The sequence below is a fragment of the Cibotium barometz genome, chromosome 33 (assembly GCF_041138505.1).
Source record: "Cibotium barometz isolate CiBa-2024 chromosome 33, ASM4113850v1, whole genome shotgun sequence".
NCBI lineage: Eukaryota > Viridiplantae > Streptophyta > Polypodiopsida > Cyatheales > Cibotiaceae > Cibotium > Cibotium barometz.
Window position 1 is genome coordinate 21,906,389 of NC_141078.1, and position 72,089 is coordinate 21,978,477.

General features: G+C 41.6%; 1 protein-coding gene across 1 annotated transcript; it reads left to right on the top strand.

The window, feature by feature from the left end:
* The first annotated feature begins 18,090 nt into the window (after positions 1 to 18,090).
* Positions 18,091 to 55,675, top strand: LOC147619389 (uncharacterized). The gene is made up of 13 exons (XM_086773023.1): positions 18,091 to 18,346; positions 18,446 to 18,532; positions 18,630 to 18,721; positions 51,302 to 51,348; positions 51,436 to 51,516; positions 51,606 to 51,771; positions 53,239 to 53,410; positions 53,489 to 53,554; positions 53,708 to 53,824; positions 53,911 to 53,977; positions 54,272 to 54,312; positions 54,401 to 54,484; positions 54,565 to 55,675. Exons 1-12 carry the CDS (start codon positions 18,189 to 18,191, stop codon positions 54,468 to 54,470), a joined length of 1,164 nt encoding a protein of 387 aa, XP_086629149.1. The 5' UTR covers positions 18,091 to 18,188; the 3' UTR covers positions 54,471 to 54,484; positions 54,565 to 55,675.
* The last annotated feature ends 16,414 nt before the right edge of the window (positions 55,676 to 72,089 follow it).

Sequence of the window (72,089 nt, forward strand, 5' to 3'; positions counted from 1 at the left end):
AATATTAGCTGGCCTAGCCTTGGAGATGGATTTTGAAAGAGTTGTTTGAACTAGCTCCTTCATTCCTAGCTCAAGAGTAACCTTGGAGATGGATTTTGAAAGAGTTATTTACACTAGCTCCTTCATTCCTAGCTCAAGAGTAACCTTGGAGATGGAATGGAGATGGAATTTGAAAGAGTTGTCTGGGTCACTTTTCTATGACCCTCAACAGTATATAGTATGTCTCAGATTGGGTTGATAAGATCACCTCAGGGACTCCTATCAAGGCAAAGAGTATAAACTTTGACATATTTTTGTTAAGTGTAATGAAACTATATGGGAACTCTAAGTTTGGGTACTCCATTTGGTGGTCCCATATCTTAATGTATGAGATATGAGACGATCATAATCTATTCAGCTCCAACTAGCTATATCTTTGTGCATGGGCATACAATGAAAGCTGCCCAACTCCACATGTTAGCCCTCATTTGTGCCTAGCTTATGAACCAATAAGTTGCACCCCAACTATACTCGATTATTGCCTAGTGTTTATGCATGCGTATGATGGAGGCTCAACTCATGCAAGTACTATCATCCCCAAGAACAGGATGAGTCAATAGGAAAAACTATGCTCAATGTTCTCAACCTACCGATATGGCTGGTGAATCAATGCAACTATATATATGGCAACCATATCAACGTTCTCAACCTATTGATATGGCTAGTAAATGAATCCATGTATTGTAATTTCTCCTTTGATAAATGCATTGATGCAAAGCATACATGTGTTTAGTAAGCTAAGAATAGAGTTTAGCTTATCATGGCATAGAGAGTAAGATTCAAATCTTTGTATGTATGCACAATTGAGGAATCTTTCCTTTGTTATGTTGCAAATATAATTTGGATGTACCTTCTTTGGATTGGTATATATGTTGGGTCTAGCTAGAGCTTTTGTAGTGCCCACCTGTAGATCTAGTTGTACTCCTAGACCACCAAGAATGCTTTCCAACACTCTAAATGGATTTCAAAATCTTCCATCTAGATTTTCTCATCATATGTCTCTATCTTTGTGTATCCTCCCCATGTAGGATCGGGTATCCTTCTCCATGGTCTAATCTAGAGTAGTAGATATTACCTTTATCACTCCACTGTATCAAATTTGATTGGTTGGAAGAGCAAAAGGTTGTAGCAAATGTGTGAATCTTTCCTTTGTTTTATTTCTCCTATAAATGTAGTTGGGATGTACCTTCTTTAGTTGCCATATACGTTGGGTCCATCTGAAGCTTTAGTGGTGCCCATCTATAGATCTAGTTATACTCGTAGACCGCCACAATAACTCTTTCAATCAATCTAAATGTATTCCAAAGTCTTCCATCCAAAGGTTCTCATCATATGTATCTATCTTTGTGTATCCTCCCTATCATGTATGGACCAAATGTTGACTTCCACCTATGGTAAATGTATGCTATCCTCCCCATTTATGGACTAAATGTTGTTTCTTCCATCTGTGGTAGTTGTATGCTATCATGAATGTTACCACTTTGATTTTTAGTAGGTCGTGTAGCTAGCCAATTTTATGCTGCTACCACATTTTCCCATAAAGTATCTTCCCTTTCCCACATCGACATGGGTGCCCTGATATGATATGGCATGTAGGGCACCTTTTGTAGTGTTGCATTATGTATGCCTCTATATATATCCTTGTTGTGGGGTTGAAGGGTGTGATCTACATCAACACTTTAAAGGACAATTTTGGCCTCAAAATTAGATTGTCCATTTTGATCATATCTTCATAATCTATAACAATAAGATCTTTCAAGACATCCTTATCAATATAGTGAATCTGTAATGTATCAAGGGATCTTAGATTTTCCTTAGTGGTGGGTACACTTATTTTTAGTCTTGCTATTGGTAACTCCTTAAGGAGGGTGAGAGTGCTAGTGTGAAAATAAAAGTTGAAAAAAGAAGATGCTAGGTTAGTAGAGAGGACCTCACTCTCCTTAGGGGGCGGATGGGATGGGAGATGGGATGCGAGAAGCTTAGTAGTGAGAGGGAAATTAAGTGGACATGTATGATTATCACCCTTATTATATCCTCCCCCAAAGTGGCTGGTGGTGGTGGCTTGGTGATGTTAATAAACATATCTATATCAATAATATCATATGGTGTTATTAGGGTGGGAAATTCAATAGTGAAATCATAAACCACAAGCAACTCTAAATGTTTATATATTTTTTGATGGAGTTTGAGAATACCAATTAGATAATATAGAGTTCTCTCATGTAATACAAGGTATTTATAAGTATCATATGCACATGATATAGAGCTCATGTAATACAAGGAGTGTCATATGCTTCTAGCTAGGCCTTGTGTTTGAAACCAAGTAAATTGTTTAGTGATATTTTAAAAAATGGTGGCTATAGAGGGGAGGGTAGTTTTAACACCTCTTCCCTCTCATCTAAAATGGTATATATTGTTTTCATGTAATATAAGGAGTGTCATATTCTTCTAGCTAGTCCTTGTGTTTGAAACCAAGCAAAATTGTTAGTGATATTTTAAAAAATGATGGGTGTAGAGGGGAGGGTAGTTGGCCTAAATAATTCTAACACCTCTTCCCTCTCATCTAAAATGGTGGAGTTCATGTGAGTACTCTACACTAGGATCTAAAATTAAGGATAATGGGATGCAAGGAATAGGTGTACATGATGGTGGTATAGTCAGTAAGATAGATATCATTATGAAAAATGGTCATAATTATCGTAGGGTCTGTATCCCTACTCTAGTTCTGTTGTATTAGGCCTATGTACCCCCTTATTAGATCATCACTTTTGTCTATTCCATATTGTAGTAGAGAGAGTGTTAGTGATGAAAATAACAAGGTGAGTTTTTGTGGAGGGGCCTTCAAAATTACCAATAGAGAGGACATCTATGAAGCGCACTCCATGAGCTACTTTATTTCCTCACATCGAGTTCAGTGGTTTGTGGCATTTCCTTTTGGGCCAACTATTGCTCTAGCTCCATAATTCTTTCATCCTTTTCATGGCATCCTTTTCATGGAGAAGTGCCACGATGGCCACCTCTCGTGTTTCTCTAGCTTAAAGTAGATCTTCATACTTCTTGTTTGATGTCTTTGTACTTATTTGCCTTCTTGAGCTTCAGTTGGGCTTCTTTGATGACTATGTCTTTGGTTGCATGCTTCTACTTTTGCTTTGTTTTGAGTGTTGATGAGTTGGGCCATCACTTGTTGGGGTGACTTAGTATTGTTAGGTCCATCTGCTCTCTACCTTTCTTGATTTTATCGTCAATTAGGCCATCACTTATTGGTGAGTGTTAGTGAGTTGTTCCATCACTTGTTGGTGACTTAGTATCGTTAGGTCCATTTGCTCCTTTACCTTTCTTCATTTCTTCATGAAGGGAGCAAAAAACTTGTGCCTGAGTCTTGTTCAGTTATTCTCTCTCACCTTTGAGGTATCCTATTCTTTGCCTCATAGCTTCTGCATTCTTTTGTAGTGCCTCTATTTTCTTGGTAGTATTTTGCTTGAAGGAACCCGTCTTCCTCAGCTTCTTGTTTCACTTTGGCCTTTATCATATCTAACTTTTTCATTTCCAATTACAGCTTCTTTTCATATGTTTTTTGTTCTCTCACATCTACATCTGTTGCTTTGTGATCTTGCCCTACAATTGTGTGGATTCTTGTGCGTATCTCTTTGACTTTATGCATACTTTAAGGTCAACAACTCCATATTTTCTTCTATTTATTTAGTTACTAAGTCTTTAAGTGTTGCTCTACCTTGTTCCTTTTTGTCCTTTTTGCATCGCAACCACCCTATCATATGTCATCGGTAGCTCCTCTTTACATATCTTCAACTTCTTATAGTGGAGGTGCTCGTTACAATCAAAGATATAGCTTGTCACAGCATATGACAACTGATACAAGGTCTTCATTCATGTTATCATTTTTGTTTAGATTTTTAAAACATTCCTTTGCATCCCTATACCTATTAAAGAGGTAGTGCTCCATCACAGCCATGTTATTTACACAATTTATAAGTGGCAAATTGGTGAAGAGGAACAATAGTGTTGGCATTGTAAAGGTGAAACCTTTTAGTGAAAGCCTCCTTTGTAATTTATTTGGTTGATACTCAACCACCCCCTCATCGTCCTACAATTTACTTGGTCATTGCTCAGCCACCTCCTCATTGTCCTACAATTTAATTGGTCCTTGCTCAGCCACCTCCTCATTGTCCTACAATTTAATTGGTCCTTGCTCAGCCACCTCCTCGTTATCTTCTCTTCCATGCTTCCTTAAAGGCCATGCAGCTTTAGCATAAAATCTATAGTTAGAGCATCGGTGGGTACTTGTTTTGCCATTGAAGTATAATCCCTTCTCTTTCACCTCCTCTTCTAGATTATCCTCTTCTACCTCCTTTGATCAAGGCTTGGATCTTATGATTGCTTAGTGTGACAATCTCTCTTATTATGTGTAGCATCTCCGCATTTGATGGCTCCTGTACCTTGCTACTCTGGCACCATCTCTTTCTATGTTACTAGGTCTGTTATTGGTGCCATCGGTGTTATTAACTCAATTGCAGTGCTAGGATCCACGCATGTAACGTTTGAAGGCTTTGTTGGTGATGGTGGAAGATCCTCTAGTACACAATCATCTCTTTCATCATTTGTCATCCTCCTTACACCACACAAACACATCCTTGCATGGGGAAGGCTTTACCAAAGTCTTCTTGAAGCAAGAACCTACCTTCTTTTTATTTTCCATGCTTGTCACAATCTCCTTGGTGTTGGCAATAAGTACACTAGTCTCCTCTAGGGTTTCTTCCCTGAAACGATCTTGGATAGGTTTTCTGCAAAGTGGAGCAAGGGAACACCTATGATGTGACTTAGATTTTTATTAGAAGATATGGATTTACTACCTTGTTCTGATGTTGTGATAGATACTTGTTGAGCTCGTTGTGAATGTAATATGTCCAATAGTCGCTAAGATTTATATGGGCCTTCTAAGGCTTGTGGAGATCACTCCTATTATACCAATCGTCTGGCTTTACTTGCATTATCATGGAGACTACTCTCCTTGTAAGCTCATATTTCTTCTCTTTGATATTCTCATACTTAATCCCATTATTATGGAATTTCCTTTCTTTTAGCATGGTGTCAAAGGGGAGATCTGTACGCTCCACCCTATGGATTCGTGTTCCTAGTGAAGCAGCCGCATGGCTTGGCGTATGTCATCCTCTTTTATTATGCCTCTTTTCTTGGTCCCATCCTATAAAATTACCTCACCTCTCTTCGTCCTTTTGTTGTTTATAAGAATTTATGAACTCTGCACACATACTTGAATTGATTGTGTAGGCAAGCTACTCTATGTATATATCGTATGTATGTATCGAGCCCTATTGCCTCCTCTAGCTTTGCCTTCACTTATAAGAATGACATGCACTCGGAGGAGTGGTATTAGAAATTGATCTTACCTTTAGATGTCGATACCTCCATTTTCTTAGGATTCATCCTATAAAATCAGCCATCAGCTTGTGTCAACCTGAACATAGGCTAGTAGGGGTCATCACTTCTTCCTAGATGGATTTGACATTAATTACGTAGTTAATAGTTATTGTTTAGTTGTATGTATAGAGATGCAACTATTAGTGTGAATATACTGATTTGTAGGCCTCTGGAGTTATTTGGGAGGGTTCCCAGTGGCATGAAGAACCAAGCCTTTTTATGATGTGAATATCTAGAGATACTCACGTGTGAAATATTTAATGGTTTTGGCTTTATCCATGCATGTTAACACTACAATGACCTATATGGGTGGAAGTTAGTAGAATATATAATGCAAAGGTTTAAAATGACATGAATAACCAAGCTAGAAAGTTCATGCGTGAATATTTCAAGAAATTCATGTCTAATGGAGGTTAGTATTTTGAGGCAAACTGATGTTAAGAGGGTTTTCTAGTGCAAAAAAAGGTGCAACACGTGAAAATTACTTTTTTTGAATGTTCATGATGGCATGAAAAACTATATTGTTTTCTCACGATGTGAATATCTCGAGATATTCATGCATGAAATCTATACAAGAAAGTGAGTGTGGAGCACAAAAATGGTGTCAAGAGGGTAAATCTATTGAGTAATATTACTTTCATTTACAAGAAAGTGGGTGTGGAGCACAAAAATGGTGTCACCAGGGTATATCTATTAAGAAATATTACTTTTATTTACAAACAAATAAGTTTTTAGAGTGTTAAAAACCAATCTATTTTTCAACGTGAGTCTCTTTTGCTTTTTCACGAATAAGAAGTCAGTGATTTTTTGGGTTTTTTTGAAGGTTGGGGAGTAGTATGAGTTAGGTGAAGTAAGAAATGTTAGTGAATTCCAGCAAGAGATAGGCATGCATATGCAATTTAGTGTTCACGATTTTAGGGTTTTGGGAGAGACTATTATTTTGATACCCACATGATTGACCTTGACCTATGATAAGAAGGAGACTGAGATTTTTTATAGTTTATAATGGGTGGCACAAGACATCATTAAGAGGTTTTATAGATTTAAATCAAGATTCCAACATATCATAGTACTTTGGATGGTGATACTAATTCAAATGTAACTCTAGCATTTGCCTCCACACCTCCTATAGTGGAACAAGCCAACTGGGATGGCACAGATGCATATGCACATGCACTAGTGGCACTTTCCATGTGAAAAGGAGAATTACTCCTCATATTCACTTATGTTCTCACAACATTATCGGATTCATACTAGGGTTTAACATCAACACTTTATCTCATAATGAAGGGTTATCCCAATTCCCTTATATTTATTTGATGAGTTGGTTGCAATGCTCTTATAAGAAGAGAAATGTCAACAAAACCAGACTAGTATGCATGTGGGAAATCAATGGCATTCATTGCCCATCAAAAAGGTCAAGGAAAGGCCTTCTCTGAGGGTAGCTACAAGCCAAAGGCAAAATCAGTCAAGTCTTCTAGCAAGGATGCTAATAACAAGGGGGATGATAAGCCTAAGGAAAAAGGTAAATGTAACTATCGAAAGCCAAGCCATTAGTTGAAAGCCAAGCCATTATATTAATGAATGTAGAAAAAGGCTAGAGAAAGAGAAGAAGAAAGAGTTAAGCATCAATGATGTATTAACACCAAGTGCTGAAAAGGAGTCATTATTCTATGCATAGTATGATTACGAATTCATTATGTACTATAGTTATGAACCTTCTGTATGATGTGTGCATGTCAACGATAGATCAACAATTTTGGTATTTGGAAAGTGGTGCTAGTAAACACATTACTTTTTAGCATGACTTGTTTCCCCCCCTTGAGTCTACTCCTCAAGGAGGCACAATCACATATGCAAACAACTCCTTATATATAAAAGGAGTTTGTGAGGTTATGCTCATTGCTATAAATGGTGGGCCAGTCACTCGTTTAGAATTCTTGTTTGTGCCACGCATTAAAAATAAATTTTTGTTAGTTTCCACCATCACTAGAGTGGTAAGCCTAATGATCGAATATGATAAGTGTCACTTCATGACTGGAGTGGTGGAGACATCACTGTGGTATATCTCCACTATGTGACTTTTATTGATGATTACTTCATGCACACTTGGGTGTATCTGCTGTTAAGAAAAGTCGAAGATTTTTACATGCTGTAGACACTTTGTTTCTATGGTTAAAAATATGTCTACATGTGAAGTTGGCACTCTTCATACAAATCGGGGGGAGTATATGTCAAAGGAGTTTCATGCATGTATAGCTAAAAGAAGCATAAAATATCAATGTAAAATGCCTTCACATCAGTGTCGACAGCCATGGTGGCTAGATCTTGGTGCTCTGCTTCCCGAGGGCTAACTTCCCTCCCACCCCCATGAAGAGGATATGAGCTAGGACTGGGTGGACCACTGGGGACGATCTCCTGGAGTGACAACCAACAAGGACAAGCTCTAGTAAGATGCCCCATGTGCCTGCATATGGATCATTGGCCTGGGAGGCCAGAGTACTCTGCTCTTTGAAAAATAGGGGCTGAGGTAAGGAAGAGATATAGCATGCTTCACTGTCTTTAGAGAGGCCATGTAGATATGAAGGAATAGAATCCTAACCACCTAAGCAAGAATCAAAGCCATGGTGGAGGGGGCTAGTGTTAATGAGCACAAGGGGATCAACATACGTTGGTGTCGTGATTCTTTGAGCACGTGCAATGACATAATAAAGTAATTTTCTAGTTCGCAAATGTGGCAATTCATTACTTACATAATTTTGCCTACAAATCTGTTATGAGGAGTTAATTCATGGAATATATATTTCCACGTTTTGTATTATTATGGATTGCAGTTAATCCATGAAATATATATTTTCACGTTTCCCACTATTATAAATTCTCCTGGATGGATTTAGATTAGGACACATTTTTAAATCTAAGTGATCCGTAGATTACTTTACACACATACACAGGTGAATCCGTACATACATGGGATTATTAGTTGCATCGTTTCTTGATGATATGAGTTTCGTATGGTTGTTTATATTTTTATTCAATTAATTTATTAATTTATTGGCTTAGTTGATGTAAGTAGAGATCATTGGATTAGATAATGGAGGCGAGCTAGTGGGTTCAAGAATATTTTAAGATGGTCAATTTTGAGTGTCGACAAATAATATTAAATTTTATGAGACAAGTACTATTAATTCATTTTTGGGAACCATCCATATTTATTGACAATGTATGTATTATTTGGGACATGTGAAAGCTCCCTTGTGCATATATAATTCTTTAAGATATGTGCACCTTTATATGGTTTTAGACCCACATCTATTTATTCATATTTATTGACGATGTATATATTATTTAGGACATGTGAAATCTCCCTTGTGCATATTTAATTCTTCAAGGTATGTGCACCTTTGTATGGTTTTAGACTCACATCTATTTTTGAAGTAGATTAGCTTGCACGATCAACCAAGGTATTTTTAAAGCAAGTTATTCTTGAAGAAGTTGTCATATTTGTAAAACACACTATTTTGAGCTGTCCCAAAAGCTATCTCAGGAAATATATTTAAGTACACCAACAGGAAGTGTGAGCTCACTCTTGTGTGGGGGTGAATTAGCCAAAATTTTATGTCTTGAGCAAGCGTTTATTCTATTTATGCTTGGCATTTAATATTATTATAATCAATTATTTGGGTCCATGTCAACTTCCCACAACAATGGTATCAGAGCCAACAGTGATTGCAACTATTGAAAGCGGTGACGAGCTAGTGGACAAAGAGGTGAGAAAGTGACGAGCTAGTGGACAAAGAGGTGAGAAAGAAGCTTGATCAAAGGTGAAATTTTAATTACAAAGCATAGAGAGACTATGGTTTCAAAGAAAAACATTATTTTGTTCATTGGGTAATAAAAACCCATAATTCTTTAACCCAAAGGTCACTACTATAAGGTGGAAAACCGCTTATCAGTTTTCAAAACCACCTTTCATCCCCCTCATCCTCCAAGATCCAACCTTATGGATGGAAAGAGTAAAGCTTAAGGATTGCTCCCCTAATCTCAAAATTTTAGAAGCCTCATAATCCACGAATTCTAATTAGATGATATTGAAGGGACTTCCTTAATCCACCAATATTGGACAGTGTTGAAGGGACTTCCTTAATCTACCAATATTTTTTTTTTTAATGTACTTTCTCTCACTCTCTATGTACTGCCTGTCACCTGAGTTTTTTTTATTTTTATCTCTTCCTTTTGCACTGTTGGCCACCATTACCATCGTCTTCATTCCTTCTCTCTCTTTACAGTCCACTACTGCTACTATGGGTGCTACTCTCTCTCTCTCTCTCTCTCTCTCTCTCTCTCTCTCTCTCTCTCTCTCTCTCTCTCTCTCTCTCTCTCTCTCTCTCTCTCTCTCTCTCTCTCTCTCTCTCTCTCTGCCTTACATGATACTACCAAGACTAACACCTTTTTGGTTGCCTCAGCTACTACTAGCGTAAGCTTTACTACTACAAGCTTTAGCTAATAAAGCTTTAATATTGAAGCCTAAAAAGCTTAAAGCTTAAATGCAAATTTCCCAATTCTTTGATATTTTCCAGACTTCCCAAATTACTTTTACCATTCCAAACTCATTCTTTTTGCCCAAAAATCCCCTTTTTCAACCAGAAAATTCCCAAAAAAGTTCCCCAAAATTTTCAAAAAAGTGACAACATTCTCGACCACTTACGCATGCCTGTTAAAATCAATGTAGCATTATTTTGTATATTTCTTTGAAACTAACATATTTATGACTTTCTTTTTGCTAGAATATTTAGTTTCACTCACAATGGCTCTTCCATCTCCTCACAATCCATGACAATGATCCGAACTCCTATAACTCATAGCCGAATGTATGTGACTCGCCTATATATCTATCTACACGCAACACACACTTACTCGAGGCATTATTGCACATTTTCAACAAGACCAACCCAAAGATGATTGGTCAAAGATTTGGATGAGCGACCATGAAGCATGTTTTATCATGATCCCCATCAGCAACACTCGTATATTTCCTCCAAATATTCAAATTTTTCAACTCATAGAGCAACACATAATGATTCACAGATACAGAATCGAAGATGACACCACATGAACACTTTCTTTCTCACTTACATTTCCTTCAATCCCACTTTCCCCCTAAAAAGATATTTGTCATGTGATGCATACACCTATCTTTAGAGGATTGTAGAATTACACTTTTATTTGTCCCCCATAACCCATAGGAGATGATAATTTTTTGCTCCAACTTTCTATTCACATATCACTCTAGCATCAAACTAATATATAATACTTTGACATTCTTTTGTTGAATATATTTTTGTATTGTCAACCTTTCATTACTCATTTAGACACTCATTTAGGCAACAACAAGAAAAGGTAATGTTTATCATTGGATATTTGGTCAAGTATAAAGGACACCCCATAGAAGATTCTCAATGGCTACCTAATCATGCCCTCGCCATCTATCCATCCTTGATTGCATCATATGTTCATACTAGTCCATAATGATTATTTATGATTTTGTGACAACTGAGGATAGTTGCTTGTCACCCCCGGAGCATGTTATGAGGAGTTAATTCATGGAATATATATTCCTACATTTTGTATTATTTATGGATTGGAGTTAATCCATGGAATATACATTCTCACGTTTCCCACTATTATTAATTCTCCTAGATGGGTTTAGATTGGGACGCCTGTTGAACAAATTAACTTTAGTGGTTAAAGCAAAAGCTAAAGGTCATTTGGTACAAAGGCTAAAATCAATTATCGCCAATGAGTAAATATGCAAAATATCTCATCTTGCTAGGTGAATGGAACTCGTGGAGCATCTTCTAGGTTGAGATAATCTATGGCTTGATCGTAGGAAGATACTACTTCTTCAAGAATAGCTTACTTAAGCGTGCAAGTGAATCTAATTCAAAAATAGATGTGAGTTTAAAACCATATAAAGGTGTACATATCTTGAAGAATTAAATATGCACAAGGGAGCTTTCACATGTCACAAATAATCTATATATCATCAATAAATATATTATTGATGGATGGTGCCCAAAATGAATTAATGATGCTTGTGTCTCAAAATCAAATATTATTTGTTGACATCAAAATTAAACATCTCAAAATATTCTTGACATTATCTAATCCAATGATCTCCATCACCAGCTTACCTCCATTATCTAATCTAATGATCTGCACTTACATCAACTAAGCTAATCAATCAATTAATTAATTAATAAAAATATAAACAACCATATGAAACTCATATCATCAAGACGATACAACTAATACTCCCACGCATGAACGGTTTCACTCATGTACACGTAAAGTAAGCTACAATCACCTGGACTTAGAAAGGCATTGAGAGCTATAATCACCTGGACTTAGAAAGGCATTGAGAGCAACTATGGTGGATTAAACACGACAATTAGCATGATTAGCTATGCTTAATGAACATCATAAATAGAAGATTAGTATTAAACACATATACTTAGCATAATGACAATATAATGATATGGGCAATAAGAGTTGTACTTGCATTAGATGAGTGCCTCTTTAAATAGGCAATGGAACATCTCATTTTATGAGTCCCTAATCTAATCAAGTCCCTCAAATCTTTCCTTAGATGTAGCTCCATAAAGTAAGCAAGTATCTTCTTACAATTAAGCCCCAGATCATCTCAACCTAGAAGATGCTCTACAAGTTCCATTCACCTAACAAGATGAGATCTTTTACATATTTACTCATTGGTGATAATTGATTTCAGCCTTTGTACCAAATGATCTTTGGCTTTTGCTCTAGCCCACCAAAGTCAATTTGTCCAACAATCCCTCCCTCAAATTGATGGCTCTCATCTCTGGCAATAGTCAAAGGGAAGCTACATAGCTTAATCACCTCTTAGTGTCAACACCTATGCCCCCATCCTTGTACTCTCTCTAGCTTAAGACTATATGGTTTACAAAATAGTGAGATCTAAGTTGAACATTGTGGCATACAATGGGTGAGAAAAAAAGGTAAAAGGCCCAATCAACATTAACAAAATTGGCCTCATGAGAGGCCTCAGCATCTTTCAAGGGTTCTTCTTCTTCATCGTTTCCTTCTACAAGATTGGCAGAAATCTTCTTCTTTGTGTAGCAATATTTCTCATAATGACTTGGCTTTCCACAAAAGTAGCATTTGCTATTGTCCTTGGCCTAGAAGTTGCCCTTTGATGATGATCCCTTGAATGTCTTCTTTGTGTATAGAGCACCATCCATGATGTAGTCTCCACATCTTTGCTTGATTTTTCTCTCTTCTTCTAGAAGAGAAGCTTCAATGTCCACAAGCTTTGGTGAAGGCAGGTTGGTGAGAGTTGTGACCACAATGCCATAATCTTCTAGTGGAAGACTCTTTAATAGAACTGCAGTGTTAATATCTTCCTCAATGTCTACTTTAATACCTGCAGTGTTAATATCTTCCTCAATGTCTACTTTAATACCTGCAAGTTGGGTAGTTAAGCTTTTCATGTAGTTCAAATGTGCAGGAAGAGAATCTCCCTGGTTCATTTTGAGTTCTAAGAACTTGATGAGGAGACTAATTTTAGAGCTCTTTGCTTGAGCACCAAAGAGTTTGGCTAACTCTTCCCAAGCTTCAAATGAGGTCTCTTTCCCATCAATACGATGTATATAATTATCACTTTACCCCAATCCTATTATGGCAAGTGCCTTCTCAACTTTTGCTAACCACGTAGTTTCAACATCTCTAGTTGAGGGCTTATTTTCCTTTCCATTGATAGTGTTCCATAAACCTTTCTTTATTAAGGAAAAATTTATCTCTTGTCTACCATGTATGAAAGTTATTTCCTTCATTATTTGATTTGAGTGGCCATGAGGGAAGGTCTTACCTTTGATAAGGCAATGTCTAATCCCTTTACAAACTCAATTTGCCTAGACTCAACTCACTATATATCACCTTCACCATACAAATGCATGTTATGACATAGAAAATTTGATAATCCAAATCCCTTAGCATGTGCATAGTAATATGGTTTTGAGGTTGTTATGAGTTTTGTTTTCTTAATTTTCTTTATGGCCTTGAGATAACTGTTGTTGTTTGAATCACATGAGGGAGAATGTTGAAACAAACACTAATTTTCACCTCCTTCCCCTTTGCATAAAAATAATCCTTCTTGGAGCCTCTCAAAAACTTCAAGTAAACTTATGTTCAGCTTACGAGGAGTTTTTAATCTTGAGTGGTTACAGTGTGGAAACATAGCTCCAAAAAACCAAGTATTGAGATTAGTGATGTTAATCATTAGACTAACCAAGGATTAGTAAAAACTTACAAATTTGGGAAAAATACAGTGCTAAGAGTTAAGGGGTGAAATCAATGATTTTTATAACTCCATAACCATCTTCCCCTTAGTAGGATTGAATGCCTCAAGTGATCAAAGTTGAGAAAAAACATCCAATTAACTAGTGAATTTACCCAAATATATGTGCTACTGCCACAGTCCTGAGCTGAATCAGAGAATCAATTTTGAGCAGAATAGACACCATAATTGAATTCAACACCCTTGAAAACCCTTAGGGTGAGCTCCTTGTAGCTTTATTTGAAGTAAATATGCCGATTTTGGTGATTATGCAAAGAAAATAGGCGCCTACAAACTTGATTTCACGTAGTTGTGATGGTGGTTACGAATTGGAGTGACTAGGCTGGGCGATGTGAGTTGGGAAAGTTTCCATGTGATTGCTTGTGAGTTGGGAAAGTTTCCATGTGATTGCTTGTGGCATTAATTGCATGATTAATTGGCTGTAGAGCCTCCACTAGATAGGATAAGAGCAGAGACTATACTAATCATTGATAATGATAATATAATTCTAATATTAGTCACTAATCCTACTAGTAAGTGTAACTAGGATTACTACCTAACCCTAAACCTAGGCTTTGATACCAATTGAGATAAACTATGGTGGATTGAACATAAGGATTAGCATTATTAGCTATGCTTAATGAACATTGTAAATAGAAGATTAGTGTTAAACACCTATACTAAGAATAATGACAACATAGTGATATGGGCAATAAGAGTTATACTTGCATTAGATGAGTACCTCTTTAAAGAGGCAAAGGTACATCTCATTATGAGTCCCTAATCCATGATTAGGTGTGCTGATCAAGTTCCTATAATCTTTCCTTAGATGTAAAGCACACTATTTTGAGCCCCAAAATCTATCTCAAGAAATATATTTAAATACACTAAGAGGAAGCGTGGGCTCACTCTTGTGTGGGGGAAAATTGGACCCTATCTTGTGTCTTGAGCAATTGTTATTGTTGCAATCAATTATTTGGGTCCATGTCAACCTCCCACAACAAAATCAAGCACTAGATCAACTCTCTTACCTCTTTTAGCTTTATCTTTTCTAGTATGGTCATGCTTAGCTCCTGTACCATCATGTTGTTTACTCTCTTCTCACGAGGTTGATGACTCGAAACTTGAGATGGTGAATTGGTATCATCTAGCTAAGGTAATTCTAACATGTTAACTTCAAAGTCTTGTTAGTCATCCAATGTTGTCACCTTGGATTGCACCCTAGATAAGAGAAGACAATCATGCATTATCATGTCACACACTCCCTTACGAAAGCACGATAATAACTCATCAATTGGAATCTTGAATCTTCTCCTCTCTCATCATTAGCTCTTCTCAAGTCTAAGCTTTTCTTTTTGTGCTTAACAAATTACATCTAGCAAACATACTTGATTGAGTACTAGTAGAGCTGAGAGATGAGATACTATAGGAGGATCCTAGATAGTTACAATGCACAATCTTTCAAAGTGACCATATCCTACACTCAACTGGTAGGAGGATCTTAGATAGTTCGACGCATTGTCTTCGAGAGTGAGGTCATCACCCACTCTCCCTGGTATCAATATAATGTTTTTTTGTAAATAAAATTACACTCTTTCGGAGTGAGGTCATCACTAGCCACTCTTTCGGAGTGCAGTCTCATCACTAACCAGTCTCCTTGATCTCAATATAATGTTTTTCTTGCAAATAAAATTACACTCAAACATAAGATGAAGTACATAAGTCACTGCACTGTTTTCTTTGGACCTATTTTCATGAGCATGAAAATGCAGAATAATTCTCACAGTGGAGAATGCAGGGTCTAATTTTAACAGGCGTGAGAAGTGAGACACGTGACTAATCCTATTCAATTTTATGAATTTCTAAGGTAAAACCTTAACAAGCCAAGAATCAAACTAACTAGTTAGGGATTCTGATTTTCATGGTAGTGAAAATGATGGATTCTCATGGCATGAAGATTAATTCTCATGCATGTCAGATTACATTGAGAGTTTAATTTTGATCCTTTGTGTTCCAATGAGTTAATAATTCAATCCAATTAGTTAATGATTTACCCTTTGTCCAATTTATTACTTTTATTAGATTCTCACACGCGTGAAAATTAGGATTGATTCTCATTGATTCTGATGGCGTGAGAACTGATTCTCACGTGATAAGGAGGTATGATTTCTTTGGATATACCTATTTTTAGCAGTGTAATCTCAAAAATCTTGGGATGTGTTAAAGGATTCTTATAGACATGAAAATACAAACATGCGGGAGAATACTTTTTCATGTCCAAATGATATAGTTTGTGCCCTTTTGATATGGATATTTCTAGTTTGGTTTGAATTGTACTGAACTCCACACATTTTTTTGTAAACTTTAGGATTTTTGGAAGAAGAAAAAAAAACTTGCAACTTTATTGCAGCATAATGAATAAAAGAAAGCAAACAAAAATCAATGGTTTGTCTTCCTCTAGGTCCTCCTATGTACTAACAAACCTAACTTTAGATAAAGACAAAACAAAACATTTTTTCTTCTTTTTCACTCTTCTTCACCCATGTCTTATCCACTTCTCAATTACATAACATAACTTTTGGAGCAATGTCAATGGTGAAAGTTTTCGAAATTTGTAGTTTGCTATTATGTTCAAAAATTTTAATTTGTTGTAAAATTTACAATTTCTTGTTTGCTGTCAATTTTATCTTCTGTTGGGTTTCTTGTAGATTTTAAAATTTAGAACCTGTCTATAATATTTTTGTTCTTTCGTTTTGTGTATTTTTTGGTGTTCTTTCGTTTTGTGTATTTTTTTGGGTTCTCAGTATGTACGTTTTTTTTGGCGCATGACATCCTCTAAATAACCAAATTTCAAAAACTCTCTCTAGTCCTCTTGTTCACTTTTTTAATTATATTATTTTTTTATTTTAATAATAAAAAATTAAAATCTACATCGGCACTTGCTTTATTAGTTTGTCGTTCGCTAAGCACTGCATTTCCTGCTATATCGAGTTGCTATTTTAATTGCCTCGCTTCAGGTCGTCGGCAACGCTTTTGTTCCTTTCCAATCTCTTGCTACCAGTGTTGCGAGTAGGTGCTAGTCTTTGACATTGGTCCCAATAGGCGCAAGCCTTCGAGAGTGCTTGAGTAGGTGGCGCACCTTAGAGGATTTCTATGGAGAATCGAGATCATTACTGTTTGCAGGCGCGCTTGCTGCTAGTGTTGCAAGTAGGCAGCGAGGTGCTAACCTTTTGAGAGTGTTGCAACTAGATTTAGGTGACGCACATCATAGAGATCATTGCCACAGGTGCTTTACTATGCGACTAGGCAGTGCACACTTCAAATCTTTGTTGGCAGGCGCTTGTTGTTGCTAGTGTGCGTGTAGCAGCAAAACTCTCATGTGCGTGTGATATTCCTCGCGTGCTCTGCTCTTCTTGATGTGGGGTTGAAACCCTAGTTCTCGGTAGCAGAAGGAGCTCTACATGTCTCTTCTGTTGGCACTGATGCCTATTAGCGACTCCAGCTCATACTATGTTAACCTTGGTTACTACCCTTTTTGACTGTGGCAATGTGTAGTCCTTCTTGCTATGCTTAAGCAAGTGATGCCCTCTTCCTCATATCTCTAGGTTTCCACTGCTGCCCCGCCAGTCCGAGGCGTCTATTGGTGGTAGCACTGCCTATTTGCTTTGTCGCCCTGTACTGCCACACTTATTTGTTGCACGCGTGGCTACTTGCTCTTGCCTTTGCTCAACTGGCTTTGCTGCTGCTATAGCCCTCTCCTCAGAGGCATGCATAGCATTTTCTATAGAGGGTGTTGCCCAGCCCTCTGCTACGCAACAATTGTGCATGCATGGACATCCCTTTCTCCTCTTACAAAAGAACGTGCCCATGACAGCTCACTGAAGATTCCATAGTGGAGCCTCTTATTTATTGTAAAATTTTCATAGCCTCTTTTGACTCATGATGAGAGAGCTCTAATATAGTCTCTGCTGTAGAAAGCCCAGTAGCTTTAGCACCTCCAAGCTTTTCACCTCCCACTCACAAATTCACAGAGCAGGATAGCCACGGCATACTCATGATAGCCTCCGAGGAAAAAAGGTTCTCCCTTTCAAATCCAATATAGCAGGCTTATGCTATCCGGTGGAAGGAAGGCCATCGTGATTCCTCACCTTGTTTTTGTATTCAAAGTAGATTTAAAAGGCTCGAAAAAATAAAATTCGAAAAACGAACCTTACTTATGAGAAAAAATTGTGTGAATAAGGCACCGAAACCATCGACTTTCTTTTCTTGCAGGTCTCTTACGACAGAACTTTGGCTTAGGCACGTTTCCTTCAGAAGAGCCATGGCGAAGCCTGCTCACTCTTCGTCCGCCTCAGGGTCGGGCTCCTACTCTTACTCCGGCTCTTCCTCGTCGTCCGCCTCCGATTCGCGGTCTCGCTCCTTCTCTTCCTCCTCCTCCGACACCTCCAGAAGCCGCAGCCCCGTCCTGAAGAAGAAAAGGTTTTCTCCCTTCCCTTTCACCCTTCTCTAGCTGCGAAGAAAAGAAGGGGGGGGGGATTTCTGTCCGTAACAATTCTTGGTGTTTTTTCCGCATGGCAGCAATCCGGCTGTGGCTGCTGCAAAGAAAGAACGAACGCCTTCGTCTCCGCCTCCGCCTCCTCCACAGAAGCGACCGTCTCCTGCAAGGTTGGATCTTTGAAGGCAGCCCTTTGAAGCTTGACTAGTTATTCATGTTTCTCGTCTTAAGTCTTTTGTTTATAACAGGATTTTGAGCTCTTTTCAGGAAATCTTCGCCACCACCTCCAGAGCCCGAAATCTTGCACATTAGCAACTTGACGCGGAATGTCAACGATGCACATCTGAAGGAGATTTTCAGTAAGATCAATGGGTTTTTTTGCTTTCACACGCTACGATGCATATCACTGGGAAAGCGCCATGGCTCCGGAGCAGTTTGTGTTTCGTTCTTGTTATGGAGGAAATTTTGATGATATATGCTTCGCAGAAATTCCCAAGATAGCAGATGCTTGTTTGGATTTTGATGGTTTATTTATAGAAAAGGCATAATCAGGATATGCACCTGTAGCTGGAGCAACTTGCAAGTTGAAACCTGTAGTGAAATCTGATAATTGCATTGAGGTAAGTAATGATCTTTATCAGCCATGGAGCATCTCATAAGTAGATGTTCCCTATCGAAATTGATGATGAGAGCATTCATATAAGCCCACTTTTGACTTAGGAAAACCTCTCAGCTGTTCAAGCCATGGGGAGAGAGAGTTGGTGTGGCATCACCTGTTGGCATATTGCTATTCTGATGTGTTTGTTGATGGTGCAGACAAGATGTCCACAGTTTCTTGCTTGTCATCTTTCATGACTTATCATTATGTAGTTTGAGACCCCCTTCCCACAAGGCTCGTGTTGACTTATGAAGGAAGAATACCCGACTGAGTGAGAAGAATACCCGACCGAGCGAGAAGTATCTGAAGGAGAAGATGACCTTAATCTCCTTGCAAGCAATAAACACAAACACACAAGAGCAGACAAGTACACGAGAGATGGATGGTTGAATTTTCTTCTATTCTCTTCTCTTCTCTTCTCTTCTCTATATCCATAAACTAAAGAGATAAGAGTACATACTATAAGGGAAAGCACTCTCCTACTATACCATACAAAGGTCGGTTCATAGTGTGAACTCAACTTCATGAGCTGTCACTATAACTATGCCATAACTCAAGTACACCAAAGTGGTTGTTATACAGTTTGTGAATCACTGGCGACATATCACCTATAATCTCATTAACTATGCTAATGGCGTAAGTGCGGAACCTATCACCCAGGCGGGTCATCAATGTCTGCAGCACTAGTTGAGCTCGATATCTCAATAGCTCAATTCCATACATTGCACTACTCCAAGTAAGCTCTTGAATTTTTGAAGCTTCTGTGTACCCAGTGCCTTTTTGAAAATGCGAGGCGCCTGATCCTTTGTGCTAACAGTTACTAAATCTATATCACTTGCTAGAATCTTCTCTCTCACAAAGTGATAATACACCTTAATGTGCTTTGTCCTAGATGATAGATTGGGGCATTGATGAGCTGTTGTCACAATAAATGACAACGATCCCATCCATGGGCTCACCCATATTACCAAGTAGCTCTTGAAACTAACCTATCTCACAAGCTGTCATAACAACACTCCTGTACTTTATCTCTATACTCGAGAAGGTAACTATTAGATGTTGCTTGTTGCTCCAACTTACAGTTGCACTCCCAAAAGAGGACATAAAGCCGTTGGTAGATCTCCTGTTTGAGATACTACTAGCCAATCGGTATTTGTATATTCATGTAGCTTGGTCTCTTTGTTAGCCTCATAAAAAAGTTTATAATCAACAATGGACTTTATGTATATGAGTATCTAGTGGACTTTATGTATATGAGTATCTATCTAGTCACATTTAAGTATGGCTTGCATAAAAACTGACTCACAAGATACGACTAAAGAGTGTGGAGCTCTGTAAGCGATCCAAAATGTCATCGATCCTCGGTATGGAGAATCGATTCTTGATGGTGTTCTTGTTCAGCGCCTTGTAGTCAATACACATGCGCCAAGAACCATCCTTCTTTTGCACTAAGAGTATAGGTGAGCAAAATGGTGATGAGCTAGGCTGTATCAACCCTTTATTCAAAAGTTCCTGCATCTGACTCATAATCTCTTCCTGTTGGTCTGCACTAACACGGTACGGTGGTCTATTCGGTGGAGTACTACCAGGAATCAGATCAATGGCATGATCCTCTGGCCTCTCAGGAGGAAGTTCTCCTGGCAATGACTCGGAAAAACAATCTTGAAACCCACATAAGAAATCAGTGTTTCCAAACATTACGTTATGCATACCTGGCTGCATGCCACCATACATATTGCCTTGCATTCCAAGTTGCATGCCTCCAAACATATTTCCTTGCATACCGGACTGCATACCACCATACATATTCCCCTGCATACCAGGCTGAAAATTAGCTCCAAAAGGCCCATGCATACCCATGCCTCCCTGAGGGTAACCCCCAGTCATGGATTGGAACACCGAGCCACCACCAAAATAACCTGGATGCATATTCTGCTGAGGAATTGATGGCTGTCCAAAGAAGGAACTCTGTGAGTTTGCACCATAAGCATGTTGCATGTTCGAAAACTGGCCGAGAGATGCGGATGGCACCACTATGACCCTGAGGAAGATTCTTATAACGAACGTTCTTCTTCTTCTTTTCAGGCTCTGTACGGGATCTCATAAATTCAGCAAATCTCTCACTCTGAGTGAGCTGCATAAATACATCCATAACACTAGCCAAACGATCTTTGAACCGAGCATCATCATCCTCTTTACCATGTACATCTTCTAGTTGTGTTACATCCTCATATTGCTCAACATCTGCAGCCTGTTCTCCTGCATGAATATCCTCAGATACATCTCTCTCAGGAGAAGTCTCTTGCTCTTCCTCTTCATGATAGAAGTACTCATCCTCTGTATCAGACATGTTTGCTGAATTTTTTTTTTTCAGCGATGGCTTTCTTCGAGGCAACCACGAGCTCACCCCCTTCAGAAAGTTGATGATTGGTCTCGGCAACGGAACCTTGAAACCGGCCTCTGGTATGAACCAAAGTGCGGTGGACTAGCGGTCACCCGTCCACTTGTAGTCTAGATATGAAAACAGAATAGATTGGAGCTAGAGTGCCCAAATTTGAAAACAAAGCGACACCTGTTGGCCCCAAAGCTTGGCGCCCCTTGCGGTATTTCTTTATTCAATTTCAAAAGTATGAAAGGCTGAGTACAACAAAATCAGCCAAGAGATTACACCTGTATGTCCAATCGGACAGCCCACAATACTTCTTAGCACAGAGGATTCACACACACAAATCTGTGTCTCAAAGCAACACACTGTGCCTCCCTCTGATCAGCCAAGACCACTAAGCAGGGCAGCCATGAGCATACATCTGGCATATCTCAAGCACATGATTCAACATCTCAGCTCATACATACATTCACTGTTCAACCTCTGTCTCCACCCTTTTTAATCTGCCATACCTCTCCTCTCACAAGGGGCTAGATAGCTCAAATCTGCAATCAACAGACATAAAGCAATAGAAAGAGAGATAGATGAACAGACTCAGAGCTTACCAAAATCAGCTCGTGGATCTGCACCGGAGGAAGTAACGGTACCAATCTGTACTTGCAGGCACTTGTTTCAACAACCCTGCTTCACACGTGTGAGTGTACTTGTATGTACCTTCCTCTCTGCATCCACTTCAATGCTGTAGTTGCAGCCCTTTGATGCTGCACCGGTTGTACCACGATATACTCCGCATGTACCAAGTAGAGCACCGCCTGCAGCTGTACTGATGCGCCTGCTCCTGCTGTACCCGACTGTACCTGATGGTACAGTTCTGTACCTGCTGTACAGCCACCTGTCAGCAGTCGTACAGGTGACTGTACCTGCTGTACGGCCTCTGTCAGAGTCCACAGCTTCTGTACCTCCTCAGGCTGTCAGCGCCGCCTGTACCCACAGAGGAAACTGCAGCAGAATACAGCAGCCATACTGTAGTTGCAGTCGTACAGGGCTGTATGGATTGCATACGTGGACTGTACGACTGGATTTGCACAGAAAAACAGCAGCAGCACACACTCTTCAACAGTCGACTTCTTCCCTCTTGCTTTCCACGCTTCCCTCTTGCACATATGCTTCACGTTTTCCAAAAAGAAGAGAGAGAGAAGAGAGAGAGGCATGCACTCCAAAAGTGGAGTTGCCCCCTCCCCATATTAATCCTAGGACCCCAACTTTAATAAATATTAAAGTTCCCTAGGGGCCACTAAGGCCTAGGGGCAACCTTCAATAAAACATTAAAATTTTAATGTTCTAGTTCCCCCCTTCACACCTAGGGATGTCCACACATCATTATCTCTGTCCGGGCACCCCCCATGTGAATCATTCAATATTTTGACTCAGCAACCACCATGCCCACACTTGTGCTGTTCCATTTTCACAGGGCCATGACATACCCCCCTCTTGAAAAATGGCAAGCGTCCTCGATTGCATTCTGGTGATACAGCAAAATATCCAAAGTGAAATATACAATATGGCAAGATCAGCGTCCCAATCTCTCTAAGTCATGCATATGTATCAACAGCATTCACTGCCAAACAATGGCGTAGTAATAGTCCAAGTTGTATACCACTGTGAACCATACATATCCACAAAATCCCATGTGACTAGTACACATATATCATAGAAGTCCCATAAACAGATGTACTGTCAGCCTCAGTACCTTCGGGTGAGATAAAAACTGCACCAAGCGACCTCTAGATGTCATCTGAGCCTGTCTGTATCAAGGGAGTGGAGGTGCTACCCCCCTCTTGAGGGAGGTGCTACCCCCCTCTTGAGCATCAAGTAATGCTCCAGACCCATGCTCTGCTGAACTTGAATGAGCCACAACAAGAGTCAGCTCTAACTCAAAGGCATCGAGATAAAGCTGCAAAACCTGAGGTGAATCTGTTAAGTCACCTTCCTCCATCCACTTCGCATCCATCGGTGAATAGTTCTTGAACTTCACAAGATAGCGACGGGAAACTTTACCTCGTACCTTTCTTTCCTTATGTGCCAGTATCTGCTCTGGAATCAGAACCTCATCAAGTTCCTCCACTTCCGGCTGAGCCTCATCTGATACATCCTCAGGCACATCCCCACGGAAAGGTCTAAGGAGACTCACGTGAAAAGCATTGTGAATCCTCCAGTGATCTGGTAGCTTCAAGCGATAGACTACCTCACCAATTTTTTCCAATACCTGAAAAGGCCCATAATAACGCATGCTCAATTTAGGGAATAAGCGCTCTTTACCCTTCATCTTCTTGAGTCTAGTCTTTTCAAAGCGCAAAAGAACCCAATCACCCAATGCAAACTCTAAAGCACGTCTGTGACGGTCTGCAGCTTTCTTTTGCTTCTGCTGAGTTTTCTGGAGTGCCAACTTGACTCTCCGATAAGCTTCATCCATGTTTTCCACATACTGATCAGCCTCAAAGATCTTATCCTTTGTATGCAAAATGGGTGGTACCTTCTTCCCTCCTTCCACAATCTCAAAAGGCGCCTTGCCTGTCGAGGTATGTACAGTGTTGTTATATGCAAACTCCACCAAAGGAAGATACTTTTCCCATTGTTGCTTGTGCTTTGACACATAACACTTGAGAAGATCCAACACTGTAGAGTTAGCCTCTTCTGAGAAGATCCAACACTGTAGAGTTAGCCTCTTCTGACTGACCATCTGTTTGTGGATGAAATGACGATGAAAACTTGAGAGTTGTACCCATGTTGTCAAACAACCCTCTCCAGAACAAACTCGTCATCCGTGGATCACGGTCACTAATGATAGATGTAGGCAAGCCATGATATTTGAAGATGTTCGCCATGAACAACTTCACCATATGATCCACTTTGATCGTCTTACGCACGGGAATGAAATGAGCTTGTTTACTGAACCTGCATATGATAGTCCAAATGCCATCATTGCCCGTTTATGTCCGTGGAAGATCAAATATAAAATCAATGCTCTCCCAAGGTCTATCTGGAATAGGTAAAGGCTGTAATAACCCTGGTGTCTTTTGACGGTCAAACTTTACCTTCTGACGTACGATGCATTGCCTCACAAAGGCATCGACATCTCTTCTCAAGGTTGGCCAATAAAAGAAAGTCTCCACTGCTTTTATCGTGGCGTCAATACCTCTATGACCTGCATACGGTGGAGCATGACTTTCAATCATAACCTTGAGTCGCAATGGCCTGGTAACACACAGTCTGCCATGCATCAATAAAAACCTATCTCTGAGAGTATAGTGCTCATGCCGCTGACCCTCAGACATCTGATCGTACACCCTGCCAAAGTCCTCATGATGGGTATACTGCTCTTTCATTTCATCAAGCTCATGATGATAAGCAAGTGAAACTACAGAGACCTGTGGCTTGCGTGACAAAGCATATGCCACTACATTCTTTTTGCCTTCCACATGCACAATCTGGAAGTGAAACATAGACAAAAAGTTTGCCCAACGCATATGCTTCTCTGAAAGCTTAGTCTGTGTGAGGAAATAACGCAAGGTCTGATGATCTGTCTGCACAGTGAAATCAGCCCCAAGCAAGTAGTGTTTCCATGTAGAAAGAGCATGAATTACAGCCAACATCTCTTTCTCATAAACCTGTAAATGCTTCTCGGCATCTTGCAATATTCTACTCTCACAAGCTATCACATGTCCTTCTTGCATGAGAACCGCACCAATGCTACTTCCACATGCATCACACTCGACAACAAAAGCCTTTCGGAGGTCCGGTAACACCAATACTGGGTCCGAAGTAAGCTTTTCTTTGAGCTTTTTGAATGCTGTAATTTCCCGATTAGCCCATCTAAACGGAGTTGCCTTCTTAGTCAAGGCATGAAGAGGCGAAGCAATTTCAACAAAGTACCGTATGTAACGCCTGTAATAGGAACACAATCCTAGAAAGCTGCGTACATCATGCACGGTCCTCACATCTGGCCAATTAAGAATCGCTTCCACCTTTGCTCGATTCATACGGACTCCATGCTTAGACACAATATGCCCGAAGAAATGTATCTCTTGCAAAAAGAACTCACTCTTCTTGCCATTAACAACCAGCCTATGGTTCCTGAGTCCTGCAAACACAATGGCCAAATGCCTTCTATGCTCTTCCTCAGTTTGTGAATGCACAATCATATCATCAAAGAATGTGCCCACAAACGCTCTATGAGGCCTGAAAATCCTGTCCATCATTCTGTTAAATGTGGCAGGTGCATTTGTCAAACCAAAGGGCATAACCAAGAACTCATACAATCCAAACGTGGTTCGGAATGCTGTCTTATGCACATCCTCGGGTCTAATTCGTATCTGATGATGCCCGCTTTTCAAGTCAATACGACTAAAGACTGTGGAGCCTTGTAAGCGATCCAAAATGCCATCGATCCTCGGTATGGGGAATCGATTCTTGATGGTGTTCTTGTTCAGCGCCCTGTAGTCAATACACATGCGCCAAGAACCATCCTTCTTTTGCACTAAGAGTACAGGTGAGCAAAATGGTGATGAGCTAGGCTGTATCAACCCTTTATTCAAAAGCTCCTGCACCTGACTCATAATCTCTTCCTGTTGGGCTGCACTAACACGGTACGGTGGTCTATTCGGTGGAGTACTACCAGGAATCAGATCAATGGCATGATCCTCTGACCTCTCAGGAGGAAGTTCTCCTGGCAATGACTCGGAAAAACAATCTTGAAACCCACAAAAGAAATCAGTCCTGTCTTTATCTAACATAGACAAATTAGACTTAGACTCATCATCTTGTGCATCCTTTACATAAATCAAGTACGCAGAAAGATGCTTTTTCATTACTGATGAAATCGCCGAAGCGGATACAATAGGAACAGATTCCCCTTTGAGTTTTACATCCAATACATGTTCTTTCCCTCTATGAGTCAGAGTGATTTTCCTATTGTAAGTATCCACCACCGCATGTACTCTGTGGCACCATGGCATCCCCAACAAAACATCACAGCCATCAAGTGGCATGATGAAGAACTCTTCGTTGTCCACATAACCCTGCAAATGAAGCCGAAGCTTCCCAATGATAGGAGTAACGGGTTCTGCATACCCTAGACAAGCCATGTTAGCCTCATGTAACGGCCCCATCTCCTCTGCACGGATCCCCAATCGGCCAGCCAAATCTGGTGAAATAAAGTTGGCTCTAGCACCTGTGTCAAAGAATATCAAGGCATTCTGATCTCTCACTTTGCCCCATGCCCTGCACAACTCTGTCGCTTCACCACCTGGTTGTTCCCCCACAAGATCAGGAACTAACTCTGCAGAAGGCTTTGGTTTCTTTGACTTGGGCTCTCCTTTATTGTCAGAGTCCTTTTGGGACTTTCTCTTGGGACAATTAAATGACATATGCCCCTCTTCAGTACAGTAAAAATACTTCCGAGCATCTCTCAAAGCTTGTCTTTCCTCAGAAGTCCTCTTGGGCATTGGCAACTTCTTATACTTTGTCTCTGAAGACCCTTTCGCATCACGAGAAGCATGCCCAGATTTTTCAGCTTTCTTGCTCAAGTTCTTACTGCCTTTAAACCTAGATGATCCTCCAGTGAGTAACGCATTAGCTGTCATAGCATTTTCAATCATCTGTGACATGTTCGTTACTCTTGTCTTGATACAATAATCTCGCACTTCCTTGGGCAGCCCACAACAATATTTCTCTACCTGCTCAGACAAAGGCATTGCACGGTAAGAAGGCACTGGGAGTAAAGCTTCCCAAAACTTCTTGTTATAATCTTCCAAATTTTCACATTTTGAAGCATCCAATTTGTGCCATGCGGTCATAACATCCACCTCAAATGTAGATGTGAGCCATACGGAAGAGAAAACCTGTTTGAATTGTACCCAAGTAGTGGGTGCTATGCCTTGCAAAAGAAGAGTAGGCCACCATTGCAAAGCATTGCCCTTGAGAAAAGTGGCAGCTCTCCTCACCTTAGAGGACTCTGTGTAATTCCCACCAGAAAAAGCAGCATCAAACTGCTGTAAAAAGGTAAGTGCTTTCAATTTATCTTTGGCTCCACTAAATGTATCAAACTTCACTGCAGCTCCCCCTTCCTTGTAATCCTTCGCCTTTCCCATAGGCGTTAGATTATCATATGGAAGTGGCTTTGCAAGATTGCTGCCCCCAACATTCATGCCCATCATTGGGTCAACATTACCCATTCCCACACGTGGCATACCATACATTCCAGCCATGTTTCCAAACATTCCGTTATGCATACCTGGCTGCATGCCACCATACATATTGCCTTGCATTCCAGGTTGCATGCCTCCAAACATATTTCCTTGCATACCGGACTGCATACCACCATACATATTCCCCTGCATACCAGGCTGAAAATTAGCTCCAAAAGGCCCATGCATACCCATGCCTCCCTGAGGGTAACCCCCAGTCATGGATTGGAACACCGAGCCACCACCAAAATAACCTGGATGCATATTCTGGTGAGGAATTGATGGCTGTCCAAAGAAGGAACTCTGTGAGTTTGCACCATAAGCATGCTGCATGTTCGGAAACTGGCCAAGAGATGGATCCTGTGGGATGGCGCCACTATGACCCTGAGGAAGATTCTTAGAACGAACCTTCTTCTTCTTCTTTTCGGGCTCTGTACGGGATCTCATAAATTCAGCAAATCTCTCACTCTGAGTGAGCTGCATAAATACATCCATAACACTAGCCAAACGATCTTTGAACCGAGCATCATCATCCTCTTTACCATGTACATCTTTTGGCTGTGTTACATCCTCATATTGCTCAACATCTGCAGCCTGTTCTCCTGCATGAATATCCTCAGATACATCTCTCTCAGGAGAAGTCTCTTGCTCTTCCTCTTCATGATAGAAGTACTCATCCTCTGTATCAGACATGTTTGCTGAATTTTTTTTTTTCAGCGATGGCTTTCTTCGAGGCAACCACGAGCTCACCCCCTTCAGAAAGTTGATGATTGGTCCCGGCAACGGAACCTTGAAACCGGCCTCTGGTATGAACCAAAGTGCGGTGGACTAGCGGTCACCCGTCCACTTGTAGTCTAGATATGAAAACAGAATAGATTGGAGCTAGAGTGCCCAAATTTGAAAACAAAGCGACACCTGTTGGCCCCAAAGCTTGGCGCCCCTTGCGGTATTTCTTTATTCAATTTCAAAAGTATGAAAGGCTGAGTACAACAAAATCAGCCAAGAGATTACACCTGTATGTCCAATCGGACAGCCCACAATACTTCTTAGCACAGAGGATTCACACACACAAATCTGTGTCTCAAAGCAACACACTGTGCCTCCCTCTGATCAGCCAAGACCACTAAGCAGGGCAGCCATGAGCATACATCTGGCATATCTCAAGCACATGATTCAACATCTCAGCTCATACATACATTCACTGTTCAACCTCTGTCTCCACCCTTTTTAATCTGCCATACCTCTCCTCTCACAAGGGGCTAGATAGCTCAAATCTGCAATCAACAGACATAAAGCAATAGAAAGAGAGATAGATGAACAGACTCAGAGCTTACCAAAATCAGCTCGTGGATCTGCACCGGAGGAAGTAACGGTACCAATCTGTACTTGCAGGCACTTGTTTCAACAACCCTGCTTCACACATGTGAGTGTACTTGTTTGTACCTTCCTCTCTGCATCCACTTCAATGCTGTAGTTGCAGCCCTTTGATGCTGCACCGGCTGTACCACGATATACTCCGCCTGTACCAAGGAGAGCACCGCCTGCAGCTGTACTGATGCGCCTGCTCCTGCTGTACCCGACTGTACCTGATGGTACAGTTCTGTACCTGCTGTACAGCCACCTGTCAGCAGTCGTACAGGTGACTGTACCTGCTGTACGGCCTCTGCCAGAGCCCACAGCTTCTGTACCTCCTCAGGCTGTCAGTGCCGCCTGTACCCACAGAGGAAACTGCAGCAGAATACAGCAGCCATACTGTAGTTGCAGTCGTACAGGGCTGTACGGATTGCATACGTGGACTGTACGACTGGATTTGCACAGAAAAACAGCAGCAGCACACACTCTTCCGCAGTCGACTTCTTCCCTCTTGCTTTCCACGCTTCCCTCTTGCACGTATGCTTCACGTTTTCCAAAAAGAAGAGAGAGAAAGAAGAGAGAGAGGCATGCACTCCAAAAGTGGAGTTGCCTGTTGGGGTAAAGGCATAATGCCCACCCTTATAGTGTGTACAAGCCCACAAGTTATAGTACATAGTACACTTAGTACTTTTAATGTACTAAGTGCACTATGTGTACTAGTGCAATATACATGTGTGATAGGGGAGTCACACACTCATATCATGAGTTGACTTATCCCCACAACTCTCTCTCTCTCTCTCCCTTGTTCTCTCTGTGTATGTCTCCCACATGAATTAACCTAACCCTAATTTCTCTTCTCCCATTCAACTGGTATCAGAGCCGGTGCCCTTTCGAATCTCTGTGCAGTAGCAATCGGCTTAGGAAGGTAGCCAGCAGTCGTGAAGAGCCTTTGTGCTCGGTCTAGGGCTGGGCGAGCACGTGGTCTAGGGCTGGGCGCAGCCTGTGTGTGAAGAGGCCAGAAGCGACCAAAAGGCAGCTGAGCAGGTAGCCTACGCTGCCCAGCAGGCAGCAGCCACGCTGCCCAGCAGGCGCCTACAGCAGCCAGGCGAGTGTGGTAGCGGGACACCCAAGAGCACGCACGTTTTCTGAACGTGTAGCAAAGACACGGAGTGCAGCGGCGAAGGCTTTGGTCGTCTGCGCTAGACGTCAATACAACACGTGGACACGTAACTGGTTGAACCAGGCGGACGTCAATATAAGAGGCGTAATCACTATCGTTGGGCAAATTCAACAATGATACCACAAACGCACGTAGCAAGGCGTAAGGCTCTGTAGAAGCGCTGGCCGCTGGGCGTAGGGGAGCACCCCCCCTTCTGCAACAGCATCAGATTTCTGCAGCAGCACCAAATTCAGCACACCCCCCTTTCCTGCAACAAAAAATCAGAAATTACAAGGTATTCTGTTTTAAATTTTTTTTTTTGGGGATTTGCAATTGAGCAAGTACAATCATCAATTGAGCAGGTACAGGTGCCAAATTGCTCAATTTCTGAGCAAAATTGGCAAAATTGGGTGACATTGGTCACAATCAGGATCAATTTGCAGGAAATTGGTCACAATCAGGATCAATTTGTAGGAAATTGGATGTCGAAATTTGGGGCTTTTGATGTAATTGTGCAATTAAGCACTCATACATGCTGTATGATGTGAGAAATCGCACATTTGGGCAAAATTGCAGCAAACTGCAGTGCAAATCAAGGGGCTTTTGTGCCGATTGGGTTGATTTGCATGCAGGCAATCGCATTTGATGTTGTGGATAATGTGTTGATGCCTTACAAGCACTCAATGTGCCTGTAAATCAAGGGGCTTTTATGTACTAGATGTATATGTGGCCAGGGGGAAGCATCGCGAAGACTTTGGATGCCTTCATGTGCGTCAATGTACCATGTATGATCAGCAATTGATCTTAAATTAAGGGGCTTTTCAAGATTTTATGCTTGTTAAGCTTGGCAAAGCAGCAGGCAAGACATTCATGCCTTAAATCCTCAGAAATCAGCTTGCAATCAAGGAGCTTTTGCCCAATTTCTGTTCGGGACTGTTGTATGTAGTGTACGGGACTGTAAAAGTCTGATTTTCACTCATTTGGACAGCCAGGAGAGCATTTATTGCTACTATACCTGCCGGTACAGATTTGGCACAGCTTTGTGCAAGTTTTGGCATGGCTGTACACTGATTTGAGTGAGGAAAAGGTTCAATTTCAGCTGCTGTACTTGCCGGTACAGGTTTGGTACATCATTTGTGAGCAATTGGTACTGTTGTACAATACTTTGGAAGGGCAACAGAGCACATTTAAGGTGCTGTCCTAAATCTGCAGCAACCAGATTTTGGTGATTTCATCACATAAAGTGGGAGAAAAGTTGCATTTGTGCTTCCGCAGTGGGAGATAAAGCTTGGGAGAACAACTGTGAGCACTTTGTGTGCTTTTGGTGCAGTGTTTGCACATTTTGCAGGGAGTCAGGCATTGACAGGTTGCATATTGCTATGGCAACCACAGGTGAGAGCTCTTCATTGTTTCACATCAAGAAGCTTGAAGGCTCACATAACTATGATATCTGGCAAACCCAGTGCTATAATGTGTTGCTCCAGAAGAAGCAGCACAAGCCTATCAAAGAAAGGGGTGTAAAGCCCGCTTCTCTTACTGCTGAAGAGTGGGAAGATATCGATGAGCTGGCAAGATCTACTATCATGTTATCTGTGTCAGACTCTTTACTTTTCAGCATTCGTGAAGAGAAGACAGCTTGGGGAATGTGGCAGAGATTGCAGGACTTGTATGCCTAGCAAAGTGCCTCAAGCAAAGTGTATTGGTTGAAGAAACTCATAGGTCTTCAGATGAAGGAAGGGGCGTCTATGGCAGCCCATCTAAATGAGTTTAATGGTATTGTCAGCCAAGTTATAAATCAAAAGTTGGCAATGGACGTTGAGTTCAAAGCCAATTTTCTCTTATGCACTTTGCCAGAGAGTTGGGACACATTCAGGACAGCCACTAGCAATTCGCATGCTATGCTGTCATATGCAGATGTTGAGGGTGCTCTTCTTCAAGAAGAGATGAACAGGAAAAACAACTCTGTTGGAAAGTCCAATGCAATGAATGCACGTGGGAGATCCCAGCAAAGGGGAAAAAGCCAAGAAAGGGGAAGGAGCAAGTCTCGCTCCAAAAAGGATTTGGAATGCCATTATTGTGGCAAGAAGGGACACATTAAAAAGCAATGCTACAAATGGAAAAATGATCAAAAAGAAAAGGGAAAAGGCAAAGACAAAGACAAAGATGAAGCCAAAGATGTAAAGCCAAAGGGCAAAAGTGGAATCAAGATTGAAGAAATCAATGTGTCACATGCAGGTGGCAGTGAGGATGAGGTCCTATTTACGTCTTCACTTGATGCCCATTCACTTCTTACAGGTGGTCATGGTATGCACTCATGGATCATTGATTCAGGTGCCTCCTTTCATGTCACAGGTTGCAGAGACTTGTTTGTCAGGTATACTGCTGGCAATGAAGGAGTGGTTTATTTGGGTGATAACCATGCATGCAAGATTCTTGGCAGAGGTGATGTGAGGCTTGTGTTTTCAGATGGCTCACAGCTTATGCTCCATGATGTCAGGCATGTGCAGATCAAGAAGAACCTGCTTTCTACTGGACAGCTTGATGATGCTGATTATGTTACCACATTTGGTCGTGGAAAGTGGAAGATTTGTAAGGGCTCACTGGTTGTTGCCAGAGGCTCTAAGGTGGACACTCTTTATTTCATGCATGCAGGTGTTTGTCACCATGCTAATGTAAATGCAACCGAGCTGCCGGAAATCTCTATGTGGCATAGCCGGTTGGGACACATGAGTGTCAAAGGAATGGAGCAATTGTCTCGTTTGGGTTACCTGCCTTCTCTAAAGTTTTCAAGTTTTCAGTTTTGTGAGCATTGTATATATTAGGCAACTACAGTGCCCCCACAAGAAAGCTCTTGGACAGAAAGATGCTCAGTTAGAGCTTGTGCATACAGATGTATGTGAGATGCCTCAACTTTCTTTGGGAGAGGCAAAATATTTTGTCTTTTATTGATGATGCCACACGCAAGGTGTGGGTTTATCCTCTTCGTTTGAAGAGTGATACATTCTCAGTGTTTCAGAAGTTTGTTGCTCTTGTTGAGAATCAAACTGGCAAAACACTGAAGGCTTTGCGTTCCGACAATGGTGGAGAGTATATGTCCAAACAGTTTCAGGACTTTTGTGATGCTAAAGGCATCAAGAGGGAGCTCTCTACTCCTTATGATCCTCCACAAAACGGGACAGCACAGAGGATGAACAGGACCATTCAGGAGAAGGTCCGTTCTATGTTGTCACATGCTGCATTACCTCATGGTTTTTGGGCTGAAGCTGTTATGACAGCCGTTCACCTTATAAACAGGTCACCTAACACGAGGCTTGGTGGGAAAGTGCCAGAAGAAGTATGGACAGGGAAGTCTCCGTCATACAAGCACTTGAGAGTGTTTGGTTGCGTTGCGTACGTGCACATACGCAGGGAAATGCGCACCAAACTTGATCCTAAGTCTCACAAATGCATATTCCTAGGATATGGTGACAGAGGCGAAATGGGGTATAGACTTTGGGATCCCGTGAATAGAAAGATTATACGCAGCAATGATGTCATTTTTGATGAAACATGCATGTATAAGGAGCCTGCAAGGCAACAGGAGCCTGGCAGAGTCATCTTTGATGATGATGGACATCATGGACAACAACAAAGGGCTGTAAATCAGCCATTACAGCAGGAAAACCAGCCCTTAAATGGTGCTGAAAATGGTCCAAATGGACAGCCAGAGATGGCAGAAGATATCCCTATGGATATACCACAGTTAGAGGAGATACCGGGCATGATTTTTCAGCCTTATGGCATGGAACAGGAGCCACCAATGGGTGATATGCAGGCTGGACAGCAACCTGCAAATGATGGTCATTGGGTACGAAGGTCCACAAGACCCTCCAGAGCCCCTGACAGGTTTGTTCCAGGGGTTGACTACTTGATGCTCACTGACTGTGGGGAGTCCTCATGTTATAAGGAGGCTTTACAGAGGGCAGACAAAGCTCTATGGGAGTGTGCCATGAAGTCAGAGATGGATTCTCTGCACAAAAATGGAACATGGAAGTTGGTGCATTTGCCTGCAGGCAAGAAGGTTTTGCCATGCAAGTGGGTTTACCGGCTCAAAGTTGCACCTGATGCAAAGCCAAGATACAAAGCCAGGTTAGTGGCTAAGGGCTTTAAGCAGGAATATGGTGTGGACTTTGATGAGATCTTCTCTCCAGTGGTCAAAATGACCACACTTAGAGCTGTGTTAGCTTTGGTTGCGCATGATGATCTGGACTTGATTCAGATGGATGTGAAGACTGCTTTTCTTCACGGTGATCTCCATGAGGAGATATATATGCAGCAGCCAGAGGGTTATGCAGTGAGTGGAAAGGAGAAGCTTGTATGCAAGCTGAAAAAGAGTCTTTATGGGCTTAAACAGGCACCAAGAGAATGGTATCATAAATTTGATACATTCATGAAATCTCAGAAATTCAGAGACAGGGCTGATATGGCCAAGGTTCCGTATGCTTCAGCTTGTGGCAGTCTCATGTATGCCATGGTTGCTACTAGGCCGGACATTGCATTTGCAGTGGGAGTGGTTTCTAGATACATGGCCAACCCTGGCAAGAAGCATTGGGAAGCAGTGAAAGGTGTCATGAGATACCCAGGATGCAGAAGTGCACAGCCTTATCTACTACAGAGGCCGAGTATATTGCAGCCACAGAGGCTTGCAAGGAGGCATTATGGCTATCTCGGTTAGTGGTTGATTTGGGTTATACAGGGGATATTCCATTGTTGCATTGTGACAGTCAGAGTGCCATCCAGTTGGCAAAGAACCCTGTCTTTCATGCAAAGACGAAGCATGTGGATGTGAAGTATCACTTCATTAGAGAGGTGATAGAGAACAAGCAAATTCAGCTTGTTAAGATTCATACGGATGACAACCCGGCAGATCTGTTGACAAAGAGTTTGCCTCCGGAGCGGTTTGCTCATTGCAGACACTTGATGGGCATTGGATGAGGCCAGTTTCAGCCTTGATATGGCCTTGTATATTATCATGTACATGCTGATTTTTCTTTTCCTTTACTTAAGGGCACCTTGCCTTTAAGTGGGAGGTTGTTGGGGTAAAGGCATAATGCCCACCCTTATAGTGTGTACAAGCCCATAAGTTATAGTACATTGTACACTTAGTACTTTTAATGTACTAAGTGCACTATGTGTACTAGTGCAATATACATGTGTGATAGGGGAGTCACACACTCATATCATGAGTTGACTTATCCCCACAACTCTCTCTCTCTCTCCCTTGTTCTCTCTGTGTATGTCTCCCACATGAATTAACCTAACCCTAATTTCTCTTCTCCCATTCATTGCCCCCTCCCCATATTAATCCTAGGGCCCCAACTTTAATAAATATTAAAGTTCCCTAGGGGCCACTAAGGCCTAGGGGCAACCTTCAATAAAACATTAAAATTTTAATGTTCTAGTTCCCCCCTTCACACCTAAGGATGTCCACACATCATTATCTCTGTCCGGGCACCCCCCATGTGAATCATTCAATATTTTGACTCAGCAACCACCATGCCCACACTTGTGCTGTTCCATTTTCACAGGGCCATGACAGATTCACTGCTAGAGGTCTCACCAGGTTCACTAAGCATCTGTGATTGTTGCTCTACATGCGGGACAATATCATTACTTCTTATATCTGCATCTTTAGTTGCCTTCAGGGTGTTTACCAGCTACTTATCTCATCAAAGACATCATCTTTGTTTACTTGCATCTCAAAAGTGGTAGGGTTATAGCATCTATGATCTTTTTGTCCCAAAGCATAACCAATGAAGATGCATTTCTCTGCCTTTGGTCCAACTTGGTTCTCACTTCATCAGAAACATGCACATATGCAGTACATCTAAACACTTTCAAGTGAGACACGTTTGGTTTTATGCCTGTAAACTTCTGTACAGGCGTCATGCATGCCATGAACACTTGTAATGGGGTCCTATTCATAATGTATACAACAGCTGTTGCTTTAGCCCAAAAATAGTCTGGCATATTCTTTTCAGACATCAAGGTACTAGCAACTTGTGCAATGTGTCTGTTTTTCCTGTGTATAATACCATTCTGTTGCGGAGTGTAGCTGCATGTGAATTGCCTCTTTCTCAAGAAATCACTGAACTCATTGGAGAAATATTTTTCTCCACCATTTGATCTTAGGTATTTGATCTTTATATCTTTTTCCTTCTGAACTAAGGCTCTGAGTCTACCTTGCATCATCGGAGGTTTGACAGAAACTCAGTACGAAGACTTTTGTGTGAATATATGCTCTTATGTGTGTGTGGAGTGCGTGTGTGAGAGCATATCTTGATACAAAGTTCTACACCCACTATTGGGCACTGATGATGTTAGTGGGGATGTCATAGTATCTAGTCCATACTATGCATAATGGAGTTAATAGTTATATAGTCTTGTGGGTTGACTACCATGAGTAAATAACATGCACGTTCCTAGAAGGTGAATTTGGGCATGTTCTTGGATTCATCTAGGTATATAATTCAGTTGTATTCACATTGTGAATTTTTCGTCCGAGCTGCGGCCAGTTGATATTGTGCTTATTCTTTCTATCTTTAGCGGTGCATTTGCCCTATCAACTACTTATTTGCTGTACTAATTCTTGCTATTTGCTACTTCTCTTAGTGCTAGGCTTCATTATGGTGGCTGAGTCTGCCTTGCATCTCCGGAGGTTTGACAGAAAAACAATACGAAGGCCTTTCGTAGAACGCTCCTGGTACAAGAGTCGAAACCTGCAAACAAACGATACAAACATGACGGGGTCCAGGCCTGACTCACCTCCCAACCTTGACAGCCGTGGGCAAGCCTACAAGACTTGGTTGTCCCCACCGAGCCACGAGCTGAGCTAACTAGATGGACGTACCGACCAATCTCTACCTCTTGACGTCCCATACCGCCACGAAGCTACCCTTGCGGGCCTCGAGGCTGTTGCCGGCCTCGGCTGCATGAAGCAGGTGCACGTCTGTACTAGATCCAGGCTCCTGACCATAGAGCTCTCACAAAGTCACGCGAGACTCTATATGACTAATGACTAACCTTGGCCACCCTTTTATAGGCTCTTGGCGGGTCATCGGGCGTGCACACTTGGGTGTCCGCTCGTTAGTCTATCCCTAACTCAGCTCGCCAATTAGCCTGCCTAGCTCCAAGCTTCCCCAAACCTCGAAGCTAGTCGTGTGTGCGTGTAGCACACGGTAGATACACACTGTGCTACATGACATACTCCCCTTTCTCTAAGAGCTTACTCCTGAGCTAACTAAAAAGCCAGGGTAATTCTGTTGAAGGGTAGTCAATGTCTCCTATGTAGCGTCCTCCTCAACACGATCCTTCCACTTGATCTTGTATTCTGTGATAAGTGTATTACGCAATCGTCTTTCACGAAATCCAAGAATCTTTTCAGGTTCGTGTGGAACAAATGTCATATCCTCAACATCTGTGATTTCTTGAGGAGTAACTAACTGGTCTGTTCCACCCAGTACTTCCTTAAGTCTACTGACATGAAATACAGGATGAACTTTCACATGAGAAGGCAAATCCAGATCATATGCGATTGAACCAATCCGTCGTGTAATACAAAATGGTCCATAATATCTAGGGGATAATTTCGGAGATTGACCTGTCCGTAAAGTCTCGGAATATTTCAATATTTTCAGAGAACTCTCTAGGTGAACGATGTCTATTAGAATAAAATCTGTCTCTGTCTTGAGTACTTCTAATAGGTTCCTTCGCAACTTGTAACATTTCTTGCATATCTTGCAAAAAATTACGTGCTGCATCATGCTGAAGACCTGAGAATCCCACTGTAACAGGTGATCTAGGTTGAAAACCATACATAAGCATAAAAGGACTAAAACCTGTACTCGTATGCTTAGTATTGTTATATGCAAATTCTAACATAGGAAGATAATCCTCCCATGAACTTTGCCTTTTGGATACATATGCTCGAAGCATATCCTCCAAAATCTGATTCACTCTTTCAGTCTGGCCATCAGATTGAGGATGATCTGAGGAACTCAAATTCAAAGTTGTTTCCAACTTCTCAAAAACAAGTTTCCAAAAAATCACTCGTGAACTTAGAGTCTCTATCACTGACTATGTCCTGCGGTAACCCATACAGTCTAAACAATTGCTCGATAAACTGCCTTGCTAATTGCGTAGCTGTAATGGTCTTCCGGGTGGGTAAAAATCTAGCCATTTTTGTCAAGCGACCTACCACAACCCAAATAGAATCGTGGCCTTGATGTTTACTTGGCAATCAGGTAATAAAATCCATGGAAATACTTTCCCATTTATTACCTGGGATTTGCAAAGGATGCAACAACCCAGCTTGTCTAAAGCATTCAGCTTTATTTGCTTGACAAACATGACACTTGAGAACATAATCTTCTACATACCCTTTTATCTTTGGCCAATAAAAAGTGTGTTTCACTAACGATAATGTTGTGTGTACCCCAGGGTGTCCAGCAGAAGGGGCGTCGTGACACTCCTTTAGAATCTTGGACCTAATGTCTGGGATCTTTGGTACACAAATTTTGTTATTACGGAATAGTAAACCATTCCGAATCATCCACTGGCCTCCTGCAGCCTGAACGGTAGGTTGCTTAGTTATCGAGTCTTGGTCAATCAATGAGCTCCCGTCCTGGATCTTCTGCCAAAATGGACCAAAATAACTCTCAGTCGTGCAAAGCTCTCTCAATGACTGAAATAAGTTTGTAGAAATCTCGGTGAACGATAAAGTATTCACCTCTCTAATTCGACTAAGCACATCTGTAACACTATTCATGGACCCTTTTCCATAACGAATCTCAAAATCAAAATCTTGCATTAATTCAGCTCATCGAGCTTTCCTTCCTCTCAAATCATCCGCATCACACACATACTTGATTGACTGATGAGTGATCAGTCAATACCACAAACTTGGAGCCATATAAATAATGTCTCCAAACCTTCAGAGCGTGAATCATAGCATGAAGCTCCTTCTCAAGTGTTGGCCAACGAGATTGAATGTCGTCTAGCTTTTTACTTTCAAAAGCAAGAGGTCTACCATCTTGAAATAGAGCAGCCCCGATGGCATAGTCATTGGCATCAGTTTCAAGAACATAAGGCCGACTAGGATCGGGTAATGCTAAGATAGGTGCTTCCTTGACTTTATCTTTCAAAAGTCTGAAGGCCATATCCAGATCGTTATTCCAAGTGATAGGCTGATTTGACTTATGTCCACGACCTTTCAACAAGTCGGTCATCGGTAGTGTGAGCTGAGAGTACTCTCGCAGAGATTTCCGAAGAAAAACAACAAAACCGAGAAAAGAACGAAGTTGTTTCACTGTCCGCGGTATAGGCCAGGCTAGAACCTTCTGAACTCGGTCATAGTCAATGCTCAATCCATCTCTAGTGATCTTGTGTCCCAAGTAACTGATGTATGTCATGAAAAACTTACATTTACTTAATTTAGCATATAGTCGATTCTGTCTTAAAATAGTCAAGACAGTCGTGAGGTGTCTAACGTGATCCTCAAGAGTACGACTATATATCAAAATATCATCCAGGAACACAACCACAAATTTTTCCAAATGTTCACGAGAAAGATTGTTCATCATTTGCTGGAAAGTGGCTGGAGCATTGGTTAACCCAAAAGGTAATATGAGAAACTCGTAATGGCCATACCTAGTCCGAAAGGCGGTTCTTTCGACATGCCTTTCATGAATTCGTATCTGGTGATAGCCAGTACGTAAATCTATCTTTGTGAAATATTTCGCTCCTGCTAACCGGTCAATCAAGGGGAGAGGATAACGGTTCTTAATTGTCAACTATTTCAATCTCTTGTAATCTATATACATTCTCTAGGTCAGTGTTGCATAGAAACGCGTTTTGTACAGGTTTGAAACGTACGAAACGTTTCGTCCTGTACGAAACGCGTTTTTTATTCATCATGAATATTTTAATACCCTACAGTCCGTCACATCGAATTGTTTCGTACCTTTTCTGTGCGCGTTTCCTAGTGGCGGCCGCCTATACTTTTTTGCCATTTTGTATGCCAGCTTGCCATCGAATCAAAGCTCGTGTCAGTCCGCGTGCAGATGAGGATGAGCATGCAGATAGCAGCTAGCAGCTAGCAGCTGCCAGCATCATTTTATTTGTACATGTTATCTAGTTTGAACATTGGACATGTTATTTATTTTGATCTTGGATTTTGAGTCATGACTCATCACCCACGTGATTTGTGATATCATCATATCTTACATGTATTTTGTTTTTGTTGAAATGAATTCAATGTAGTCTCTTATAAGTTATGTCAACAGTTTTTTCTTTTGTATATTTCAAGTTAAAAATATACATACTTTTTCTATTTTGTATGAAACCTTTTTGTACCCGTTTCTTACCTTTTATGAAACGTTTCAAAACGTATGAAACCCGTTTCATACCTGCAGTTTCAGAAACGCCTGGCAACAATGCTCTAGGTGTTGTCTTTCTTTCTCCTAAGCAACACAGGTGCACCCCAAGGTGATTTATTTGGACGGATCTAGCCCATCGTCAAATAATCTTCTAGTTGTTTGGCCAACTCATCTTCCTCAGCTTGGCTCATCCTGTAAGGTGGTGATGGGGAGAAACCTGAATTAGGGTTTAGAGTTCATTCATGGGAGACATACACAGAGAAGCAAGGGAGAGAGAGTGAGAGAGTTGTGGGGATAAGTCAACTCATGAAAAGCATGAGTGTGTGACTCCCCTATCACACATGTATATTGCACTAGTACACATAGTGCACTTAGTACATTAAAAGTACTAAGTGTACTATGTACTATAACTTATGGGCTTGTACACACTATAAGGGTGGGCATAACGCCTTTACCCCAACAACCTCCCACTTAAAGGCAAAGTGCCCTTAAGTAAAGGAAAAGAAAAAATCAGCATGTACATGATAATATACAAGGCCATATCAAGGCTGAAACTGGCCTCATCCAATGCCCATCAAGTGTCTGCAATGAGCAAACCGCTCCGGAGGCAAACTCTTCGTCAACAGATCAGCCGGATTGTCATCCGTATGAATCTTAACAAGCTGAATTTGCTTGTTCTCTATCACCTCTCTGATGAAGTGATACTTCACATCCACATGCTTCGTCTTTGCATGAAAAACAGGGTTCTTTGCCAACTGAATGGCACTCTGACTGTCACAATGCAACAATGGAATATCCCCTGTATAGCCCAAATCAACCACTAACCGAGATAGCCATAATGCCTCCTTGCAAGCCTCTGTGGCTGCAATATACTCGGCCTCTGTAGTAGATAAGGCTGTGCACTTCTGCATCCTGGATATCCATGACACAGCACCTCCTGTGAATGTAAAGACATAACCGGTAGTAGACTTCCGGTTATCTGGATGACCGGCATAATCCGAATCCGTGTAACCATGCACTAATGCATCCTGTTTGCCAAAGCAAATGCACAAATCCTGTGTGCCCTTCAGGTATCTCATGACACCTTTCACTGCTTCCCAATGCTTCTTGCCAGGGTTGGCCATGTATCTAGAAACCACTCCCACTGCAAATGCAATGTCCGGCCTAGTAGCAACCATGGCATACATGAGACTGCCACAAGCTGAAGCATACGGAATCTTGGCCATATCAGCCCTGTCTCTATCTGACTGTGGGTTGTCCATAGCACTGAGTTTCACATATGGAGGCAAAGGAGTACTAGCTTTCTTCCCCCCGTCCATATTGAACCTCTGCAAGACTTTGCCAATGTATTCCTTCTGAGACAAATACAACACATGCTGATTTCTGTCCCGAAGTATCCGCATACCCAAGATGTGATTTGCATCACCCAAATCCTTCATATCAAAGGTTTCATGCAGCCTCTTCTTCAAAGCATCCATCTCTTTACGAGATTTCCCGCCAATCAACATATCATCAACATACAAGATGAGGATCAATAGACTGCCATCCAAAGCTTTCTTGGTGTACAAGCAGTGATCTATGTCACTTCTCCTGAATTTCTGTGATTTCATGAATGTATCAAATTTATGATACCATTCTCTTGGTGCCTGTTTGAGCCCATAAAGACTCTTTTTCAGCTTGCATACAAGCTTCTCCTTTCCACTCACTGCATAACCCTCTGGCTGCTGCATATATATCTCCTCATGGAGATCACCGTGAAGAAAAGCAGTCTTCACATCCATCTGAATCAAGTCCAGATCATCATGCGCAACCAAAGCCAACACAGCTCTAAGTGTGGTCATTTTGACCACTGGAGAGAAGATCTCATCAAAGTCCACACCATATTCCTGCTTAAAGCCCTTAGCCACTAACCTGGCTTTGTATCTTGGCTTTGCATCTGGTGCAACTTTGAGCCTGTATACCCACTTGCATGGCAAAACCTTCTTGCCTGCAGGTAAATGCACCAACTTCCAAGTTCCATTTTTATGCAGAGAATCCATCTCTGACTTCATGGCACGCTCCCATAGAGCCTTGTCTGCCCTCTGTAAAGCCTCTTTATAACATGAGGGCTCCCCACAGTCAGTAAGCATCAAATAGTCAACCCCTGGAACAAACCTGTCAGGGGCTCTGGAGGGTCTAGTGGACCTCCGTACCCAATGACCATCATTTGCAGGTTGCTGTCCAGCCTGCATATCACCCAATGGTGGCTCCTGTTCCATGCCATAAGGCTGAAAAATCATGCCCGGTATATCCTCTAACTGTGGTATATCCATAGGGATATCTTCTGCCATCTCTGGCTGTCCATTTGGACCATTTTCAGCACCATTTAAGGGCTGGTTTTCCTGCTGTAATGGCTGATTTACAGCCCTTTGTTGTTGTCCATGATGTCCATCATCATCAAAGATGACTCTGCCAGGCTCCTGTTGCCTTGCAGGCTCCTTATACATGCATGTTTCATCAAAAATGACATCATTGCTGCGTATGATCTTTCTATTTATGGGATCCCAAAGTCTATACCCCATTTCACCTCTGTCACCATATCCTAGGAATATGCATTTGTGAGACTTAGGATCAAGTTTGGTGCGCATTTCCCTGCGTATGTGCACATACGCAACGCAACCAAACACTCTCAAGTGCTTGTATGACGGAGGCTTCCCTGTCCATACTTCCTCTGGCACTTTCCCACCAAGCCTCGTGTTAGGTGACCTATTTATAAGGTGAACGGCTGTCATAACAGCTTCAGCCCAAAAACCATGAGGTAATGCAGCATGTGACAACATAGAACGGACCTTCTCCTGAATGGTCCTGTTCATCCTCTCTGCTGTCCCGTTTTGTGGAGGATCATAAGGAGTAGAGAGCTCCCTCTTGATGCCTTTAGCATCACAAAAGTCCTGAAACTGTTTGGACGTATACTCTCCACCATTGTCGGAACGCAAAGCCTTCAGTGTTTTGCCAGTTTGATTCTCAACAAGAGCAACAAACTTCTCAAACACTGAGAATGTATCACTCTTCAAACGAAGAGGATAAACCCACACCTTGCGTGTGGCATCATCAATAAAAGACACAAAATATTTTGCCCCTCCCAAAGAAAGCTGAGGCATCTCACATACATCTGTATGCACAAGCTCTAACTGAGCATCTTTCTGTCCAAGAGCTTTCTTGTGGGGGCACTGTAGTTGCCTACCATATATACAATGCTCACAAAACTGAAAACTTGAAAACTTTAGAGAAGGCAAGTAACCCAAACGAGACAATTGCTCCATTCCCTTGACACTCATGTGTCCCAACCGGCTATGCCACATAGAAATTTCCGGCAGCTCGGTTGCATTTACATTAGCATGGTGACAAACACCTGCATGCATGAAATAAAGAGTGTCCACCTTAGAGCCTCTGGCAACAACCAGTGAGCCCTTACTAATCTTCCACTTTCCACTACCAAATGTGGTAACATAATCAGCATCATCAAGCTGTCCAGTAGAAAGCAGATTCTTCTTGATCTCAGGCACATGCCTGACATCATGGAGCATAAGCTGTGAGCCATCTGAAAATACAAGCCTCACATCACCTCTGCCAAGAATTTTGCATGCATGGTTATCACCCAAATAAACCACTCCTTCATTGCCAGCAGTGTACCTGACAAACAAGTCTCTGCAACCTGTGACATGAAAGGAGGCACCTGAATCAATGATCCATGAGTGCATACCATGACCACCTGTAAGAAGTGAATGGGCATCAAGTGAAGAAGTAAATAGGACCTCATCCTCACTGCCACCTGCATGTGACACATTGATTTCTTCGATCTTGACTCCACTTTTGCCCTTTGGCTTTACATCTTTGGCTTCATCCTTGTCTTTGTCTTTGCCTTTTCCCTTTTCTTTTTGATCATTTTTCCATTTGTAGCATTGCTTTTTAATGTGTCCCTTCTTGCCACAATAATGGCATTCCAAATCCTTTTTGGAGCGAGACTTGCTCCTTCCCCTTTCTTGGCTTTTCCCCCTTTGCTGGGATCTCCCACGTGCATTCATTGCATTGGACTTTCCAACAGAGTTGTTCTTCCTGTTCATCTCTTCTTGAAGAAGAGCACCCTCAACATCTGCATATGACAGCATAGCATTCGAATTGCTAGTGGCTGTCCTGAATGTGTCCCAACTCTCTGGCAAAGTGCATAACAAAAAAGTGGCTTTGAACTCATCGTCCATTGCCAACTTTTGATTAATGACCTGGCTGACAATACCATTAAACTCATTTAAATGGGCTGTCATAGACGCCCCTTCCTTCATCTGAAGGCCTATGAGTTTCTTCAACCAATACACTTTGCTTGAGGCACTTTGTTGGGCATACAAGTCCTGCAATCTCTGCCACATTCCCCAAGCTGTCTTCTCTTCACGAATGCTGAAAAGTAATGAGTCTGACACAGACAACATGATAGTAGATCTTGCCAGCTCATCCATATCTTCCCACTCTTCAGCAGTAAGAGAAGCGGGCATCACACCCCTTTCTTTGATAGGCTTGTGCTGCTTTTTCTGAAGCAACACATTGTAGCACTGGGTTTGCCAAATGTCATAATTCTGCGAGCCTTCAAGCTTCTTGATGTGAAGCAATGAAGAGCTCTCACCTGTGGTTGCCATAGCAATATGCAACCTTTAATGCCTGACTCCCTGCAAATGTGCAAACACTGCACCCAAGATGTGCAAACACTGCACCCTAAGCACACAAAGTGCTCACAAATGTTCTCCCAAGCTTTATCTCCCACTGCGGAAGCAAGAATGCAACTTTTCTCCCACTTTTTGTGATGAAAACACCAAAATCTGGTTGCTGCAGATTTTGGACAGCACCTTAAATGTGCTCTTTTGCCCTTCCAAAGTACTGTACAGCAGTACCAAGTGCTCACCAATGATGTACCAAACCTGTACCGACAATTTCAGCAGCTGAATTTGAACCTTTTGATCACTCAAAACAGTGTACAGCCATGCCAAAACATGCACAAAGCTGTGCCAAATCTGTACCAACAGGTACAACAGCAATAAATGCTCTCCTGGCTGTCCAAATGAGTGAAAATCAGACTTTTACAGTCCTGTACACTGCATACAACAGTCCCGAACAGAAATTGGGCAAAAGCCCCTTGACTGCAAGCTGATTTTTGAGGATTCAAGGCATAAATGGCTTGCCTGCTGCTTTGCCAAGCTCAACAAGCATACGAACTTGAAAAACCCCTTGATTTGAGATCAATTTCTGATCATGCATGGTACATTGACGCACATGAAGGCATCCAGAGTGTTCACGATGCTTCCCCCTGGCCACATATACATCAAATACATGAAAGCCCCTTGATTTACAGGCACATTGAGTGCTTGTAAGGCATCAACACATTATCCACAGCATCAAATGCGATTGCCTGCATGCAAATCAACCAAATCGGCACAAAAGCCCCTTGATTTGCACTGCAATTTGCTGCAATTTTGCCCAAATGTGCGATTTTTCACATCATACAGCATGTATGAGTGCTTAATTGCACAATTACATCAAAAGCCCCAAATTTCGACATCCAATTTCTTGCAAATTGATCCTGATTTGACCAATTTCACCCAATTTTGCCAATTTTGCTCAAAAATTGAGCAATTCGGCGCCTGTATTCGCTCAATTAATGATTGCACCTGCTCAATTGCAAATCCCCAAAAAAAATTGAGGCAAATATCTTGATTTCTGAATTTCATCAAAAGCCCCAAATTTCGACATCCAATTTCTTGCAAATTGATCCTGATTTGACCAATTTCACCCAATTTTGCCAATTTTGCTCAAAAATTGAGCAATTCGGCGCCTGTATTCGCTCAATTAATGATTGCACCTGCTCAATTGCAAATCCCCAAAAAAAATTGAGGCAAATATCTTGATTTCTGAATTTTGTTGCAGGAAACTGATGCAGAAAGGGGGAGGCAAAACTGATTCTGCTTGTGTTGATGGAGTTGGCTGCGCTGCAGATTTAGATCACCAGCTGAATGCACGGCGTTCTTCTATGCTCGCCTGCCTACCAGCTGCCACGCCATCGCTCCGCTTGGTGTTTGCCTGGTTCGCTCGCTGCTGAGCGCCTGGCGCCAAGTGCGTGCGCTGGAACTCCACGCTTCACCAGCTTAATGCTGGCGCCTTTGCTTCACGCCCAGCAGTCAGTTGCACGTCGACGGGCTCCGTCGGATCCAGCGCTACTTGTTGCCACGTATTCGCCTAGCGCCAGCTACAAGACGAGCTCCGCCCAACGCTAATACGCTGAAGGGCCTTCGCCTAGTGCCTTCTACGCCCAGCGCCAACACCTTCGCTCACACGCTTCGCCTCTTACGCTGAAGGGCCAGCAATCCTATGCTCCTTCGCTCCACGCTCAGATGCAGAAGTGGCTGCCCCAGCCACGCTACAGCCAGGCCTGAGTATGGTCGTGTGCTGCCTCAGCCAGGCCTTGCTGCGAATGTTGATGCCACAACACATCTCACGCTGAAGGGCCAGCGCTCACCACGTTTAATTGCTCCAGTTGATGGAAGCTGAATACGACCAGAACAGACTGAGGGAGGAACCAAGATGGCTCTGATACCAGTTGATGGGGAGAAACCTGAATTAGGGTTCAGAGTTCATTCATGGGAGACATACACAGAGAAGCAAGGGAGAGAGAGTGAGAGAGTTGTGGGGATAAGTCAACTCATGAAAAGCATGAGTGTGTGACTCCCCTATCACACATGTATATTGCACTAGTACACATAGTGCACTTAGTACATTAAAAGTACTAAGTGTACTATGTACTATAACTTATGGGCTTGTACACACTATAAGGGTGGGCATAACGCCTTTACCCTAACAGGTGGAATACTAACAGGGTGAGCACCAGGGACCAAGTCAATACGATGATCTACTGCTCTTTCAGGTAGTAAGCCCGATGGCAGTTCCTTAGGAAATACATCTTGAAACGAATCAAGTATCTTCTTTAATTCTTTGCTTTCAAACACACTTAATTCATTGACATCCATAGAAGGTATGAGAAATGAAGAAAGTGGAATGAAGACACAATGGAAAGCAGTATACAAAGAAGAATCCATTATATTACCAAAATCAATTGTATTTACAAGAGGTTCCTGAGAGGGATGTATATAAGATACTATACTGGGTGTTTCTATGTTCAAAAGAAAAAATATGACTAGACCAATCTATCTGGACTTGAAGAGTCTTAAACCACTCAATCCCTAATGACAAGTCTACATGCTCTAGATGCATAATATAGCATTCCAAAGTATCTTTGTAGTCCTGAATCCGAATCGGTAGCGTCTCCACCTTTCGATCTTATACTTGCCGATCCGCAGGTAGGCGTACCTCATAGGTATGATCGTTGGGTGTTGTGTCAAGACCCAATTTCTGCACAAGTTTGTAATTAACAAAGTTGTGTGAGCTGCCAGGGTCTAGAAGAATGTGGATTCTATGGCCATTCACTTCTCCATAAACTCGGAGAAGATCATGCAAGCCAAAAACTTTAGAGTTGAACAGACAATCAGAACATGTACTAGGGCGAGAAAGTACAATAATTGACGTACCTGTCAAAGACAACTTGGTAGCTGCCTTTGGCTTGGATCCTGCATTGGTCTTTGCATCCTTTTGCTTCGGGCACTCGTTACGCATGTGTCCTTTTTTTTCGCAGATGAAGCAACGTCTCTCCTTCTTGAGCTTCAAAGCCTTAAGGAGACGTTTCTTCTTCGCTGGTATCGAAGTTGAATCCTTCGAAGGTTGGTCCGAAGACTTTTCTTCAGTCGTGCTAGCCATTGGTGCGGAGAACTTTCTTTTGTGCTTGTTCCCCTGCTCGGTAACGGGTTTAGACTTGGAAGAGACCATTGTATCATCATAGATACGAGCGGAATGAATGGCCTCGTCCAAAGTTTTGCATTTGTTGTTTTTAACCTAAACGGTATGAGTTGGGTAAACCGGCTACGAAGAACCCCAAAAGAGTTGTGGGATCCATCTTTGTAGCTTTCATCTGCAAGTCTCTAATTTTTTGAAGATAGCCCTCATAAGTGAGGTTCTGTGAGGTCATGGTCAAAGTAGTAAACCGGGCAACAACATCATAGTCATCCTCTTTCTTGACAAATTCTTTCTTGAAGACGTCTTCAAACTGTGCCCAAGTCGTTGGTTTAGGGTTGAGTTCCTTCCACCAAAGCAAAGCTGTGCCTGAGAGGAAACCTGTTGCTAGTTGGATCTTTTTCCTATCGTCATATGGATGGAACTGAAAATGGACTTGCCACTTATGTAGCCAAGTGTCCACTATCTCCTTAGTACGCTGCTTTTGCTCGCTCTCGCACTGTTTCGGAGTAATATTGGGGCCTAAAGCAGATGCCAAGGTATCCATATCTAAAAGAGTAGATAGGGTAGTGTTCAATAAAGAGAGGGAGTTCTGTAAAGCCTGCATCTGCGTGGTGATTTGTGCTTGACGTTCCGAGGAAGAAGCTTCGAGAGCAACTTTAAATCCTTGGAAATTTGATTTTGACACATAATCGTCGAAAAGATCGGCATCGGTGTCTTCCGTAGCCGGCAGGTCTTCATGTTCGATAAGGGGCTCCAACTCGGATTCTTGGGTCGACATCTTGAAGAGGGCAAGAGGAGAGAAAATATTTATCTTGCACAAGGAGAGTACTAGAGAGCTTGAGAGCTTGAGAACTTGAGAGATGTGTGGCAAGAAGCCCGCTCCAGCCTTCTTCTTTGCAAAGCAAACAACCCATAACAAGACCAAAATCCCCATCACCACGGGCTCCTATGATGAAAAAGCAACATGCTGAAATTGAAAAAAAAAAACAGCAATATACTCTGAAAAATAGCAAGCTTCTCGAACTCATACCTTTTCTTTGACCTCATTTTCTCTACCTACCGACTTGCTCGTTCACGAGGCTTGCTCTGATACCACTGTTAAATCCCCATAGGATCTCCTCGTAGAACGCTGGTACAAGACTCGAAACCTACAAACAAACCAAATAAACATGACGGGGGTGCAGGCTTGACTCACCTCCCAACCATGACAGCCGTAGGCAAGCCCACAAGTCTTGGCTGTCCCCACCGAGCCACGAGCTGAGCTAACTAGATGGACGTACCGACCAATCTCTACCTTGTGACGTCCCATATCGCCACGAAGCTACCCTCGCAGGCCTTGAGACTACTGCCGGCCTTAGCTGCATAAAGTAGGTGCACGTCTGCACTAGAGCCAGGCTGCTGACCATAGAGCTCTCACATAGACACGCGAGACTCTATATGACTAATGACTAACCTTGGCCACCCTTTTATAGGCTCTTGGCCGGTCATCGGGTGTCCACACTTGAGCGCCCGCCCGTCCATACTTGGGTGTCCGCCCGTTAGTCTATCCCTAACTCAGCTCGCCGATCAGCCTGCCTAGCTCCAAGCTTCCCCAACCTCGAAGCTAGTCTTGTGTGCGTGTAGCACACGGTAGATACGGTAGATACACACTGTGCACATGACAATCCTTTGAGGTAGTGACTTCCTTCACCTAGGAGGATCCCTCAAGCTGAGATAGTGACTTCCCGTCTGTCTGACTTCCCGTCTGTCTGAAGCTCTCACAACTACCCTAAGGTGTTGCTCCAAAATCAAAGAAGGAAAGAGATGAAACTATCCCCATCCGTGTACCGCTTCCTTTTTTGTCTCTTGAGCTCTTTACATGAACCGACGCTCTGATACCATAAGAAGAATGCGCAGGAGAAGATAACCTTGAGCTCCTTGCAAGCAAACACACACAAAAGAGTAGACAACCACACAAGAGAGATGGATGGCTGAATTTTCTTCTATTCTCTTTTGTTCTTTACAACCATAAACTAAAGAGATAAGTGTACATACTAGAAGGGAAAGTACTCTCCTACTATAACATACAATGGTTAGTCCATGGTGTGAAGTTGACTACATGAGCTGGCTTGTAAACCATTGGTGGCATATCACTCACCAACCATGCCAATGGCGTAAGTGCAGAAGCTATCACCTAGGCGGGTCATCAATGTTTGCAGCACTAGTTGAGCTCGATATCTCAACACCAAGGTCCTTAGAGCATTCAACATTATGTGGTGGGTGGATTCCACACACAACCTAGATGCTGCCTTTGAATTTGGTAGATGTGTTGATCTTAAAATTGCCTTCTCTGGTAGAAAGTCTTATGTAGGCACGAACATGTGCTAGCCATTTGAGAGCACTTGTATCTCTGAGAATAAGATGAGACAGTGACTTGTTCCCGCTTTCCAATCAGTGACGAATTTGGTGGCTTTTCCAGTGGAACGAAACATCAGTCCACACAGATCTAACCAAGCATGGTTTTCTTATAAGGGGGGAAGGAGGGATTCTAGGAGTTGGCTGACACTTCCAAAGGAAGGAAAGGAGGGGAGAGGAAAGCCGTTGGGGAAACTGCAGCGAAAAGAGCTCGGGTCCCGCCCTATGCATGTAATAATGCTGCCCATGCAACCAAACTGGAGTAGTGAAAGTGCGGATCAAAAGGAGCTCTCCACGGCTGCTGAGACGGATGATACATAGTGGATGGCTTTGCTGACTTGATGAGCTTACATATGCTTTATTAATTTATCTGAATTTCTTAATCTTTATTCCTCTACTTGCCTCAAACATGTGTAGAGTGGATGGCTTTGCTGACTTGACTTATTGATTGTTCTGATATCAGGCAACTTTGGTGAGGTTGTAAGTGTGGAGCTTGCCATGGACCGACATGTTAGTTTTCTTTGTCCATTTCTATTTTTTTGATTCTTCACCACTGAAAATTTTTTTTAGTCCATGATTGACTGCATTATTCTACAGGTTCAACTGCCTCGAGGTTTTGGTTACATTGTTTTCAAGAACAAGGCAGATGCTGCAAAGGCCAAACTCCATTTTAATGAGGTACGTCGGTGTATGTAGCTGTGCGTGCAGTCCTGGTAATGAACGTGTAGACTCTTTGGTTCTCATGGCTTTGGATCCTGGTGTTGCAGGCTCAAATTGATGGTAATGTAGTTTTTGTAAGGTCTACCCTTCCACCTAGCAAGAAGCCATCTCCACCACCTAAACCGGCTGCAGTGCCCTCTAAACGGGACTCAGGAGGCAGAACTAATATCCGTGGCACGGGCGAGAAGGATGGTCTGGCCAGGCGCCGCAAATGTAAGCATGTGTTGAGTAATGTCTCACCTCAGCATGATGTATAAGTGCACTGTGCAAGTTTCTGTCATGACTGATGAGTCGTCATCTGAACTACAAGTTTAATGTTGATCACCTGAGCATTCTGTAGGTTGTTCCAGCCAAGTCTAAGATAAGCATAGACTTCAATCTTTCATTATGTTAGTTGAAAATAACAGGAAGCCTAGGGAACTTGGGTAAGGGCTTTGAATCTGCAGCTGCATGCGTTTGATGCCAAGGCAACAGTGCCCTTTTCATGAAGCAGTTTGTGTATGCATCCTCATGTTGATGTCAGTTCTGAGCTCGTTAGGCTTGATGCCGTGAAAATCTAAAGGTATGAAGGTAATATTGACAAGCTGTTGTTGTACAGGTCTCACGTGAGAGTGAGGCAAGGGTTGTATCTTTACCTGCATCACTTTCAGGAAGAGCACGGCAGAAAGTTACTGCACAGGAGTTGTCATGTGCATAGTGTGTATCTACCGTGTGCTACAGGCACACAAGACTAGTTTCGAGGTTTGGGAAAGCTTGGAGCTAGGCAGGCTGATTGGCGAGCTGAGTTAGGAATAGACTAACGGGCGGGCACCCAAGTGTGGACACCCGATAACCGGCCAAGAGCCTATAAAAGGGTGGCCAAGGTTAGTCATTAGTCAAATAGAGTCTCGCGTGACTTTGTGAGAGCTCTATGGCCAGGAGCTTGGATCTAGTGCAGACGTGCACATGCTTCATGCAGCCGAGGCCGGCAGCAGTCTCGAGGTCTGCAAGGGTAGCTTCGTAGCGGTTTGGGACGTCACGAGGTAGAGATTGTCGGTACGTCCATCTAGTTAGCTCAGCTCGTGGCTCGGTGGGGACATCCAAGTCTTGTGGGCTTGCCCACGGCTGTCGTGGTTGGGAGGTGAGTCAATCCTGCACCCCCTTCTTGTTTGTTTGGTTTGTTTGCAGGTTTTGAGTCTCGTACCAGAAACGTTCTACGAGGAGATCCTATGGGGTTTTGACAGGAGTGAGCAATTGTGGGTCTTGCATTTCACCAAGCATTGCTGTTGCGGGCGAGCAATCCCATTTTGTGTCATAGAGGCTAAGGCATGCACTGCTACCTCAAGGCCAGGTTTTTTGATGAGACAGTCCATGCTGACGGCTCTTGACAAACTTGAGCATATGGCTGCCAATGCATGATCTTTTTGAGCTATTGATTTGGCAGGAAACCCATGTTTAGACTGTTGATAGCTTGCATGCAGCTATTTTAGGTGTTTAGTGGTACTATTTTTGAAATGCAGTACTATTAGTTTTTTTTGGATCTGAGTATATGTGTATCTGCAAAAATTGAAATTTTTGTGCATTTAGTAGTGGTGTATCTTGCTAAGCATGAAATGTTTGAAAGGTATTAGAGTAAGAAATTTAATGACATTTTTTAATAACCTTTTGGTAGCTCCCACTGATTGTTCCTTGAATCTGCAGCTCCCCGTAGAAAATCACTCTCACCCTCTGCACGGAGGAGGTCCCCGTCTGTTGATCGGCGGCATGGGATTTCGCCCTGGCGCCGAGCCCTGGAAGCTCGACATCCTCCTGCAAGCTCTCCTCGAAGAAGATCCCCTTCTCCACTACGAAGAAGCCGGCGTTCAGTAATAAGGTGGTATAATTGCTGACATCATTTTTCATTCATCAAATCTCACAAAAGCTGACCTGGTTTCTCTTTTTTGGTCCACAGATCACCTCGCCGAGCCAGAGGAAGTCCAGTGGGGGTTAGACAGCGGTCTCCTGTCCCTCGACGACGGTAATTGCATTCTTCTCCTGGAACCTATATCTTCAATTGTTGGGTTTGTGTTATAGCATAGGGGACTTTTGTATTTGGTTATCATGCTTGTAATACGAAGGGCAAGCTTGTTGATAGCAGTTCTAAGTCTGGTTTCTGATTGTGGAGATATAGGTCTCCGCTTCTGGTTCGCCGTGGGGGCTCCCCCCCTCGAAAGTCACCAGTGCGTAGGCGATCAAGGTCTCCACCTCGGCGACCGCTGAGGTCTCATTCTCGGTCAGCTCCCAGGAGGTGTGTGCTTCAAATTATTCCAGTTCTTGTTATGCTGTGTTTTGGAATCTCTGTTAGTGATATTGAAACTTCATCATGTTTGACAGAGCTCGATCTCCACTCAGACGGCGTGGCAGGTCAAGCTCGTACACATCACCATCACCAGTTAGAAAGGTCATTATCACCGCCTCCCCTCATTTTTATGAGTCAGTTTATCACATTCTTAAACTACAATTTTAAGGTAGCCCCACTGTGATAGTGACACTGCAGGGGGTGATGGTATGTGTGTGCTGGTATTTTCTCTTACAGGTACACCTTGCCAGGGTGTATATGCTTGGATCCCATAAAATCTGAATCTATGATTGGTCTGCTGCATACAACTGTGGCCGTGTAGTTAAAATTATTGTTTCATTACAGGCTGTCCAGCTGATTTCTGAAGCTCCTGATGAATATTTCATTTTGTTACAGAGCGCTTCTAGAAAAATTTCCAAGAGCAGAAGTCCTCGGAGGTAATTTTGAGCTTTTTTTGACTTAGTTGGTTCAGTTTTAGCCTGAAGGTAGATGCCTAAGCTATAACAGTGCTGAATTTTTCCACAGACCAAGAGAGAGCAGTAGTCCCAGTGGCAGAAGTAGCAGCTCGCATTCCCCCTCTAAACGAAGCCACTAGTAGCCAGCTCACAAGTAATTTTTTCTGCCAATTTGTGCTATCGAACTTTTTGAAGATTGGCCCTGCAGTAACCCTTCTTTTTTTTTTTTTGCAGGATTTTGGAAGGAAGTTGGACAATGAACAGCAGTCAAGCTTATTTTGTGCACTCTTACTTAGCCTTTTGTTTTTGTGCTCTGCTCGAATGGCATAATGTTCTTAGCTTCTTGATGCTTGCTTTCTCTTCCCTTTGCATGAGTGTCTTTTGAATGTGTAGTCTGTAGGTTTAATGTGCATGGATTTTCTGTCTAGAGACTTGTGTAGAATGATTTAGAGTAGCTTGTAAGCCAGTTTCTTCACTGCAGATTGGTATGCTTGTTTTGTCTCCCAAACAGCTACATGGCTGTTTGCATTTTCTCAGGCATGCCAGAAGCAGCAGTCTTTTTGGTTTTAGTGCTCGAAAGGCATGGGTGGAGCTGGTCAGCTATGTGGTACTTGTACGACGGTTGCTGTAAGTGAAGACCAAAACGAAATTTGGTGGTGGGCTGGATGATGACGTTGATGTGGTCATCATGGCAATGATGAGAAGCTGTCTGTGGGATAATTTCACTGGCCTAACTGAAGCGTTTACTCCAGCCTCATCAGTTCTTTGCCTCAGTGGACAGGAGAACAGTGAGATAAGTGGAATTCTTCAAAGCTGGCCACGATGGCTACTTTTGCTGTGAGGGAGCAGATCAGGGCCTTCACAACCGTTTGTGGAGCAGATAAACATCCTGTAGAAATTATCTACAAGGAAGTCTAGCTATACCTGCATATAGTTTTCTTTGTAAGTGCAAGCAATTTGCTTCCAGTCCTCCAAAAGAAACTCCATCAAATGCTGGTTGTTGATTTAATGTTTTCTTGCATTTGATCATTTTCATGGTTCAAATGCTGTGTTAGTTTCTTGAGTACCCACTGCGCATAGGTAGTGTTAAGCCAAGCAAAGCTGCATCATTATTGTGACCCCTAATATGCACAATGGGGAGATTGTCTATTACATATTAACCATGGACAACCAAGGAGAGAAAAAAGAAATCCTAGATTTCTAAAAAATAAGAGAAAAAAATCCCTTAGATTGACCTTTTGTAGACTAGTACTTAACCCACACGTTCTAGTACTTTACCCGCAGTTTGCTGCAGTATGTAAAAGACATTAAGAAGCGAAACGCAGGAATGGAAGATACTTTATGAGGAGAGAGAGAGAGAGAGAGAGAGAGAGAGAGAGAGAGAGAGAGTATTTTAATTATGCTACTTTTCTACTGAGTCACCATCTAATCGGCCTGAACTTTGATGGATTCATGATGTGAAATCTCTTACCTTTATTGTTTAAATAAGGTTGATGTTACATGCTTACCATTTGAGGCATGCACACTCTCTCAGGTTATTGTGGTGGGTATTTGATTGCTCATTTGGAGGGACCCCATATTTGTTGGGAGTAACTCGTGAATACTTTGGCTATAATGCAGAGTGGAAGCAATTATTGGACAGTAATTCAATACTTGAGAAAACGATGTTCTCCCAATGCTTGCTTGATTGCGGGATGAAATTGAGTCAATTCTCATTGTCCTTACCTACACAAGTCTCTTAATAGTAATGTATATGGAATTAATAATGGTATGCATAGACAAAAATTGATCTCACTTCTACAACAGAAATTATAGTAATGTATATGGAACCATTTAATGGTATGCAGAGACGAGACCACTTCGACAATAGTAATCGTCCTCGTCTCATCTACAATAGTAATTGTCTAGAATTAAATATTTCAGTCATCGATCATTATTAAATAGTTGTGGTTCTTTTTACCATAGTGCTAGCTAACCATGGCATATGTGGGGTTTTGGGAGATTTATGCCATTCTTTTTTGGGTGGTGTGAACAAACAAAGCTTTGGTAGTGTAAGAGGCCTCTCATGCCTATCCAATCAAGATCTCCTAAACATAGTCCAACACAAGATTAGAGATAACCAAATAAAAGGGGTGCATGCAAGCTCACCACCCAACCGTAGGATCTTCACTTCGATGTAGTCCCGAGCCAGGGGCTAAGGCTCCACTCCATAGATATATGCCAGTTAGCTTTGGCATCCAATACCACTAGAGCTTGCCTACGCAAGGGCCCTCGGCAAGACTACTTGGGACCTCCCATGTCCATAGGAGGAGTAGAAACTTCGGGCCACGCACATACCCATCAGAAGTGCACCCCATAATAATAACCCAAGGCATCACTTATATAGTGATAATTGTTGCTATAAAGAGCTAACTTGCTATAGATATAGCTAGTAGCCTAGTTTTATTAATTTTGAATCTTAGTCCTTTATACGTGTTTGCTATCTCTTGATCTTTGGTCTTCCTATCCTTGTTGGATTAGGCTAGCCAATTCGAGGATTAGTTCTAAGTACGTGACGCACTTCTCCTCGAGACGTTTTTACTCTTGGAAATGTCTGAGGGAGGGATTAGTTTTAGGTATATAACATACTTCCCCTCAAACGTTTCCACCCTTGGAAACAAAATCTGTCCAAAAAAAAAAGCCGGGGAACCTTTGCGCTATACTAGTAATTGTCTCCCAAGTTGAGTCCCTATCTCTCTCTCTTCGATAAACTTTCACATTGTGAGGTAATTCAAGTCTATAGGCTGTCTCTTCGATCTTTTAAGGATTTGAGAAGGTCCACAGTACCCAGGGGATAATATACCAACCTTTCTTGTTGGCAACATCTTTGAACTCTTGGGAATTCCCAAAAACACCAGCATTTTGTGGAATAACTCCTTGGGTGAGACACCACTGTAATTGCGGTGCCAATTTAGGAGCTGTTACTATTTTCCTTGTGGGTAAAAATCTTGCCATCTTTGTCTATTTGTCTACCACCACCAAATGGCATTTTGCTCTCTGCGAGTGCGTGGTAAAATGGTGATAAAGTCCATGGAAATATTCTCCCATTTACTCTAGGGATCTCTAGAGGATGTAGTAGCCCTCCAGTCCTAAGGTGCTCAACCTTGTTCGCTTGACACTGACCACACTTTACCACATAGTCTTGGGACTTCTGGCCTCATCTTGGACCAATAAAACATACGTTTTGCCAAATCATGGGTCGGTTGTACCCCTGGATGACTTGTTGTAGGAGCATCGTGATAGTAGTAAAGGATCCTTATGCTAATCTGAGCACTATTGGACTCTTATCATTTCGAAACAACAACCCTTTCTGAATAAGATATTGCCCTCTAGCCACCTTGACAGGGGGAATGATCTCTGACCTTTGGTTTGTAATAATGGAGCTCCAGCCTAGACCTGATGCCAAAGACAACTAAAATATATATCGGTCTCACATATCCCTTTGAGGGAATCAGAAAGGTTAACCTGAATCTTGGTGAAACTCAAAAGATTCACCCCCCCATTCTGACTCAATGCATCTTCAACCCTGTTCAAGCTACCCTTTTGATACCGAATCTCCATATCGAAATCTTGCATTAACTCTGTCCACTGTGCTTTCTTTCCCCTTATAACACTCATGTCTATCACTCTTGCATCAGCTCTACCCACCGCACTTTCTTCCTCGTTAACACTCACGTCTATCACAGAAATACTTGATCGACTCATGGTCGGTCAAGACAAATTTGGATTCATACAAGTAATTCTCTAAATTTTCAATGTGAATAATCATATATAACTCTCTCTCTTGAGGATGCCAGTTGACCTGGTATCATCAAGCTTCTTGCTCTCAAAAGTCACATGTTGACCCTCTTGGAATGAGGCAACCCCTATCGTGAAATCACTTGCATCATCTTAACCATGCATGGTATGTCAGGATATGGTCTGGCTAGAATTGGTGCATCTCTCACCATCCGTTTGATCCTTTTAAAAGCCTAATCAAGCCTCTCATTCGAGGTAATAGGAGCGATAGACTTCGTCCATGTCCTTTGAGGAGGTTAGAAAGGGGAATGGTTACGTTTGAATACTCCCTCATTGACTTCTTAAGGAATACAATGAATCCTAAAAACAAGCGAAAGTGTCTGATAGTTTGAGGTATTGGCCAATCCAAAACCTTATGGATCTCCTCAAGGTCTATGCTCATCCTATCTTTGGAAATTCGATGATTTAAGTATGTGATTTCTTTGCAAAAAGAATTCACACTTGGAGATTTTTACATATAGACGTTCACTGCTTCAAATTCCCAAGACGTGCTTGAGGTGCTCTACATTCTCCTCCAAAGAATAACTATATATCAAAAATTATCTAAGAATACCACAACGAATTTCCCTAAACAATCTCGAAAGAGATTGGTCATCATCTGCTAAAAAGTAGCACAACCATTCGTGAGCCCAAAAGGTAATACGAGCAACTTGTCATGGCCATATATGGTTCGAAAACTTGTCTTAAAGAGATCCTCCTCATTATCTTGATCGGATGATAACTTGTACGAAGATCAATCTTCGTAAAATACTTGGCTCGTTGGTGCTTGTGAATCAAATCATCCGCTCTGGGAAGGGGGTATCTGTTCTTGACTATAGCTTTGTTCAACTTTTTATAGTTGACACCCATCCAGTTCTGTCTTTTTTATGCTTCAAAAGCATTAGAGCTCCCCAAGTGGATTTACTCGTGCAAATTTGTCCCATCCTAAGATTGTGGGACAATTGTTAAACAATCTCATCCTCTTCTAGCTTGCTCATCTTGCAAGGTGCAATATTCAAGTTGAGACCCTAGAATCAACTCAATCTGATTGACTAGGTAGTAAACCATGAGGTTACTCTGCATGGAAAACATCAGTGAACTCTACTTTAATGTTTTCTAACTCGTGTCTCCAAAATATTTAAATTATTTGATTTAAAATCAGAAGTAACATCAAAACACGTTGAAACACCTCATAAGCAAAATACAAACTCTATATCATATTATGAAGTTATGCAAAGTTTACAAGAGTAGAGGGCGGGACTCCAAAATCACCCTTGAGACAAAATGGAGCATCTTCTAGTCTAAAAAAAAACATATGATCCTCCTAATTTACATGGACATCATGGTTTATGAAACTAATATTTACCTATAATAATGTCTACCCTATCTAGCTTCAACAAAAAATCTAGTCTATTTGAATTTTGGATAGATATAGGTAATTGGGTCACACATAGTGCCCAGATCTATCCATGCCCCGTTCACACGATAGAGACATGATCACTTGGCCGCATTCGCACTCCCAATTTCTGCACCAATTTGGCATTAATAAAATTGTGAAGATCAAATGGGATGTGTACAATTTTCCCGAACACTGATCCATACATGCATATGAGATCATTGCCGAAAAGTGCCATACTAAAGTTACAATCCATGGACTCTCTATATCAAGAAGTGTGGTATGAACGGAAGTAATCTTAGGGTTACTTGTAATCTCGGTCAAGTGAGCTCCCATAGGCTTCTTCTTTTTCTGCACTTGAGTGTAGTTGCCCTTCCAATGGCTTGGAATTGGGTTGACCCGAAGTCTGGGTTTGATTCTAGGTTGTGGAAGCATTCACAAACCTAAACTTTTGTTTATGTTTGGATATTTTGGAATAGAGTTTCTTGAGCTTTTCTAATTTTGAGGAACACTCTTCTTACTCTTGCCGGCAACGATTGACTAATAGCATCCTCAAGTGTTTATTCCTCACCTTCAACTTATGATCGAGGGGCACTCCTCGCATAAAAAAACCAAGGAAGGTGACCCCATCCATATGCATTGCTTTCGCCCATAACTCTCTGAAATTGTATAATGTAATCCTGGATACTACATCATACTTATCCTCCACTTGAAGGAACTCATCCTTGAACATCTGCTCGAAACCAGTCTAAGCAACAAGCTTGTTCGAAAGTTCTCTCCACCATGAGAAGGCTTTCCCTTTCAGGAGGCCATGCACCATTTGAATCTTTCAAGTGCCACGTGGTCAGGATGGAACACAAAATGGACATTCTATCGATTTAAATCATGGATCAACCACTTCATGAGTTCTCTCCTTCTTCTCTCCTGAAAAGACATATGGGGTGAAGAACATAGCTTCTACTGTAGGCCCTACAGTTGTGACAGTACTAGCCACCACCTTCTGCAGAATAGTGATCAATGTGCTACGAAGGCAATAATCTCCTTGCAGAGATTAACTATCTCGCTATCTTGGCTCCTTATTACAGCTGAGACTTCAGCTTGGAGTTTGTGCATCTTGTTGTCAAAATAAGCTTTCTCAACCACAGCTATCTCATTCTCTTCCACCATGATGGTATGGTTGGTCAAACTCAGGATCATGGCCATGTTCCCCAACATCTACCTATGTATCTTCTTGTTCCTACTCGTGATCCAATAAGGTGTCGCCACCATGGGTATGATGGATGGAAGAGAAAAAAAGCAAGGGTGTATCTCTGTGATTGCCAAAAACATGGAGATGAACATGTGTTGATTCTAAGGCTTCCGGAGCTTTGTGTACAAGAAGAGAGGTGTGAAGCAGATTTGCTCCTCGCTATTATGTTCCACACTTAATGTAAGGAAGCTTCAAGGTTTGATAGTTTAAGAAGGACCGTGCTCTATTAAATAGGTGGTGGGCCAAGCTTTAAAAAAAAACTTCTAATGCTTTTCCCTTAAAAAAATATGGGTGCTCCTTTGTAGAACCCCCCAAAAGTGACCAAGTACTTTATTTTAGAAGGTTGTCTTTAATAAATAGCATGCTTTTTGTTTTAAGCTTTTTTTAGGTGAAAACCCCAAAATAAGTGTTCCTGCTTTACTCTCCATGGTGGCTTGCTTTCTGCCCTGGTTCCTCTCAGTGCACAGCATCTGTTGTCTTTGCTCTGACCCACTTTCTGCTGGCCACCTAATAACAAAATAAAATTATTCAATAAGTTCAAAGGCATAGCATGAAATAGACATCAGTAGAGGGAACAACTTTCTACCTCTAAATCTATTGGCTCTATTGAATCCAAAAGATTGACATTAGGAGGACAGTGATCCAATGCATCTAGAAGTCTTCTAATACAACTGCAATACATATAATTCAGTTAGTGTGCATTAAATTCAAATAATGAAGTTTAAAGTTAAAAATAGCACACAAACCACTTACAATTTCACCTCGCTGTGTGTGTTTCTAAGAGAGTTGAATAAAAAGCATTGCTTCTGCTGGATGTCAATAGAAGCAAAGCTCCAGTGGTCACTGCATAAGGAAAAAAGCATTAAGAAATCAAAGGCTACAAGAGTACTCAATCTTGAAGAAAAATCCCAAAAGAAGCAGCCACCCACATACTTGTTATGGTATGGAAGTAGCAAAATATCAACATGATTAAAATCATAGTGTCTGAACCAATTGGAAATATCCATGGGAGTTTCCTTTGGATCTCTTAACTTGAAGGAAATTGCAGGATCAATAATATGAACTGTATGCTGTACAGCATGGTTCAGCTAGCTTCTCAATATGCTACATTGGACAAAACAATAATTAGGGTAAGGTGTAAGGAAGGAGGTATAATAAGGATTGTTTTGCAAACAAATGTAAAATAAAAGACACTTACTAGAGCATTGCAAGAATGATAGTATCTGAGCAATACTCATTCTTATGAGCCAATGCTGCCAAGCATGCTTTTGTCAAGTCAAAATTATTCTCTGAAAAATCATCTTCAATATGGACAACTATGTTAGGGCCCAGCTCCTATAACCTTCTCTGTATCTGCAGCTCCATTTGTACAGTCTCCACATCTATAGCAGATTTGGATTCTTCTATTTGCTGCTTCAGTGACTCCTCATAAGTAGCTTTCCCTCTGGTGCTCTTTGAGTGGGTCACTTAAACAACCTTCACCTTGTCTGCCTTCAATTTCCTTGTAGGTGGAATTAATAATATGTCTCTCATTTTTATGTCCTGCCATTCCACAGGATGGACCAGCTTGTCATACCTCCATCTCACTCTGGACAATGTGTTGAAGTCCTTGGCCATCAGAGTTACCCTGTGAGCATGGACTGCTACAAGCATTGCATCTTCAAAGTACTTCTCCAAGTAATCCTCTGCCATTTCTTGTAAGGAAAGAATGGCAGTCCTGTTCCACTTGAAACCAAGGTACTAGCTATCACAAATTTCTCTCACTAGCCTCTGAAAAGGTGTCTTGGGGATTGCAAAGCCTATAGCTTTTTGTTGTTTCCTGATCTCCTTTAGCACACCTGCAGAATGTTTTAACCTCTTGGACTTTTGCTGCAGCATGCTCATTGGCTTTCCCTTCCTGCCATGTGCAACTCTTCCCTTTGGAGGCACACTAGATTCCTTGATATCAGCCCCAGCTGCTGCTACTGCAAGCCCTGGCCCCTTGCCCCCACAGACATCCTTGTAGTTGCCTTGGTTCTTGCCATCACACTGAAAAGCTGCATACATAGCAATGGAAAAAGATTACAACCGCAGAGAACATGGAATGATAAAAGAAGGTAATGACAAATTGGATAAAGCAAAATTGAACAATTTGTAACAAAACGCGATTATGATAATTTAAAATTTCTAACAACTCATCATCGCGTTTTTTTTGCAAATACTTGAAACAACATGTTATTGCATTCCTGCAGTGAATTCTCTGTCTTTACAACTATAAACAATATGGATTGAGTTTATGCAAGGAGTATGCAGCCTTGAATAGCCTAGAAAGATATAAAATCATAATGAAAAGGGTGGATGAAGAAGCAGTTTCAAATTTGCAACAAAATGCGATTTGGGTTGTTTGAGATTTCTAAACTCCTCTCCTCGCGTTTTACTGCAAATTCTTGAGGCAGCATACTGGAGCATGCCTTTAGTCATTTCAGTGTGTATACAGCTTGGTGCAACATGGATTGAGTCTATAGAAAGCAAGAAGTGATCAAGCTCTCACTCAACAAGAACAAATAAAAAGGCTTCCTGCTTCTACATGCAGTGGAAAAAATCTAAGAAATGAATATAATATTTATCATAATATCTAACACACATGACATCAATTAGTACCTTACCCTAATATACTATTAAACAAGAAGAGAAGGAAATAGTGTGTCTTACTGACCTGGAAGCTATCTGTAGGTGTGCTGTGCTGATGATGAGTATCCTATGCTGGGGATGAACCTCTGCCTGCTGGTCTGGATGCTGATGGTGTAGAGTAGGGAGGTAGAGATGCAAGAGAACTGAGTTAGGAGAGTAGATTATTGCAAAATATAAATAAAGGAGCTATTAAATACCACACGTGTGAAATGTAGTCGTTTTTTAACACGTGTGGGTCCCACCCAGATCTTTTGGAATTTTAAATTTGACACGTGTGAAAGTCACTTTTTGCCTTGAAAATTGTGCCAATCATGATTTCATAATCAGATCCATTAACACCCTTCCCTCCCCGTCTTCCATCCCTGCCAGCACCCTCCCATCATCCTTTTCCTTCCCCCTCTGATCACTTCCTACCCAACATACTCCATCCACTCTGTCTGAAGACTACTACCACTGCTAGATCTCCAGGTTACCTGTGCTGTAGCTCAAGTTTGGAAGAAAGCAAGAGAATCACCAGGGCAACTCTAACAGTATGGAAGAGGAAAAGAAAGGTCAGAGATCTATACCCTTTTCAATGTTTTCTGATATATATTTCTTCCATCTATAGAATTCTTGAACCTCAGTGCCTAGGAATCTGGAACATCACCCTAGGATTTGATTAGAGATGGATATGAATAGGACTTAGAATTTTGCAACAAAATGCGAGAAGAGTGCTTTACATTTTCCAAATGGTCCAAATCGCGTTTTCCTACAAATTCTGATATTAGTTTCAGTTTTTATTTCTTCCTCTTTGTTTTGCTCTCTTTTGCCCTGGCCCTTGTGTCATTTACTGTCCAGAACATTGTGAGATGTCCCTAGCATTTGATTGGAGATGGATGTCAATAGAAATGGAGAATTTGCAACAAAATGTGAGGAGAGTACTTGACATTTTTCAAATGGTTTTGCATCGCGTTTTGTTGCAAATTCTTGTGTCCCTTTTGGTTTTCACTGTTTCCTCATTGTTTTGCTTTCTATGTCCCTGGGGATTTCTTTCTTGATGATGAGAAAAGTTTTTGCTTTGGAACAGTTGATTCTCAGGCCCCTCCTTTCAAGAGGAAGCTGGACTTTTCTGCTGCTATACTCAGACCACAGCAATCACCAGGTGATTCATGTGTGCTCATGAAGAGAGTTGTTTGGTGATATCCTATACATTACCTGATTGCATATGTCAGCATATAGAATTCATGGTATATAAATTTTTGTTCAGGCAAAAGCAAGAGACTAGAGTAGAAAGGTGAGTCTTTCCTTTCAAAAGAAAGGGAACCAGAAGAGGACAAATCTCCAGATTTTCTCCTATTTGACTTTCTTCACAAATGCAAGGCTCACAGGAACTTCCACATATACCACATTATTTTCAACAGGGAGTTCACTATGAGCTCTGTTTTGGATCATCACAGAGATTTTCTTTCAAACCATTGGGATACCTTCAAACAACTGACAGAGGCAGGAAGGATTGTGGAAGGTGAAAAGGTTTTTGTGCATATAAATCATATTGTCTCCATTGACAGGCTGAGGTACCATGTGAATAGAAGGTTTGACAGCCTGCCTGAGGAATATAAATTCAGCTGTAACTTGCACACCAGAAAGTGTAGAGTGCTTGAGGAAAACATGGCATTCCTTATGTACATTGTCTTCCATCAGCAATCTCTAGAAGAGCAAGGGCAGGAGGCTGAAGAAGAAGATATATCTGTAGCGGAGGTAAAAGAGGATATTCCTGTGGCAACAGATATGGCAGAGCAGGAAGAAGATATCAACCTCGAGGATGAGGGGCTGCAAGTGGCTGTTCTTGACCTTGTTCAACTGAGGACTGAAACTCTTAGGGCAGCACAGCCAGTTGAAGATTTTGATGTTTAGAGAAGCAACTATGCAGTGCCCATGCTTCCAGGTGTCTTGATTGGTGGTAGAGATTATGTTTTCCTCCATGATATAGAGTGTATGTTCAATTTGAGGGAGGACTATGCCATTTCCCTTATTGCCCAGGCTTCAAGGCTTGACAAGGAGGTTGGCATAGAGGATGACCATTCACTGCTGGCTTTGGAAACAACTTTTGATCCTGTAGAGGCCCTTGCTATTTGTTTCAAAGAGGCTGAAAATTTTCAAGAGCCAGATGAAGCTGCCTTCCAGCTCACCCAGGAAGCTATGAATCTCTCAGCACTACATAAGGAAAAGCTTAAAGAAGAGGTTGGACTGGAGGGGAGAGGAATAAATCTTTGGAAAGATGAACTTCTTGTTGCTGATGAAAATGAGAAGGTATGATATTATCACTTCAAATCAAATACTTTTTGTGTTTAAATGTTTTGTAGTTATGTATTATTATCTCACTCCAATCTTTTGATACATGGCAGCTACAAATTGAGGATGACACATTCCTCCAGAGAACAAGTGGAAGCAGGCCAGCTGGGTTTGGCAAAATGTCAAGCCTAGCTCATTATATTCATGATCTAGGCAGTGCTAAGATCTTGATTTACCATAGGCAGTTGAGCAACAATGGAGAAGCCATTGTTTTCTTTAAATGTTTGTCTAGGGTTTTAGGTGGACATGATCTTCCATGGCAAAAGGAAAAGATCATTTTAATAGAGAGGTTGTCCGCCATAGATATATTTGGGGATTATGTGAATAAGCAGGCCTCTAGGGCCTCTTACTTTTTGTCTTACACTTCTTATGCATTAGCATGTGGTGTTAAGGAGCCCAAATGTCTGGAGGGCTATGGAAAACACAAGCTCATAAGGTTTCGAGAGCTACCCATGATTGCATCAGGGCGGCAGACAATCCAAGAAGAAGAACACGTGGAGATAGCTGAAGACAAGGATACCCCTCTCAGACAAGCAACACAGGCAAGCATTGATAAACAGAAAGTCGACATCAAGCCAACAAGGAAGAAAAAGAGTCCAATCAAGTTCAAAAAGAGAGTTCCGACTGGCAGGCCTTGGGAGTAATAGGATTTAGTCACTCATCAAATATAGCACAAACATTATGTTGAAGTTGAACTGATTTGTACAAAGTCTTTGATCCTCATCAGTTCCTTGTCCGTACGGACGATCAGTACCCTTTTGCATTGGTCCCATCACCGTACGACACTTCAGTACTCTTCCCACACTCAGTAGCTTCTAAAAGCGTTTGACACTCAGTACCTTATTGGTAAGGATCAATAGTGTGTCTAGCATAATTAAGTAGTATTGATTGAATTTTTTGTGTGTAGCTCATGGATGTATTGATGCTTGTTAATATAGATCACATGTTTCACAAAAGAAATACTTTTGATGGAGTCTCAAAACATATAGGCATAACACCAAGAGTCACTTGTTCCACAGAATAAAAATCTATTGATTGAGTTTGAAAACATGTGGACATAACACCAATAAGTTACAAACTGCTATTCATGTTTACTTGTCCATTTATGGTTTCTAAATATCTTCGAATCCCTCCATTGTCTATGTCTCTCTACTGCCATGAATTGTCCAAAGTTTGTCTTCGTCTTTGCTTTTGGGCTAGAATAAAAGCAAGCTTGACTTTGGAACTAGCAACTTTTCTTTTAGCATGCAGCCTTTGTAGAATGCCTCGGTAAAACCATTGGAAGACTTCCTTCACACTATTTGCCTTTTGACTCCCTCCATAGTGTTGTGTGTGTCTGAAAAATGCATTACGTGCCATGTAGTGAGACTTCTCCATGCCTTGGGTAGACCAAATTGCTGGGCATCCATACTTTTTGACAAAATAGGGAAGGTGGTTGTAGATGATATGCTGTTTTCACAGAGACATAAGAATGCATAGTAAGTTATAAAAGAAAAGAGGATCACACTTAAGTAAAAGAAGAAGACATCACTTTACCATGTAGTGAGTTATATTGCAGGCTGTCCACGCGTTTTTCATTGACTTCCCAAAATGTTTAATTGCCTCTTCAAAGTTCTTGTAATCACTCTTTGTCCATGTTACATTGTCACAGAACATGAAGAGTTGATCAAGAGACCTCCACACCTCTGCCTTCACATTTCGTGCTTTCCCATCTGCCTCATGATCTTTCACGGCATTATGGACTTGCTTCCACAATCCATAACTAATCCTTGAAACTGTTCTACCTTGCCTTACTTGCTTACTACTGTGTTTGGGTCGAGACAAGAATCTTCTTGCCTTAACACCACCAATAGAGGGCTTGATTGGTACCTCCTTGCCATTGGTAGACTTTTTAAAATCCTTTGTGATATGAACATCACCTCCATGCAGACCTATATCGGATAACACTTTTTCCAATGCATGAAGAGCATCCTTTCTATTTCTTTCGGGACGGAGTTTCCAAGCAAATCCAATATACAAAAATACCAATTTCTCAATAATTCGACATAGAGCATGCAATGTGCATATGTGAACATTACATAGTGGAATGTCAAGAATGGCCTTGAAGTCAGGGTCAACTTTATCTCTATTAGGTGCTCTCTTCCACCATTTGGAATCCATTACTTGAGCTGATTCTTTGCAGTAAAGACAAGGAGACTTTGAGTTACCTCCTTTACTAACGTTATACATGCACTTAAGTGTTTTAAGATCCCCCGCCATGTGCCACTCTACTTGAAAATCACCTTTTCTTGCAACATGGAGATTCTCTCCTTGCACTTGTCTTTTAATTATTCTTGGTATTTTCGTGTGGTGAAACACCCAATCTAGTGTTTCATGGTCTTCTGTCTTTACCTGTGATTATACAAAACAAAAGTCTTACTATAAAAGATTTGAAAACATTGACTAAAATTAAGTACGAAATAAAAAATGATCATACCTGGAACGAGCCCAACCACCATATGTGTTTCTCCGACTGCACACTAAAATACTTCGAACTCGCTTCAGTCAATGATGCATCAAGTGCTCCATTCATCAATGTGATAGTAATCCTTTCCATTTTCTTTTCCTTTACAACCTCACACTCATCCAGTTTGATAACAAATTTCAAAATGCCTTTGCACTCTTCAAATGTTATTCCATAAAACTCGACCATTCTTCTTTGAAGTTGTTGTAGCTTCTTCTGAGATTGTAACTCACTAGTATCGGCCATTTTTTATGCTTCTGAGGTTGCAAAGTTAGCTTGTCAATCTCATAGTCTTTTTGTAACATGAATTGTGGAAGTGTGGCGGTATCCATACAATCATTAAGTTCAGTGATGGATTCTTTATGAGAGGCCTGCACACGTCGTCAAAAGAGATGCGGAATCTTCGAGAAACAAAAAAAATTAAGGAGATATTTAATGCAAAATCGTGTTAGTTAGATAAAAGATTATCTTATTCTTTTCTAAACTGACAGTTCAGTAGTCCTTACTGACAGTTCTGAGCCACGTTTCCATATTTTATTATTTTTGAGATCTTTTAGGAGAGAAATAAATCGAAAAATAGTGAATTTCTTACAGGGCCCCAAAATGAGCTCCCTTTTTCCCTAATGCCACAGGCCCCTCAGCGAGACTATATGTGATCTGCCATGTCCACGACACAGACTCACAAATAATAGCCCAAGGCATCCTTATATAGTGATAATTGCCACTATACATAGCTAACCTACTATCAATAGCATGTTATTAATTTCAAATCTTAGCCCAATGTATTTGCTTGCTATCTTAGTCCAATGTATTTGCTTGCTATCTCATAATCCTAGGCCCCTAACCTTGCTGGATTAGGTCTGCTAATCCGAGGATTAGCTCTAGGTACATAACATGCAGATTTAAATTATTGTCACACAAAGCACCAGTAAATAACAAGGTTTTTCTTCTTAAACTTGATTGTTAAATTAATCGTGTGGAGTAATTGAAAGTTAATTATGGTCTTGGTTGTCAAATTGGAAGTTAATGATGAACAAAGAAAAAATAAGTTTCAATAAGTATCTAACAATAAACGTTATTTGAAACGTGTTGGTCAAAGAGAAGGACTACATGATCTAACTTGGATATACGTAGCTTTATCTCCAAAATAACATAAAGTACCAAAAAAATTAAATAGGCATTTCTTATACTATGATGGACAAAGAAAAAATAAGTTTCATTTGAAATATATTGGTCAAAGAGAAGGATTACATGATCTAACTTGGATATACATTGCTTTATTTCCGAAATTTATCTTTAAGATTCTTATAAAGGTAAGACAACGTCGGGAAATAATATAACTACATTAAGTTTCTAAACCTCAAGATTATGATGCTCTTCAAGTCATCGCACGAAACATAGATGGAATCCCAATCTACCTCAATCTGGTTTTTGGATTACAAGAAAGGAACATAACATAAACATATTCCAAGAATGGAACATAACATAAGCATATTCAAGAGTGAGAGAGGTTTTTGGATTGCAAGAAAGGAACATAACATAAGCATATTCAAGACAGAGGTGAAAATAGTTGGAGAAGAGACCAAGAGAGGGAGAGGGAGAGGGAGAGGGAGAGAGAGACTAGAGATTGAGAGAGAGTGTGAAGGAGACTAAGATAGAGAGTCGAGAGAGAATCCCGAAGGGAGAAGGGGTTTGTAAGCAAAAGAGTGTAAGTGCAGTGGTGAGGATCGAGAGAAAGGGGGTGAATATTGGTAAGGGTGGCGAGGAACTATGTATGAGAGAAAGGGTAAGGCACCGCTGCTACGAGAGCGTAGACGGGAAGGTGAGTGAGGGAGTGGGAGTGATTAAGCTTAGAGAGGGATTGCGAGAAGGGATGGGAGTCTAGTCTACGTCGATGGTTGAGAAAGGTGGTGAGGAGCCGTAGGGGTTCGCTTAACAACAGGTGGCGAAGGAATAATGGTTGGCCGAGCGAATAGTGAGGGGGGCACGCAGGACAGTGGTGCGAGTAGAATTACGGGCTGGTAAGCTGGCGAGCGAGTGGAGAGGGCTACCGTGGATGAATTGGAGGTAGTGCCCCGAGCGATCTTCTGATGGTGGATTTATAAAAGTACGAGGGGGGGGGGGGGGGGGTGGAGAGGTGAGGAGGAGTCAGCACCGCACCAACTTGCTACGCGTGGAGACGAAAACAGCCAACAAGGCTGGCAGGTGGGCAGAAGAAGACAAGGTAAGAATTCGTGGCAGTATGGCAAGGAAGCTTCTTTCAGCTCATCAACTATCGTAGCAGCACAGAAAAAAATCACCATGCCGTGAGGTCCAGAGAGAGAGAGAGAGAGAGAGAGAGAGAGGGCGGTGGAGATTAACGAGGGGGTCCGTTGGAAGACGATCCCCTTCAATTTTTAATAAAAAATTAAGTTGGGGGGTTTTTCACATCTGTCTTCAATTCGACGGTTGGATGTAGAGATTTTTCATTCTGCAGTTCACTATGCAAAACAAGAGAACAACCATGGTTAAATCACTATGCAAAACAAGAGAACGAACATGGTTAACTTGATGCATGAATTTCCATACGTGGAACCATTAAATTTACTATGTATAAATGTATTTTAACACATAATTATATGTCCCAAGACACAATGCCTGAATTGAAATCATACATAATCGAAATCATACATAATCTATACTGCATCCATCTACTCCAGAGAGATTTGTGATTTTTTAATTTGTATTGCACATTTGGATAGTGCATGTAAGGCAGATTATCATAAAGTAGAGTGAGCCTATATAGATAGATCCAATACTATGTCTAGTAACGAAAGAGGAGCCCCTTCTTGGGCCATGCATGCTACAAATGCACAAAGCCCATATGAGGATGATTGTTAGGAGTATGTGCCTCTTTCTCAAGAGGCCCACGAGGTACAAGGGCAACAAGGATCAATTTCTTTTACTGACATGATGACTACTCCTTAGGGGGGGCTAGTAAATGAAATTAACAACGTTGCTCATAAAGAGAGTGCGTCATTGCTAGTAAATATCGCACGAGTGGAACACTCTTCTAATATTGCAACAACTAAGAATATTAGCACAATGAACCAAAGCGACGTTAGCAAAGAGGGCAAAGGTGAGCCCTAGTGTGGGATGATTCCGCAACATTCACACTTCTCAGATGATATGAGGAGGTATGGTCACATATTAAGAAGGGAATTTACGGGCCAAGGACTAGAAGAAACTGTCACATGCATCAAACGAGGAATAAATAGACACTTTGAAGAAAGTTTACAAGAAAGAAAGAACAAAGCAATTCTTGGCAATTTTATGAAGTTTGTGATATTATGTGTAGAAGTACTCCTAAATGCTCTAGATTGAATGGGGCTATTGATAGTGAAGTACCGGCAACTGAAGGTTTGCAACAAGTAACACCAATTGAATTAGCCAGCAAAGATGAGGACAAACCACAAGTACATGTAACCAACACAACAAACTTGGAGGAGCCGTTTCCAAGTGTAACTAATATAGTCAACTTGGAAGGGAAGAAGGCGAAGGTATCAAAGAAATCAACGTTGGGCCAATCTTGCTCGCATGATGGGCAATGGGTTGCAGGGGATGTGTGAGACTATTCGCAAGGTTGAAGAGAAGCATAATGTGACATTGTGACAATTGGAGGAGAATAGAATTGCATTAGAGGAATGGCTCATGCAGATTAGGGAGGAAGAGAAAACGAAACGCCAACAAACTTATCTTGCTACTCAACTTGAAATAGCAAAGCTTTTGAGCAAAGCTAGGGAATAGTGAGTTTT

Coding starts and splice junctions, on each gene's coding strand:
- LOC147619389 (XM_086773023.1), top strand. CDS start 18,189: ATGGCGAAGCCTGCTCACTCTTCGTCCGCCTCAGGGTCGGGCTCCTAC. Junction 51,517..51,605: donor CCAAACTCCATTTTAATGAG/GTACGTCGGTGT, acceptor CTGGTGTTGCAG/GCTCAAATTGATGGTAATGT. Junction 53,411..53,488: donor AGCCGGCGTTCAGTAATAAG/GTGGTATAATTG, acceptor TTTGGTCCACAG/ATCACCTCGCCGAGCCAGAG.